The 61,593-nt window shown below is 37.2% G+C and overlaps 2 protein-coding genes across 3 annotated transcripts; one reads left to right on the top strand and one right to left on the bottom strand.

Annotated features, from left to right (window-relative positions):
* Positions 1-933: 933 nt before the first annotated feature.
* Positions 934-25,049, bottom strand: LOC117293984 (neurochondrin-like). Of its 2 annotated transcripts, none has more exons than XM_033776498.1 (18): positions 24,861-25,049; positions 19,852-20,022; positions 18,276-18,375; positions 16,711-16,858; positions 16,338-16,486; positions 14,855-14,982; positions 12,879-12,938; positions 11,026-11,098; positions 9,567-9,736; positions 8,574-8,759; positions 6,921-7,036; positions 6,344-6,611; positions 5,283-5,409; positions 4,613-4,696; positions 3,857-4,015; positions 3,106-3,204; positions 2,080-2,191; positions 934-1,443 (listed from the first exon to the last, which is right to left on the bottom strand). In XM_033776498.1, the coding sequence occupies exons 2-18, from the start codon at positions 19,993-19,995 to the stop codon at positions 1,392-1,394; spliced, it is 2,175 nt and encodes a 724-aa protein (XP_033632389.1). In that variant the 5' UTR covers positions 19,996-20,022; positions 24,861-25,049; the 3' UTR covers positions 934-1,391. The 2 variants fall into 2 exon arrangements, with proteins under 2 accessions (XP_033632389.1, XP_033632390.1); XM_033776499.1 differs by having other exon boundaries at positions 24,920-25,049.
* Positions 25,050-25,447: 398 nt separating this feature from the next.
* LOC117293840 (ATP-dependent DNA helicase DDX11-like) lies at positions 25,448-53,833 on the top strand. The gene is made up of 23 exons (XM_033776298.1): positions 25,448-25,564; positions 30,485-30,702; positions 31,694-31,803; positions 32,259-32,373; positions 32,881-32,967; positions 33,375-33,557; positions 34,241-34,348; positions 34,780-34,867; positions 35,691-35,905; positions 37,606-37,758; positions 38,338-38,384; positions 39,141-39,333; positions 41,295-41,333; positions 41,737-41,878; positions 42,993-43,115; positions 44,123-44,308; positions 44,733-44,836; positions 45,253-45,471; positions 47,002-47,108; positions 48,100-48,184; positions 48,705-48,780; positions 51,170-51,324; positions 53,352-53,833. The coding sequence occupies exons 2-23, from the start codon at positions 30,538-30,540 to the stop codon at positions 53,409-53,411; spliced, it is 2,760 nt and encodes a 919-aa protein (XP_033632189.1). The 5' UTR covers positions 25,448-25,564; positions 30,485-30,537; the 3' UTR covers positions 53,412-53,833.
* Positions 53,834-61,593: the final 7,760 nt, after the last annotated feature.

Below are 61,593 nucleotides of genomic sequence, written 5' to 3'. Positions count from 1 at the left end.
GTGTTACCGCAAACAAAATATATATTGTCATTATATCCAGAAGTCAAACTGTTTACACCTTTGCATCGACGTTTGTGAGGGGTCAAAGATGATCTTGCGATAATTCGTAATGACAAATAGCGATCACCAGATTTAGTTTATGATTAATGATTTTGATTTGGGTTTGAACAAAGACTAATTTGCTAGAGCGCGATTTAACCCAACACCCTCCGGATAAACCTGCAGCGCTCTACCAATCGATCTGTCTAGCCCTATGTGTGGGGTCTCCCTATTTTGTCAATATCTTTGTTTGGAGGTGCCAGTCAAAAGCCATGCAACTGATTAGTGATTTTCTAAAATCATTATTAAAATCAACCATTCTTCTACTACGCCAAGTCCAAACAAAGGTATGCATCCTACACAAGGAACTTATCTGAACTTCCTGATGTTGCAAACCATAAGCAAACAGAAATAATCTGTCTCCAGTCGTCGATTTCACAAAGAGTTAGGAGTAGTAAAAAAACTTAAAGGCAGTGAACACTATTGGTAATTACTCAAAATAATTATTAGCATTAAACCTCACTTGGTAAAGAGTAATGGAGTAATGGGGAGAGGTTGATAGTATAAAACATTGTGAGAAACGGCTCCCTCTGAAGTGGAGTAGTTTTCGAGATAGAAGTAATTTTCCACGAATTTGATTTCGAGACCTCAAGTTTAGAACTTGAGGTCTCGAAATCAACCATCTAATCGCACGCAACTTCGTGTGACTAGGGTGTTTTCTTCTTTCATTATTATCTCGCAACTTTGATGACTGATTGAGCTCAAATTTTCACAGGTTAGTTATTTTATGCATATGTTGAGATACACCAACTGTAAAGGCTAGTCTTTGACAATAACTACCAATAGTGTCCACTGCCTTTAAGGCTAGTCCTAAGTTGGGACAAGTAACTCGTCATAGGTTGAGTTAAGACTAGTCTCAACTCTTTGTAAAATCCACCACAGAAAAAAGAAAAATTGTTTAAAAAACCAAACCCATTAATAATTCCAATTCAATCATCACGAACATACCATCATATATTTCCCACGATGAATCTACAGCACATACAATCCATAGGTGTTCACCACAGGCTTCTAAAAGTAAAACACACTTTCAATTTGCATACACTGTGTGCTACTTGCAGTGGTGCCTAATACATTTTTAATAATATTGAATTGTTTGCATACTCTGTATGCTACCTGGAGTTATACCTGTTGCCAGTACTCTGAATTTCCCGCAATAAATTAAAGGGGCTAGCAACAGGTGATTATGCAGGTTAAATTTGATCCATGCTTTTACTATGTACACATTTTTTCTCGGTTGTTCCGACTGACTAGACGCTGAGTTGAACCCATTGTCACCTTGGGGCAAATGACTACCTGTCAGTCGCCTGCAGACTTGCTAATACCTCCTCCATTGCGTATTTTCTATGGACAAAATGGAACACAAAATCCACCAAATTACTCAACTTTTGTTTGTCGGTTTATTTGTTGTTTAGCTGATCTTCCCGTCAAGGGAACTCAGCCAATCTGGCCCATACAAACTTTGGTTTAATGTCTATGATTATGAAATGCACAAATCAAGAAATTGTAATTCAGTAATGAGACAATACTAATTCTACTCATTGTGAAATCAGCGGTTAGCTTGGTAAGATTTAAACCCACATCCTTGCGATTGCAAGTCCTGCCGTCGATTTCACAAAACTCTTTCTAACTTAAAGACTAATCTTAGGACTTATGACGAGTCCCAACCCTGCACTGTAGCATGCAGACCTTAAGATTAATCCTAAGTTAGGACGAGTTACTTGTCCTAACTCGAGATAAGACGAGTCCTAACTCTTTGTGAAATCAACGGCTGGGGTCTTACCACTGGACCACAGTGAAAAAAAAATGATGCACTCAGTTGCGATTACATGAAAATCGGAGTTGACTCTTTAGAGAGCATAGCTGCCACAAATGGCCATTTGACGTAAACCATCCAGAACACCCATTTGTCGTATCTCGGATAAAGACCGAATTAAAAATTACAATGAATCCGACACCAGAAAATGTTTTTACGCATACCTTGCAATGTCCAAAGCACCCATTTGTTGTATCTCAGCACACACCTCCGTCTTAGCAACTGATCCCAAGAGGGCGCTATAAACAATTCTCGTCTCGTCTTCAACCGTCTCAGCTAGATGGATAAGAAAGAATAATACAAATGAAAATTTAAAGAAATACAAGCATTTCATTGACAAAAGTTGTCTCCCTTTCCGTGGTTTGAATGTTGAAATGAATTATTTGAGAAAGACTCTGCTAGGGCTGATTTGGGATTATTGACGCACTGAGAATTGATTGTGCATTCAGATAAAATGGAAACAAATTACTGAGGATCACAGAAGACTGATGACATTTGTCCGGCAAAATTTAACATATAAACCATTTATTTATTCCTTAATTTTTTCATTGGCACTAGAAAATAAACCAAAAAGACAAATCAGCAAATCAGCTGAAAATTGCTGGGATGTTTGAGCACACTGTTTCTCTGAAAATTTGAAAAATTTGTTTTGTTAGCAAAACAGTTGCTGGCAGTGTAAGCACTTCATGTAATCCACCATATACATAAACTGACAAACCTGTAGAAGTTTTCTGGGTCATGACAGAATAGTAAAAAACCGAGTACAAATTTTGCATTGCATCGATGCCAAAACAAAAATTAATAAAATGCTCACTGAGCGATTAACTCCAAACGCAAAATTTGATTATTTACTTCTCATCAAATATGAAACTGTTTCAAGGGATGTTTTCTACTATCATCATCATTAGACTGTGTAAGTTTTATGTAAATCTGTGATCTTCGCGACTTTTGTTTCTTACCAATTCTGTAAGATTCCTTTAAAGACAAAAGCAGAGTTTACTGTTTGAAACGTCAAAAGACCACACCTGCTCTTTTCAGAGCCAAAAGTGCTCCAAATAGAGAATTACACATGGTTTTACCAGCAACTTTACTAAACAAACTTTGATTACAGTTTTAACCCATTTATTTACATTTCAATGGATAATTAATTAATCAATATTTGGACATAGAAGTAGCCTGACTTGTCATACCTTTGACCTTCTTCAGCAGTTCAATGATATGTTTGAGATATCCATTTTGCAGACAGAGCACTGGCAGCCAGGGTATGCAGGACAAGCACTCTGATAAAACTAAAGAAACATACAAAGACAATTTCTTTATCAAATTGTTCACAAATATTTTACTTCAGAAATTTGGATTAAAATGGTAATGGTAAGTTATCTCTAGTCCTAAATAAAGTAGCTATCGAATTAGAAGAAAAAAAATCACCCAAACATTGCCCATTTTGGAAAAGACAAACTAAGTTCATCGAAAATCAACACAATACAATATTATCTATGCATAAGCCCTATAGTTTAAATTTCTCTCTTATGAAAAAAAGAAAAGATTCTTCCCTGCTTTTTACCTCTGTGGAATCCGGTTCAAATCCCGAACCAGAGCCTTGCATGTGGATTGTTTTTTTTTTGTCCATACCTGCTTGTGTGGGTTTCCCTAAAGTGGTTTTCCTTTACACGGTGTTTTGCTTAACAATTTTTCTGCTAAGCAAAAACAGGAAGAGGACCGGCCAAAGGTTGTACATGTGACAAGGTAGTTTGGCTGTTACCTTATGGCAAGCAAATTTTATACTGCGCTGAGCTATTGTGTGTTCTTTGACATTGAACAAAGGTAGCTTCAGGCATAGGGGTAACAGGTGCACTTTTGAGGGTCCTCTTGGTTTTTATTACCAGAAAGAGATAAAAATAATAATAACAATAACTATTAAAAGTCGTCCTTGGACTTTACCTTGATTTCCAAGAAGCCAAAGCTCCGAAACATCCGTCCAATATGGCTGGTACTCTTCACATACTTCATGTATGTTATCACGGGTAACCACATACGACGCTTTAAACAGATCCAACATGCGACTGACGGATTTCTTAATGGCCGACAAATCTCTCACATCTTTTGGAGAAAAACAAAAGTTAACTTATTTTTTGACAACATCAGGCAATCTCCCTTTAAATAGATCACTTCAGGATTAGTTTTTAAATTTTTATTCTCCGCTATCTGTAAGGAACTATTTTCAGTCAAAAAGCATCTTTTTTTTCTAGCCTGGTTAATTTGTTTCACAAATGAAATTAGTAGCTCTTTTTTCATTTCTTTACACTTGGCTCCGGTTACACTTAGTTATTTGTATATGTAAGTCCTGTTGCCATTTATCCTTTGAGAAAGACTCCACTAGGGTCGAAGCATCAGGGCCCAGTTTTCATGGCTCTGCTTTACCGCAAGCACAGAATTGGCGCTTACAGAAGCAGGGAGTTCTGTGCTTACAGCAAGCATATTTCACGGGTAAGCTGCGAATTTTGGCTTCTGCGAGTGCATACTCCATGTTACCAGGCATTCTACGCTTAGAAGGCTAGCGCAGAAATTTGGCGCTTGAACGTAAGCGGACTCGTGATCGTAAGCGCAGAATTGTGCGGTAAGCAGAGCCATGAAATTGGGCCAAGGTCATTAACAATTTGCTTTCAATGATAAAAGATTTATAAGAAAATGTCATACCAGCATTATAGGCGAGTGTTCTGAGCAGCGTCAAACCAAGTACAGCCAGGTTGAAGGACAGAATAAGATGCTCTGTTTCGGACACTGAACAATTTAAAGGAAACACAAATAAGAGAAGTTTAGAGCCTGTTCAGAAATTTTCAATTTGTCAGGATAAACACATAAACACCAAACTTTTCATTGTCAGCTGTTTTCTTTGGACCAATCGCACCCTTGCTCTTACGTAGTCGCCCTAAACTGCATACAGTTAGACATATCACAAGTTCAACGAAGGATCAGAGGGGAACTGTTGCTATATAGCTTCATGCGTCTTTTGACAGCATGCTCTACGTAGTCTCTTACACAAAATGGATCAACCACAGGACTAATTAAAATTCTGAACTAAGTACATGAAAAGTTTAACGCCTGAAACAGTAAGGAGCAGGATCGACTGGATGCACTAGAAGTCGAAATATTAAGCGTTGCAGTCGTTCGGAACAACACTGGAGCGCCTTGGTTTCAGACGTCGATCTTGTCATGAGCCGAGCCAATGTAGATGTTATGTTAAGATCGCCTGTCTGAAACACAAATTTATTTGGGTGCACCTACAGTCGCTCCTAATCTATTTGGTAGGGCACGCAACTCTGGCGCGCCTTTCTGAAACGTGTTTCAAATGGTTCACTAATGTTACCTATTTGTGCCAATGCAGCCGCTAGCAGACACAACAGCTCTTTGAATACAGTGGAGTGATTCTGAACCGCTTCAGCATCCTGTAAGGCCACATTCAGGAAGACACTGCACAGCGTTGTCATGGCAATCTGGAAAATAATCAACATCAAGCAACAGTAGATAACATTCCAGGGGAATCTTTGCAGACAACTAGTCTCTGAAAGTACGATCCAAATTCTAGACGTTTTATTGAAATGATGGCAGGAGTAGTTCCAAACAGCAACATCTTGAGGAATTCAAAGGCAACGTGCCCCTTTAAAGGCACTTTGCCCCTTTAAAGGCACAGCAGCCGATTTGCCGAAACGCTAGAATTAAGCCTATCTCAAGTAAGGACTAAGAAACCCGTCCTAACTTAGGGTGGGTTCAATGCGTCCCATCGTCTTCGGATATGGAACTGAACTCATCCTAAGATTAAGTTAAAGTTGGGAAGAGTTTGGTGAAACCGACGGCTGGACATCTTTGATAATTGTCAAAGTTCTCACTTGGTGTACCCAAACATATTATGCATAAAATAATGAACCTGTGAAGAATTTGGGCTCAATAGGTCATCGAAGTTGCAAGAAAATAATAACAGAAAAGCACCCTTGTTGCAGAAATTTGTGTGCCTTAAGATGCCTTCAAGTCTTTTTCAGATTCAAATATTTTAATGAGAAACTACCTCTTTCTTGAAAACTATGTTACCTCAGAGGGAGTTGTTTCTCACAATGTTTTATCAACAGCTTTCCATTGCTTTATACCAAGTCAATTGTTATGTTATTAGATATTTTGGGATAATTACCAATAGTGTCCAGTGCAGTGCCTTCAACACACACAAAAAAAAAAATAAAATAGCTGTTGCAAACAACTTGCCAACCAAAAGGACCTATGGTGTAAATGCAAACAAAATTTTCATGGCCTGATGTTTCAACCCTAGCAGAGTCCTTCTTGAAGGCCACAGAGAAAGACTTAGCCTTCGAGACAGGATCTTCTAGGGTCAAGTCAGGCCATTAAAAAATGTTTTGTAAGAAATTAAGACAAACTGACCTCCGAATCCCCATCTTCATCCCCCATGATAAACCTCTGCCAGTGATGACTGAAACACTCTCCAAGCAGTTCAATCCCTCCTTCCTCCACCAAGACGGCCCTGGGTTCATCCTCGGCAGTAAGATGACACAACGCCGGTAGGAGGAGCCTCAGGAGGTCTGTAGAGGCAAAACTCCTCAGGCTCTGATGGGAGATCGGGAGGAGTGAGGACCCGCTGGCTTGAGGGGTGCTTCTAGAGGTGGAGGTGGCCTCACGGAATGACTTCTCTCTGCGTGAAGATCGATAATTAAAATTCCACTGACACATTTTACTAGGGGAATATCTGTTACTCATATCAAACCCCTTCCGTTTCGATAAGTGCACTGGGTTCTTTTACATGCATTACACAACACATGGGACCAACGGCTTTATGTCCCATCCCAAGGACGAAGCAATGGTTAAGTGTCAGAAACACCAGAGTTTGAATTTGGTGTTCTTCACCGCTATGCTGCAACACTTCCTGTACACGAGAAAAAAAGAAGTACCTAAAGGACAAACACAAGAAATCTTTTCACTAAGTTTGGTACGGAAAACTTACACAACTTTGACGAGGAATGGTAAGAGTTGAAACACTTGAGCTTTAAGGGCAGTAGTTTCCTCAGCGAGCCACACACACAGCACCCTGACTGCAGCTACGACTAGCGGCTGGTCGGCCTGAAAGTATAAATAAATAAAAGTTAGAAGCTTGGTATAGTAAGAAGCAAAGATGATAGAGCACTGAAGGTGTGAGATGGGTCACTGGAGCTCCATCCAATAATAATAACATTAATAATAACAGCATTTATATAGCGCCATATCTCCAGTGAATTGCGCACAAAGGTTAGAACACTATACATAATTAAAAGCTATTTATTTATTCATTTATTTTATTTACTTATTTCATACAACATCCGCAACGCATCCCCCAAAAACTAATGGATAATTATTTTTCTTTAATCAACAATAGAATACTATAATACTAAAAAAAGAAAGAACAAAATTATACAAATCAACCTAGGCAAACAGAAAATACAAAAATGTGAAATTTGCATGGGCGTCATATGTTCTGTTATATCACTGATAGCAATGGTCATTGTCTTCACTGATCTATTAATGCATCAAAGAGTTGCTTGCTAAAATGATGTCCAGTGCACATTCACATTTTAGCCGAGACAGTTCGAACGATTCAACAGTCATAAAGTTTCCTTTTTGTCATCCATGTTGTGTTATCCGCTGTTTATATTTGAAATTCTCTTACATTTTGTACTGTAATTGTAACAATTTTCGCTGTGAAATTAATATATAAAATGAAATGAAACACACAAATACATAAATAAGTAAGCAAACATATCAACTGCCTCTAGAAACCAAGCAATCTCGCTGGTCTAGTTGGTAAGACACCTGCTCTAGATTGGCACGATCATGGGTTTAAATCCCACCCGAGTAATATGCCTGTGATTTTTTTTCTCACCGAACTCGGGACAGTACCGAGTATACAGTGCTAACACACATTGATGTAAGGGTAAAACCAAATAATACAAAGACATAAAACCAAATCAACAGCGTGTCATGGCTGAGCAGTTAAAGGCAGTGGACACTATCAGTAATTACTCAAAATAGTTATTAGCATAAAAACTTATTTGGTAACGAGTAATGTGGAGAGGTTCATAGTATAAAACATTGTGAGAAATGGCTCCTCTGAAGTGGAGTACTGTTTGAGAAAGAAGTAATTTTCCACGAATTTGATTTTGAGACCTCAGATTTAGAATTTGAGGTCTCGAAATCAAGCACCTGAAAGCACACAACCTCGTGTGGCAAGGGTATTTTATCTTTCATTATTATCTCACAATTTTGATGACAGATTGAGCTCAAATTTTCACAGGTTTGTTATTTTATGCATACGTTGAGATACACCAAGTGAGAAGCCTGGTCTTTGACAATTACCAATAGTGTCCAGTGTCTTTAAGAGCTCCAGATTCAAGCTCTGGTGTTTGATCAACAGAGTGTGGGTTTGAATCCCTGCTGTGACACTTGCTACGTAAAATTGGGGAAGTAGAGCTTTCTGCTCTACCGGCCAGGCTTGGACTGATGATACCCAAGCCTACATCCGTATGGCCTGTAAAAGGGGCAACCCTGTTTCAGCCCTACGTGTAGGTGGCAACGACCTCAGGTCTTGTGTGTCTGGTGACTTGCATAAACAAACCTCTCTTACCCAAGCAGCATCAAACTGAGCCATTTGCAAGTAGTACATAACAGCCCCGAATGCACCAGTCATGGCCGTGTGAAGTTGCACAACTTGCCGATCTTCCAGCGCTAGGATCGGCCCACAGGTTAGAAACTCAATGCACTGCTCTAGAAGGCTGAAGCAGGCCACTAGAACGGAATCCTTGGAGGATCGCTGAAGAAAGTAGAAATATTATAGTAATAAATTAATATAAACCACAGGGGAAACTGACTGGGTAAATTTTGAAATGATTTTGGGGGTTGAACAAAGAATTAGGGACACCGCCAACATAGGGCTAGATAGCTCAGTTGGTAGAGCGCCGGCACGTTAATCCGGAGGTCGTTGGTTCGAATCCCACTCTAAACAATTCTTTGTTCAACCCCCAAAGTAAAAAATTAACTAAAATTATAATAACTAGTCCTTATATACGTAGCGCATTTTATATGCGAAGAGTGACCCCTGAAAGAGGCTACAAGTAGAAAATATTAAAGATGAAAATAACCCTGCGAGCTGGAGGTAGGCATTGACACTCCTCTTAATCCTTTGGAGACCATTAATATATATATCCCTGCGAGCTGGAGGTAGGCATTGACACTCCTCTTAATCCTTTGGAGACCATTAATATCTATATAATCATCAAAAAACGCCCACACATTGCAAATAGTGTTCATTTCTTGAATCAAATTTTGTCAGTAAAAATGTCAACAAAAATAGTACAAAACAGAAAATTTAGTTTTGCTTTAGAAATTGGGATAATATGTTAACATACTACATTGGAAAATTTCATTCCCGTCCAATCAAATTTGACAATTTGTTACTGAGGTATAACAATCCAGATTGTAGAATGGATTGAAACAAGTACCAGTACACTAGTTTAACTGTGTGTTATTGTCATTAAGCCTTTAACAGAGACTCTGCTAGGGGAAAAATGTCAGACCATTTTTTGGTATTTTTAAAAAAGAAGCAAAGAATTATCCTCACATATTTCGGGTCAGGGCTTTCCAGAGCCATTCTCGTCTCCACACAAGCTAAGTGAATGAGCAGGAGTAGGAACTTCTTATCGAGTTGACTCGGTCCCAGAGCCCATCCTATACCTTGCTGGTTGACCATGGTGGATGCCAGACGCAACGCTGGGTCTCGGTACTTCTCAACTAACGGAGTTGATAGAGACATAATAAAATAAGGTTTCTTTTAGTGCACAGTCGCAACCACGGGTAAACATTTTTTTTGCAACAGTTTGATGTGGCAGTTATCTCAATGTTATATATTTGGTTTGGGGTAACACCATGCGTATGTCTACTTGCCAGGTAGAGTTTGTTCTTTAGAGAACTGTCTTGCTATATATGCTACTACCGCGGAGTAGATTTATCGGATTGTTCGGGAGTCTTCTCAGTTCTGAAAAGAACTGTCCTGCGTATAAACTACTACCTGGGCGGAAAAGAGAAAATCGGCTGGGACTACTCATTTAGCTTATAAGATCCTTATTAACGACTTTACCGCAGAGTGAGTTCTTAATTGGTTTCAATGTTACGACTAATAATAATAATGATAATAATAATCTTAGTATTCATATAGCTAAGTAGGATTTGAAACTTTGCATGGTGGAAATACGATATAGAAAGGTTTGAGGTAACACCATGTATATAGCGTTCTTACAAAAAAAAGGTACCACAACGCTTTACATGTACAACAAAATAACAAGCAATCAAATATTAACAATACAAAGCAATGAGAAATAAATAAATAGCCTAAGAGGGGAATCAAGTATGGAAAAGGTGTGTTTGGAGTGGTATTTTGAAATCGGAAAGCATGACAAGGAAGAGTGTTCCAAAGGTTTGGTGCTGCTGCATAAAAACCTTTGGATGATGAAGTGTATCTGATTTTAGGTTTAGTGAGAATCCTTGTATCTGAGCTGGAGCGGAGTGTGCGATTTGGCTGGTAAGGTGTGATAAGTTCAGTAAGGTAAGAGGGAGAAGTTTCATTCACACATTTATATGAGGGGGAGCAGTTTCATTCACACATTCATATGTGATGGTTAACAGTTTGAAGATGATACGTTCCTGAACAGGAAGCCAGTGGGGTTGTTGAAGGAGAGGTGAAACGTGGTCAGATTAAAAAAACAAAAATTTGGCTCTATAGTCATCCTCAATGTTATTATAAATCAATCAGCGCTTACTGTGTCAATGATGAATAAAAAGTCTTTGAATTTTTTAAATAAAAGTTCTTGTTTAATGACTTTGTAACAAAGAGTGTACTCATGATTGTTGCTGTGCACTTGTACAATTTATCAATCGATCAATCAGTTAAACAATCAATCAAAAACCAATCCTTAAATTTATAAGGCGTCAATCCAGAAAGGAAATGAAAATACTTAAGTTTGGAGACAGGTTCTATTATTGGTTCTGAATGACCAAACAAAGCGCGACAAATATTGACTTACCAACTTTGCTTTTGAGAATGTCACTCACTCCTTGGAATATAAACTGGCTCCACTCTGATTGCTCCATGGGGACCTATGAAGTAAAATATTATAAGTTATCACACAAGCACGAGTGGAATTCGGAAAAATATAGCGCTTCTGCGTCCCATATCCAACGAGGCCGAAGGCCGAGTTGGATATGGGACGCAGACGCGCTATATTTTCCGTATTTCGACGAGCGCGCGTTTGATAACGTATTTATCTTCAAGCAAACTTGGCGCGTGACATAACACACAAGACGCATGGTAGTGATATTAGCATTGCAATATAGGTTTTTATCACCACTCCATTCTGCAAATCTGATTGGAGGATTAGCGCGTACTTGAAGATAAGATCATATATTCAACTCCTGAAAACATAAATAACTGTTAAAATTTGTATTATAAATCTGTGGCGTTGTAATAGTTAGGTCTATAGGACTATGGAGGAAGGAAGAGAAGGAGCTCGAACGAAGGGACTTCAAAAGCCGAACCCGTGGTACCGCGGTCGTTTAACGACACCTCGTCATCACCCACATACCTTATGAAAACAATTCTTCACTTAACTATGGTGTTGTATGTCGTATGGATATAATAAAGAAAAAACAACTTTTTTGAGACCTGATAAAACTTGTGTACACTTTCGAAAAACCAAATCGAAAAACACATATGAACACCAACCACCCTTGTGTGCTAATACCCAGTTTTTGAACCACTGCTAGTGACAGAAAAGTTGCAAAAAATGTAAAAATGTGCTATGATATTTCCATGTAAACACCACAAATGGTAAATGAAAACGTGTGTATTCACAATACTTGTCTCCAATGATTCAACTTTACACGAAGGCAACAGTGCAGAGTGGCGGTACCAAACCTTAGTACAAAGAGATCTAATCCCACTCACTAATCGGCCGTCCAGCAGGTCTCCTATCTTTTTCCACTGGTCAGACAGGGGCATTGTCAGGGTATTCTTTTGTTACTCTGCGGTTTTGCAGGTCGTTCGAGCTCCTTCTCTTCCTTCCTCCATGATAGGACTAACCAGGTAAATCCACTGCTCTCAAAAATGAGCACAGATCAGAACCATGTGAAAAAAATTGTGGCCCTTAAGTGTGATTGTCTGTTCAATCTCAATGCATTTAATTATTTATTTATTTATTTATTATTTATTTATTTATTTATTAGTTGACAAGAATTATGGTACGACAGCCTCATACAGGTAATGGTCACCTGTTCCTCCATGCCACTCACTGGCATGGTATTTTATACAATTTGGTAAACTTGTTTTTATTTTCATTTGTCTCAGTCATTGTTCTATTTTGTGGATTTTACCTTTCAAATAGTTTGAACGAGTAATGGGGAGAGGTTGATGGTATAAAACATTTTGAGAAACGGCTCCCTCTGAAGTGCAATAGTTTTCAAGAAAGAAGTAATTTTCCACGAATTTGATTTCAAGACCTCAGATTTAGAACTTGAGGTCTCGAAATCAACCATCTAAATGCATACAACTTCGTGAGACAGGGGTGCTTTTTTCTTTCACTATTATCTCGGAAGTTCGATGACTGATTGAGCTCAAATTTTCACAGGTTTGTTATTTCATGCATATGTTGAGATACACCAAGTGAGAAGACTGGTCTTTGACAATTACCAATAGTGTCCAGTGTTTTGCCAGTGTGAAGAGTAACAAATAAAATGAAATTAATAAAAGGTATGTCTAGCATCGCACAGTCTCCTATTGCTGCAATTTAATCTGACAAAAAAAAAAACGAAAACATTTAGATATTGCAAGATAACAAAGAATAACGGCCAAACTAAAATGGTTTACTGAGTTATAACTTACTTCACTGGAAGCTGAGAGCAGTCTAGACAGAGTCTCACAAACTTCAAATTTAACATCATCCTAGAAAAAGAGAATAAAAAATCACAGGTGTTTCGAAAAAACACGCAACACAAATTTTGTCCTGCATTATTACCGGGGTTCTAAGAATTTAATGAAAATTTTCACGCTTTTTAAAAATTAAATTACTTTCCTTACATTGTAAACACATGACAAGAATCTACATGTGTAAGGTAGCTCATCTTCGCAAATTTCTTTATGGCGTTATATATATCCCCCCTGAGTAAAGCGTTATTTGCTGTACTTATTATTTTATTGCATTACATCACTGCCGTCTAATGTGGTATAGCTGTACTTTATTGCCTTATATTGCGAAGTTCCTAGTAATCATGCGACAATATAACAAGACATCCCCAACCATCTACATGAAGGTAATGCAATAAGACAGCACTATAATTATGCAATTATGCAAAACTACAGTGCTACAGCAAAATAATAATATGATACATGTATCTCAATACTGAGGCAATATACTCTTCGTCTTGTTTACGCCTTCGTCACTACTAGACTTGATTCCTGCAATTCACTCCTGTATGAACTCCCTGATAAAGATCTTGCTAAAATTCAACGTGTACAGAACACTGCTGCTCGCCTTGTTTCTTGCCTGCCTCGTTCTCACCATATTACACCTGTACTAATGCAATTGAATTGGCTCCCAGTTAGGTTTCGAACAGTTTACAAAATTCTTCTGTTAACTTTCAAGGCTCAGACATGTCAATCTCCTGCTTATTTATCTGAACTTGTTCATTATTATGCCCCTACTCGGACTTTATGATCATCTCAACAGTCATTGCTTTCTGCTACTAGAGCTTCTTCCATTTTTTATGGCCACAGATCTTTTTCTTACGCCGCACCGTTTCTTTGGAATAGTCTTCCTGTGCATATTCGCCAAGCTAATTCTTTACAATGTTTTAAGTCCCTGTTGATTGGTTTAAAGCTGCTTTTTGTGTAATTTGCTTATTTGTAACTTGTATCTTTCTCTCATTGTTTATTTTCTTGTTCTCTCTATGCGCTTAGAGGCTTTTTGCATTAGGCGCTTTACAAATGTCTTATTATTATTATTATTATTATTATTATTATTATTATTATTATTATTATTATTATACAGACATGATACTTGGTCTTTGGAAAAAAAAGTAGAAAAATGTTTATTGAGTTCAAGAGTCGACCTACATGTACATGGTGTGGGCTCTAATAGACTTTTCATGAATTAGTAATAACAATTTTTCTGATTTTTCCCAAGGGCGAAAAATCAGAAAACAGACTGAAGTAAGAAGAAAATCATGCCTGGAAATAACGCCATGAAAAATCACGAGTTCTGCACAAATTGGCAAATATTTAAGAGGCAGTACCCAGGCATGTTTCAAGCCTGGAACGTCATCTTTGAGCAAGGCCACTTTCATTTTGCCAAAGGGCAATCACATAAACCTATTTGAGGTATGGCAGACGTGATAGGAGTGTACTGTTTGGTTTGGGTGTATGTACACAAATTTACCCAAAGCTTATATTGTTGTAGCATTGTGTCCCCCATATCTCAAAACGGCTTATTGAAAAATCTATGGAAAAACTTTTGAAGGAACACAAAGGCTAAGACTGAGACATGGCCTTCTATGTATTTCACAAAGGTGCTTAAACAGAAAATGAATGATTAAAACAAATTTTCGGCTAAGCAGAAACGAGCAGGATACCAGTCACAAGTTGAACACGTGATATGATATTTTTGCCTAATAACCTTATTCCGTTAAGCATGATTTTGTTGTGCTCGGTTAGCTTATGCGCTTAAAGCAGAAAATGTTTCTTAAGCATTTTCAGCTAAGCAGAAATGAGCAAAATACCAGTCAAACAATATACATGTGTCATGGTAGTTTTGCTGGTAACCTTATTCTAGTAAAGATTTTTCAACATTTTAATCTACACACCTGATATTCCTGAAACCTTCTTGCCAGTTTGAGCAACAGTGAATACAGCTGGGCTTTGTTCAGCTTCCACATCTGACCTCCGCAATAATGAAGTAAAATCAGCAACAACTCTTCAGCTTTATTACAATCTGTACAAAATACAAGAAGAACACAATTTTTCATTTCCGTGTCGAAGAAACTTTGAGAAATGTTAAACTTTCAACATTTTTTGTTTTAGAACAACAGAGCAAAATTCATGACTTATTGAAAATTGTGACCCCTGCACCCCCAAATCCTTCAATCCAAAATACTTAATAGTGGAATATATTTAGAGACATGAAACAAATTATTCAATACTTTGAACTGGAAAACTTACAAATAGTTTGTAAAATCTCTTGTTTTTTTTTTAGAAAACCGTGTCCAAAGTTCTATGAAAGTAGAAAAAAATCTGGGTCCAAGGTTCTCTCCAGGATTTTTCAAGAGCATTTTGCTTAAAGACACTGGACACTTTTGGTAATTGTCAAAGACCAGTCTTTTCATTTGGTGTATTATTTGCATAAAATAACAAACCTGTGAAAATTTGAACTCAATTAGTCGTCAAAGTTGCGGGATAATAATGAAAACAAAAACACCCTTGTTACCGTAGTTGTGTGCTTTCAGATGCTTGATTTCAGGACCTCAAAACCTATGTTTGAGGTCTCAAAATCAAATTCATGGAAAATTACTTCTTTCTCAAAAACTATGCTACTTCAGAGGGAGCCGTTTCTCACAATGTTTTATACTATCAGCAGCTCTCCATTGCTTGTTACCAAGTAAGTTTTTATGCTAACAATTATTTAAAGTAATTACCAATAGTGTCCACTGTCTTTAACCTTTATCCCTGTATGTTGGCAAGCTCATTAATTACACTAGATATTACCTTTGAAATTCCAATACATTTTAACGTTAATATGTGGCATCCATCCTTCATTACTATACTCATTGTTATTTGTTTTGAACTGTATGCTTAATTGTCATTGTCAAGATGAAAAATAAATTGAATCGAATTGAATTGAAACAATTTGCATTGAAACAATGGGGTCTGAGCTCTGCAAGTTTGGTCAAGGCATTCTGAATTAGAAACAATAACTCACTCCACGGTGGTGGAGTTTAAAACAAGGAATGCCCTTGATCCATTATACTAAAGTACATTGTCCCAGCTGATTGTCTACCTTCCGCCAACTAGTTAAAATTCCGCCCACGCCGTATTGTTATAATTCTGCTCCCCTTTTAAAAATTTATCCAACAATTGTTCTTGCTTAGTTTTTTACTAGTGTTTTTTTTCAGCGCATTAGAGCATGTCAACAAGATTAAGGCTTCGTACATGTAAGTGCTGGTATTTTTAATTATAAAATGAGGTGTTTTTTGTGTGTGTGTGGGGGGGGGAGGGGCTTAAGAAAAAAGGGATTTCTGTAAAAAAAAGGAGAAATCACCTCCCTGCATTACACTAAAAATACACACTCACTGTAATACTGATCTCCAAACGCTTGACAGAGTAACGCTACAATCTCCTGGTTGCAGAAAATCTTCCTTGGCTCTTCCTCCATTGCCATGGTAACCAGGATTTGATAAGTTTCATCAATCATCTGCTTTTCGTCGTCCTCAACCGATGTTCTAAAATTAAAAAAACTCGAATGTATATTAATCACCAAACGAAATTTGGACCTGAGCCCTGTATCATAACACCTGTCTAAGCATAAACATTTGCCAATTACAGGAACTTTCTACCATCATTATGTTCAACCCGTGTACCGTTAAATGTAAATCTGTGGACATTGTATTTTGTGTCGTATAACAAGTACCCAAACCCTTTAACATGATGGAATGAAATAACTTACTTGCTTCCACTGATAATCTCCATGAAAATTGGGATCTGACTGATCATCTTAGAGTGCGAAGCCAGATCCGGGATTGTGATGAAGCATCTAAGAAGTGTGACGGCTAAGCTGCGATACATTGGCCCGTCTTCACGCTTGGGATTATTGGCTGCACAGACAGAAATGAAAATAAAGAAATAATCGAAAGTCGCTGATATAAAAAGTCAAGGGGTGGGGGGGGGGGAATGCATCAACAGAGATCCTGTTTAGTACTTGATTATTGAAATAAAAAAGTTGCATCCCCTCAAGGTGATTCCTCTAGTGCCACTATCATAAACTTTGGTGTGATCTCTGGTTATACAATAAATTAAGGTTGAATGGCTTTTGACTGGCAACCCCCCCAACAAAGATATAGGAGACTACCACATTAGAGCTGGTTAGCAGGTAGTAGCAACTTGATACATTGTTGGCTTGGCTGGCATGTACAGTATATTTGTACACAGCCACACATCTAATCTACCTTTAGCAACACTTGTAGAATACCACAAACATAATAAAACAATTCTCGGCACATGAAGTCAGAAAGGCCCTGTCTGAAGTTATGGTTTTGGTTTGGGCTCTGCCAAACTATTTAAAGCCTGTGTGGAAAGCATACATTTTCAAAATATATGTTGGAACCTAAGCCAAAGCCAAAGACCAAGCCAAAGACCAAGCCAAAGACCAAGCCAAAGACCAAGCCAAAGACCAAGCCAAAGACCAAGCCAAAGACCAAGCCAAAGACCAAGCCAAAGACCAAGCCAAAGCCCAAGTCCAAGCCAGAGCCACAGCCAGAGCCACAGCCAAAGACAAACTTTTGAAATTGGTCCAAAGTATAATCATGAGACTCAAGTCTGAAATAGACTGGTGCTCATAAAATATTAAAATACGACATAGTAATCTGAACTACATCCTTCAGGTACACAACTTCTGATGGCCTCATAGACAAATCCATTTATATTGCAATAGACACTTGAAATCATCATTTAAGACCTGATGTTTTGACCTTAGCAGAGTCTGTCTCGAAGGTTCCTCTTTTAAGTTCTCTTTAGCCTTCGAGAAAGACTCTGCTTGGGTCGAAACGTCAGGCCTAAGCTTGGGCGATATGGATTTATTTTATTCACGATATATCGCCGACAATATATCGCGATATTCGATATAATCGCGATTAATTAAATTTGACATCATCAGTCTTCAAACTCCAAGTGAAAGTTGTAGAAGAGACAGTAATAGCATAAGAGAGGTGTTCTAATGACCTATTCTTCTGGTTTTACTCCAAACATTTGGGGTACAAGATGTCTCAGCTCGCAAATAAATCGCGATATTTAATCGATATCGCGATATATCGATATTTCGATTAAAACCAAATCCATCCGATATCGAAATCGTTTCCAAATTAATATCGCGATATTCGATAATATCGTGATATCGCCCAAGCTTAGTCAGGCCATTAACTATTTTTTGCATTTCTACTCTCGGTCCATTTGGTTGGTAAGTTGTTTGCAACAGCTACACACAATGTAATTCTATTTTCCGAATTAATTTCTTACCTGTTTTGAACAACCTGTTGATGAACTTGAATCCCACCACATCAAATATGCGTTTCCTCGTTGCAACATCTGTGTTCTCTGCTTGAACTACTTTGGCAACCTAACGAAAAAAAAAAAACCCAGAAATAACATTATTGGACAGACAACATTTAACACTGGATGAAAATCTATAAGTGATGACACCTGTAGCGAGGGACCTGGTATTTTTGCATTCCAAATGTGGCATAATGATATCAGCATGCAGAAATGCTTTTTCTATAAGCGAGGTGGGGTTGGTTTTCGGTTTTTCAGCTATTTATTACACCAATGTGTGTAAAGCATTATACGCAGTATTTCTGCACCCTTTTTGTTGCCAAATTTTCTACTTTTTTTTTTTTTTTTCAGTTTTGAGGAAAGCAGATTTAACTTGCTAACACATCGGTGTATGGGTAAAAACCAAAATTAATATTCTTTATCCCCGATGCAAATTTCACATCTCTTATATCGATGCGGTACCCGCTGCCAAAACATAGGATTCAAACTGCCTCTAGCTACCGGGCAACCTCAGTAGTCTAGTTGGTAAGACACTGCTTTAGAATTGCAATTGTCGTGGGTTCGAATCCCACCCGAGTAACATGCCTGTGAAATTTGTTCTCAGGACTCAAAAAGTACTGAGTATACAGTGCTAACACACACCGGTGTATGGGTAAAAACCAAAATTAATCAAATTTTAACATATTCACCTAGCGGTCGAAAAGTTGACATTTGCCTTTTGAATATCAGAAAAGCAGGTTGAAATTGTTTGGATTTTATGCACAAAGTGGACATCTACTGTTTTTAGTTTCAAACAAACCGATCAGTCAATCGAATGTATTGGACCATTTAATTTTTTTGCTTTTCTGCCTTCTGAAATGTGGATCAACTTTTTTTTAAACAGCGATTGAATTTCAAAGGGATTCATTAAAGGCACTGGAAACCTTTGGTAATTGTCAAAGACCAGTCTTCTCATTTTGTGTTTCTCATCATATGCATAAAACTTGTGGAATTTTTACATTTTAATATTTTATGTGTTTTATGTGCACAAAAGGATTTTAAATTTCATGTACTTTTATATACTTGGCAAATAAACCATTCACTTCAATTCAATAAAATAACAAACCTGTGAAAGTTCGAACTCAATTTGTCGTCGAAGTTGCAAGATAACAATGGAATAAAAAACACCCTTGTCACACGACGTTGTGTGCTTTCAGATGCTTGATTAAATAAATTAAATCAAATTAAATAATGGAAAACTACTTCTTTCTCGAAAACTACTTCACTTCAGAGGGAGCCGTTTCTCACAATGTTTTATACTATCAACCTCTCCCCATTACTCGTCACCAAGTAAGGTTTTATGCTAATAATAATTTTAAGTATTTACCAATAGTGTCCACTGCACAATAAAATTATTTAAATGGACAAAACCGACAGAGAATAAAGTGGCGAGAATTAGGTCCAGAATGACCCCTCTTTTTTTGAAAAAACCTGGGGAGAACCCTGTTCACATCAGTAACACAAAATTAAAAAAACTATTTTAAAAGTAAAAGGAAACTCATACCAAGAGAAGAGCAGCCAAGACTTCTGTGTCCGACGAAGCTTTTTCTAGTGCCTGCAGGCAAGTCTCTTCTATGTTGTCATTTCCTTTACGGCTTGACGCCTCACCCTCCGTCTCCATCTGTACATCCAATCTACTTGTATCCATTTGAATATTTCCTAGTATCTAATTTATCTGTAAAATAAAATTTTTTTAGAGTTTGTTAACAAAACAGTTGCTGGCAGTGTAAGCACTTTATGTAATTCACCAGTTACATACATGTGTAAGTGACAAACCTGTAGAAGTTTGAGGTCGATCGACCATCTTATTCTGAGTCACAAAATAGTAAAAAACCAAAAGTATGTACCTTTGGTTTTTGGAACCGTTTGATTGTTTTATTCCAGTATAATCGATAATCAGAAATAACGAGAAATTTTCCCATAACCACAATACTTAAAACTGAAATGATTCTCAAAATGCTTCATACCATCGAAAGCCGCTGTACTTCTAACCAAGTCTGTTTTAATTGCCATTAATTTTAAGAGTGATTACCAAATTAATACCTTCCTGTTAATAACTGACTAATTATTACCAAAGTGCAATTTTCATGCAACTAGAGTGCTAAGCACTCTATACAATTGATACAAATTTGACTACAAATACCCAGTTTCATAATAATAAATAATAATAATAATAAGACTTGTAATGCGCACATATCCACCCTGCTGGGTGTTCAAGGCGTCACTATTTATCATTATAACACACCTCTTGCTTGTTCTGTATTCTGGTTGGCTGAAAGGACAGTCACGTGGGATGAACTAATAAAGGCTAGTGATCGCACGCGCGTGTTTTGCGGGAATAGTACCAGAGCGGGCACAAGTCTTTGCAAATAGTGCCCGCGGTAACAGCGGCCTCTCTTGACTTGAACCGTGAACAAACTACAAAATTCCCTTTTCTGTTCTTATTTGACATTTTAAGACCGAGCTGTGTTATAAAACACATATTGACTGGCATAATTCGGTAACTAGTTTACGTCTATTCCCCATCGGGCCTTGGGAAATAGGTCGCTCTTTTGGTCACTCACATGCCCGATGGGCATTACCTCGTTGCTAGTCAGTATGTGTATAATAGCCCTCACATCAATAGTGGCGTGCCAAACAGCAGTAGTACAGACAAGCATGTACGAGTGATCGAATAGCTAGGACACTTACGTTGCTGGTATGTTACTAAAATTTTATGCATTGGCAGCGATCTGGGGGACTGAGCATTATTTTATGAGTGCTGCTTCCAATAGTTGTAACAATACGGTTAATTGTAATATATCGAATTTTTTTGAGTGAAAACAAAAATTGAAGTACAGCAGACGAAAGTCTGGAAAAAACCTAAAATTGTTAAAAAGCCTTTTACTTTGTTAATTAAATGTAATTGTAAAAGGTATAGTAGACAATTGACATTAAATTGACATTAAAAAAGACCTAATATTCATTTATATAAAATAATCATATTACATCAGCACCAAACATTTAAAGGTTACCCTAATCAATTTGTTCCCAATTTGGCAGATCGCCCACATACTTCCATTGCCTGTCATTGTCTGTAGCAATCACCATTAATCATGTTAATTAAGCGCGTTGAGGCCTTGCATAAAGCTCTACATAAATGCCTTTTATCATTATTAAAATAATTATAAAGAAGGATCATGTGTAAACACGTTTTACTAAGGGAATAAAAGGGTAGCGATGAGTTCTTACACGGCCGTTTAAAGCTGGCAGGGTCGAATTGCCATGTGATAAAGGCTTGAGCCCTTGCAAGTTTTTAAACGGCACTTAAGAACGAGTCACTACTCTTATATTCCCATTCATAAAAAGCCCTTTTGTTAAAAAAGGAACAAAAAATACAATTACAGACACTTTGACAATTGAAAATTCAAGGTTTGAAATATTAAAAAAAAAAAAACTTTGTCAAGAGTCTGTTGCGCGTTGGTTGTGTGTGTGTGCGCGCCAAGATTACGCGCGCTAAGAAATAGATTACGCGCTGTTACTAATAGCTACGAAGAATTACGTTCCGTGTGATAGTCTTGCGCGCCTGACATGCGGAAGCCAGCGGGTTGGATACAGCGCAATATAAATTCAATAATATAATTATTAATTATATTTTGCTTCCCAAGCATTGACAGCAATAGATCTCTTTACTTATGATAAATAAATAGTGCTGGTTGGAAAGGGCGGCCAAATGATTAGCAAAACAATTAGTTGGATTAACAACAGCTTTGCGACCAAATTAATTATTTCTGTAAACTTCCATGAATAAAAAAATTAAAATTGCATGATCGGTTGCTTTGTTTCCAACACAGGCCTGATACTTCACGGAGGCAACGGAGGCGATTGCTTCTGTTGCCCCTTGCCATTGCCTTGGTGCCCTTGAAACTCTACAGTAGAAATTTACAAATTCCTCATAGGGTGCCCTTTGCCAAAGAGAAAATGCCTTGGTGCCGTTACCCTTTCAAAACAGAGCATACAGACCTACCAACAAATACATCTTGTTTAAAGTAACTCACCATGACCTTTGACCCAATTTTTGTAAAAATGCATCATTCTGAAAAACAACACAATGAAAATGACTTGATAGAGCATGTCTTCCTCTATAAGAATCCACTGAAAAACAATTGTAGCCTTCAAAGTTTACAATTTTGTTATGACTATTTTGTACAGCTGGTAGGTTACATAATAGTTATTTACAGACTTTACATTAGAAACACAACTTACTAATTTGTTGTTACGGTAAAATGGTGTGGATGGGGGCTGAATTTTTTTCTTTTTAACAATTGTGAGACTGCGAAGTGGATTTTTTGGACCATCTTCAAGGTCAATGAGAGTTCAAAGAACACATAGTTATAGAGCCTAATTTTTGGCAAGATTTGAAAAAAAAAAAAAAAATGAATTAAAATCGAAATGCCAAAAGAAAAAGAACCTGAACTGTTCGTGTTGTAATGATGATCAACTATGAGGTTCATGGAGACGATAGCGGAACAAACCTCTTAGTTCTAGGAGTAGCAGCCCCCTATCACCAGGTAATTTTATGCAGTGCAAATCATATCGAGCTTGACAAAATGTAGCGCTCAAACTTCATCCACACGCGCAAATTTGCTACACGCAAATTTCACTCCCAAAGTGTGAAGTTTGCGCGGCCCATCTTGAAGATTGCACACACAAGCTTGAAGCTAGCCCCACTTGTGTGGCCAAGGATCCTTGGTCACACAAGTGGGGTTAGTTAGAGCCTAACAGTAACACGGATTCAGAAATGGCCACAAAAGAAAAGTGGGACTATTTTAATAAATATAGCCCTAGGTTTTATAGATTAAAAAAGAAACAGGATAGCTCCACTTCTGTGGCTGGCGATGTGCGGAAAATTATCCCTGGCACCAAGCTGAATCCATCTCCATCTCCATTGGTTCAGTCAGCAAAATATCCTGCCGGATACATCTACGCTAACTTGCGCACTGCGTGTGGAAATAGACTACTACATGTATTTGTTGTTGCTTATAGGTCCCTTGAATTTAGCTAGGGTTGTGCTGTTCACAGCAGCCAACGAGAGTGAGTTCCAGAGTTTAACAGTTGATACGAAGAATGAATCTTTGAAGGCCCGAGCTTTATGGCTGACTTGAGTGAATTTTTGGTTGTTTCCCCTTGTATCTCTGGTATTGGGCTGAACATAGTTGTGAAGTGGAATGTCAACCAACCCATTTTTCATCTTGTAGAGCATACATAGTTTCTGTTGATTTCTTCTGTGCTGTAGTGTGTCCCATCCCAAGTCATCTGGAAGTTTAGTAACAGTTCCTGTATCCCTTTTGTAGTTTCCTGTGCAAAACCTCGCTGCTTGGCATTGGACTCTTTCAATTGAGTTTATGTTCTGTTTTGTTGAGGGGTCCCAAGCGTATGCAGCATATTCTAAGAGTGGTCTCACTAAGCTCAAATAAGCAGTTGATTTCACTTCACTGTTACAGCTCCACAAATTCCTGCGGATAACATTCTGCACTCTTTGAGCTTTCTTGATGGACTCCTGAACATGGATGTTCCAGCTGAGGGTATTTGATATATGAACACCAAGGTATTTTTGAGATGAGACGCTGTCCAAGACTTGATTGCAAAGTTTGTATTCATGCTGGGGTGGGTTTCTCTTGCCTATGGTCATGGTGCAGCACTTGCTTGGATTAAAGTTCATTAACCAAGTGTCTTGCCAGGTTTCCAGGAGTTTCAGGACATTCTGTAAAGTGCTGGTGTCCCCGTTGGTAGGAATTGGGGTGTAAAGCAAGCAGTCATCTGCTAAAAGCCTGGTCTGGGAGGTGATGTTGTTTGGCAGGTCATTGTCATTGATGTACAACAAAAACAAAAGTGGACCAGTGACAGTGCCTTGTGGCACACCAGAAGTGACGGCTGCTGGGAGTGATGTATAACCATTAGTTACGACTTGTTGGGTGCGCCCTGTCAGGAAGTCCTGAACCCATGTTGAGATCTCCCCACTTAATCCATAATATTGAAGTTTGGAGATAAGAATAAGATAATTATCTTCCTTTAATACTCACCTTGGCCACTGAACAGACAGACAATGACAGAAGTGGGGCTAAACAGTTAAAACTGGAATGGATTACAAACAAATACAACTCGAATTACAATGTTTCCTTTTTGTCAAAATGAGTGTTAATTAAAAACTTTACAATGAAAAATATTCGGTGGTCGGATTCAGCATCGTTTCCTCCACAACAAAACATTACAAACTTGCAGTTATATTTCAGTGTCTGCAAAAGTATTTGCTGAATGTTTATAAACACAATCTTAGCAAAATCATAGCATTAATTAACAGAATTATAATTTATTAAAGTAAAACACGTGGTCACTTGGTTGGTGAAAGTGAAAGATTGAAGTTTTGACTTTGAGAACACAAACATTTTAAAATTAAATTCCAGTAGGCCCCCTAAATTAAAATGAAAATAATATAAAATTTGAAAGTAACAAACAAGGATCTACAAACTTTACGTTTTTTGAACCCCCTTTCACTTCAGAATAGCTGCCAGTGTAAAAAGGAGACAACGCACCACAGAAAATATGTCACGAAGAACAGGAATATCATCACAGAAGACAATCGGTAACAGTCCATGCTAGACGGTGTCGCGTGCAGATGAAGTTGAATTTGAAGTTATTATTTAGCTGCAAACATAATTTCCAAACCAGACAAACACATTTTCTGCATAGGTATGGTGTTACAGCTTCGCTAACCCATCACCTGTAACATCGGCGGAAGCAGTACCAGACTAAATTTCCCTCGATGAACTCGAGTAAACTCATGACCTAGACAGTTGACCCGATCATACCACTATAATACTAGGTGTTTTTCTATTTTTATTGGTAAAATAATTCTGATAAAGTGTCCGCAATATTATCTGAAAAATAAATTTAGAATTGAGACATAATAAACTTGACTTTGTTAATGCATTTCATTAATAAACTTATGTGCTTTTAGGATACATAAGATTTTATCAAAGGAAGGTGGGATGGCGTTCTAAGGAAATACAACCCCGTTTTTTTTAAATAGTACGCTCTGAAGAAATTGAGTGGCGCGCGCATTTTGACGGACAATATTTTTGAGAGGAAAAGACTGACATGCACTGCATTGGTGTTTTTGTGTGCACAATGTTTTGCTCAAACATCAGAACATAATTGAGAATCGAACAGAATTCTAGGTGAGTATTCTAAACGTGAAAAGTGCTGCTAAACTTAGGTTGGAAAAGGGCCAAAAATAGTTTAATCTCTGTTTGTAGTATTCCTAAAATGTTCGTAATAATTCAATTGGTTTGTTAAATTGTTTACCGTTTCTTTTCAAACTTGGTTGTGTTTCTGTGGCCCTTTCTTCCTCCTACTAAAAAAGTAAATTAGTAAAAGACTTTTTGTTTACCAATTGTATTTTTTTCTCTACTAGTAGTAGTGGATAAGGGAGAATATACACTTGTACAGTAAGCCTTTACTGACTACACTTTCCTGTCATGTTTGTGGAAATAATAGTTGCGATAACGGAAGGTTTACGTTATCGCAACTATATCCTCTGCTGCTTACCAGTTTTCACGCTATTATGCCTTTTTCTTTGAATTGGGAAAAAAATAATGATGCCATATATCAACCGATGCCCTAATTATCTTCATTTGTTAATATGAAGTATGCAAACATGTATTAAAACTTGATGGACATTGAAATGTTCACACCACACACCGATCTTCAATGACTTCAACTGGCCCCGTTTGTTTTGAGTTTTTCCTGTTTTCACGGCAAACGAGAAAGTATGGTTTCCCGGTGAAGCCATACATGGAAGAAAAATCTGCAGTGACTACAAGTGTTCTTTGAGACTCTATGTATGACTGTATAGCCAGCAGTTGCCTTCATTTTATTCAAAATATTTTTTTATTAAATTTTTAAATTACCATGGTAACTTGCAAAAAATAAAAAAATAAAAAATATATAAAAAGTGTGAATAATTACTGGCTTCCAAATCTGATTTTTTTTTTTTTTTTATATGTTTTTTTCTTAATATTTATAATAAAGCGTATAAATAAACAGTGATAATTTAATCAACGAGCTGATGTTTAAATTTTAATATTAATAATAGTATTGATACCAGGGTTACAAAATAAAAATCTCCAAAAATATTAGAAAATGATATAAGGCACATGGCTTCTTTAAGCCTCGGTATTTTTTTTCAAGAATGCTCAGCAAAACATTCAGTCACATGATTTTGATCATCATGAATTGTGAATTGAAATAGCGTTTGATGAAACTTTTTCGGTGGGCAAATATTTTTATATGGCCACAACATTATGACATATTTTTGTACCTTGTAGAAATGCCTAAAATACCAAACTTTTTGCATTTACAAGTGCAAATGACTAGTGGAGCCTTACATGTTTCTAAGTTTTGGTCAAGGGAGAGGAGACTCTTTGCTTGGCAACTAAAACCACATAATTTTTATCTAGGGACTGTTTACATCGCGCACAGAGAGGTAAAAGATTTGCCACGATTTTAGGGACACCTCAAAAACAATACCTCCTACGATATATTATATTTATTGGTTTATTTCATAAAAACATTACAAAGAAATGAACAGTATGACAACCGATACGGTTGAATTGCACTAGATCATGTACATTATAAAAATAAAAAAATCGTTAAAAAGAGCTAAAGGTTAAACATTTAAAACACACAATAGCAAATGAGTAAGTTACAAACAATCCAAACAATGAACAATCACCCAGCACTTAAAACAATAATGAGACTTAAAGTCACCTGGAAGTGGTATTTTTTCAAAATAAAGCTTTTGTCACTAATATATGTGTTTTGATGAGTGGAATGTGAATAAACAGTTAACTAAGGTTTTAAAAAATCAGTTCTTATGTTATTTACAAATTTAAGAGTAGACCCCGACCCGAGAGGGCGCTGTTCGTGACGTCAATCGAGGCAGACTTTGCCTGTAATGCGTAGAGTAAACAAAATTGCAAAGTACATGACCAGGTGTATTGCTGCTGAATGCAGAAAAACACTTTTTGAAATGTACCAACTCACGACTTGGACGTACATGTACTTTGCATGTGTGTTTACTATACGCATTGCAGGCAAAGTCTGCCTCGATTGACGTCACAAAAGGGGTAGGCGGAGTCAGCCCCCAAACAACTTTATGTATTTTTTAAACATATAAATCGGACAAAAAATTACTAAAAAAATTGTTTTATTGTTCGTAAGCATATACTCTGCGCCTTGAACACCCAGCAGGGTGGATATGTGCGCATTACAAGTCTTATTATTATTATTATTATTATTATACTCTTATGTTTGAAATAATTTTTTTTTTATTTCCAGGTGACTTTAAACAAAAGTAGACGTTAACAAAGGGACAAATTGAGGATAAAAAGCCAACATTAGAATCCATATAGTACAAATTAAAAGAATAAAAAAAAAAAAAAAAGCACACCAACAACTTTGAAAAAAATTGGCAGCTAATAAAGGAATACTACTAGCTTAGGGCCTATATGGATCACAATTGCACATTTAGAAATCTGGTTAAATTTGGAATGCAACTGTTTCTGTACCTGTTAGTTCTACATTTAATGGTGGTTAAGTGGTTCGCATTCCTTAAGCCATTGTTCCTGGTGGGTGGGAGCCACTCCCGAAACCTTTTTGAGTTGAGGAGTGATGTGCCGAAATTTATTGTCAACTTTTCGTAGCGTCATACGTTATCGACCCTCATATGTTTTCGAACCCCAACTTTGATTCCCGTTTACCGCGAGATTGTGCAAGCTGCACCGGTGACAGAAGCTATGCAGTTTACTCACGGTCTGTATTTTCATCAGGCTTAATCATGCTGAGAATAAGGTTTCCTATCGTTGGTTATGCTCAAACATTTATAAAATGATTGATTTTCGGTACAAATCACTAGTGCATTATTATGCCAACATTCAAATGAGTCAAAAAAACATCATCCAACCTCAAAAGTTCAAAACAAAATTACTATCTGCTAGATTGAGTTTTATTCTGCTTTAGTCACTAGATGGATCACGTGAGGTGGTTACTATTTGGGATTCTATGGTGTGCCAATATGGTAAAAAAATTAAAACATTTTAAGTGAAAATGACACAAACTTTTTATTATTATTAACTGGATACTGTAATAAATTCTGATTAGCGTAATAAATATTAAGTCTACATTAAAGATAAAATATCATAGATCGGTTTCTTATCTCCGAAGCCAAACATTACTGGTCTGAAATGGGGGAAAACGGATTTTTATGAAGAGTGTGTGCTTCAAGGGGAGTGGGGTGTTTTACTTTCATGCCTTATGATATCTCTGGATTCTAATATAGTAGCCATAATGCCTTAGGACAAAAATGTCATTCAATTTGTTAAGTAGTAATTGAATAATATTTTTGATTTATTTTGCACGCCATACTAGCTTCTGAATATTCAATAAAATACCAACCAATGAAAGGTGTGAAAACATATGACTGTCTCTCGCAACGTAAACCCAAAAATTTCATAATTTTAAAACACCATGAAGTGTAAGTGTTATTTAAAAAAAAAACTGGATAGATGATTTGAAAAAAAAACCTTTCAGTTTTTGATTGTGAACAATTTTTCTGTTATCCTACTGAAAACACATGACACCAGGATATGGAAATAATGACTTTTTTGTTATCCATCATATCTACCTCTTGAAACTATAAGGCTCACCTGTGTGCCTTATAGGGGTCTCATATTTAGGGCCTCCTTAACGCTATACGTTTTTCAAATCAGCGTTGATGGGTGAAAGTTTTACGACCGTTAGCCAGCCAGAACTGTAGTTTCCTGTGTACTGTACACCTAAAGCTTTCCCCAACCTACTCAATATACATCTTTCTACAAAATGGTGAAGTCCAACTCGGTCGTGGCTCGGCAGTTCGGCGAGTAGGCTGGTGTACAGCGCTTGGTGGTCGAGTGACCAAAAGATAAAGCGTTGAGCATAATGAGAAGTAAAAAAACGTGCGCTGCGCGGTAAAAACAACAGTGAGTACCGAGCAGAAAATTGCATTTTTTGACGATGTTTTATAATTTCACTCAATAAAAAGGAAATACAAGCATTATGAATGTATATTAAGTATGTGGGGAAAGTTTTGGTAGTGTAGCACAAAAGAAACTTCAGTTATGGCTGGCTAGCGGTCGTAAAACTTTCACCTATCAACGCCAATTTGAAAAACGTATAGCATTAAGGAGGCCCAAAATACTAGACCCCTATAAGGCTCACAGGGGAGCCTTAATAGTTGCTAGAAGTACAGAAGTTGCAGATAGCCCTACAATTGGAATTGTTCAAATAGGTATCAAATTAATTTTGAGTGCGAATTTTCTCAACTACCGCTCTTTTTACCGCTTATGCCGATATGCTGATTGTCCCCGACCGTGCGCATATTTTTTTCCCATGAAAAAATAAAATATCTTTTAAAATGTAACCAGGCATAATAGACAATTGTACCAAACAATTAACAAAAATCATGAATTTGGCATAAAATTTTTTTTTTAATTATGGTGAAAAACATGGAAAATCCAGCAAAAAAAATGAAACAAACATAGATTTGAAATCACTAATTATCACTCTTTCTTGCTACTTTAAAATTAATTCCATGAAATTTACTTCATTTTTTTGGGTCGAGGACACTTTTTGGTGGAATTGCCCTAAAGCTAAATTTTTTGTGTTTTGTGTTACAAAAAGTACCCAAATCCATTAAATGTCAATAAATGAAATAGAATAATTTAAAAAAAACAAACCTGAATGAGAATAATAGAAATGATCACTTGTAATGCGCTGGTATACATCATCAGGCGTAGCGCATTTATTGAATGCAATAGAAACTAAAGAAAAGCTAATTTTGTTGAATTAGGGGAACATTCATGATTTGGAATGGGTGTTATGAAATTGTATTACATGTATTTTTGCAGAAATAGACCAGGAAAACCAATATTAATTTGTACTTTCGTTGTTATAATGTTGTTGATTGATAATGATTTTTAAAAACTAAGGTACTGACAACACTGAAAACATGATCAGAAACTAAGAGAATACAAATTTTTACTTCTTTGTTTGTTATGCAGGAGTTGTTGATACAGGGACAATTTCCAGAGCAACTGCCACTCTAACATCAACCATGGACATCTCCATGACCTCATGCGAGGATGATACCTCCCCCTCGACACCCCAAAGCTTCCCTTTTCCTTTTACCCCGTACAACATCCAAGAAGACTTTATGAAGAATCTCTATGCCACCATTAATGAGGGGAAGATTGGAATATTTGAGAGTCCAACAGGAACAGTTGAGTAAAGTTTTACAGTTTTGTCACTTAAACAGTCCCTTCAAAACCAGGGCCCAAATTCATAGAGGTTTTGAGCAGAAAATATTGCTTTACAATTTTCTGCTAAAGCAGAAATGAGCAGGATACCAGTCACAAGTTATCAGAGTAGTTTGGCCAGTAACCTTATTCTGTTAAGCATTTAGCTTGTTTTGTGCTTAAAGGCAGTGGACACTAATGGTAATTGTCAAAGACTAGCCTTCACAGTTGGTGTATCTCAACATATGCATAAAATAACAAACCTGTGAAAATTTGAGCTCAATCCGTCATCGAACTTGCGAGATAATAATATTATTTTTATTATTACTTGTCAGATTTCAGGAATATTGTCTTTGATCTTCTTTTGCTGTCAAACTTTAAGGCAACACTCTATTTCTGTTATTATTTTGATTAAGTCTGTTAATACCTGAACCACTGTCGGATGACCTGTATCATGGCAAGATTTTCTGGACTGCCTATGACGGTTTTTAACACCCAGAACAACTTTGGGTGCCATCAATTGTTTTGCGGACAGTTGGACAAATCGCCTAAATAACGTGCGAGACCCGTGGCTTTTTCACAGCTGTTTGAGGTCATGGAGTGATAACAAAAAAACAGGGCTCGAAATTTACACTGGACCACAGGCCGAGGCCAGTGTTTTTGTGTCGGGCCAGTAAACTTCATCCAGACAAGTTCGACAGTTTTTTAGTGTCTGAATGATCTTCCACCTCATCTTCAATTTTAAAATTATGTTCAATTGACTTTGAGTCTGACAAGTATCCTTCATTTATGTTAAGTATTACCCATAAGATCAAATAGAAAGAGAGTGTAATTTTGTAGAAAGTTTTGTTCCCATACAAATTATCTGGTCAAGTTAAAAAAAAAACATGCCTCTTGATCTTGTGATGTTGTTCACTAAATTCAAGCCCTGCAATTTGGAAGATAATAATTTGGTCTCAAACTATTTTCCTGAAGGGTAAATCTCTCAGCTTAATCTGTGGCGCCCTCAAGTGGCTGACTGACTTTCAACAGAAAGAACGCGAAGCGATTGAAGCAATAATCAAAGGAGAAAGCAAAACACAGGGGTAAGTTACTGATTAATATAAGTACATGATTAGGATACTTTTTAAACATCTAAAACTACAGTTGTATAATAATTGTTGGGGCTTGCTGAGCAGTCTAGTTCACCGAACCCAAGCTCTGGTGTTATCAGCAGTGAATAATGACAGTGACGCTTGAGCAAGACACTTAACCATAATTGCTTTGTAAAAAGTTGGGGAAGGTAGTGCTTTCTGCTGTACCAGCCAGGCTCCTTGTGGATGATACCTATGCCTACATCTTTACAGACTGTGAAGGGGGTAACCCTGTTTCAGCCCCAGGAGTAGTTGGCAATATGCCCCTGGTGACAGTTGATTTGGGTCAATAGCACAAATCAGTTAAGTGTAGTCCACACATTGAAGTGGCTGTCCGGCCTTGTGATGTAAGGCAATCTCTCATAATTTTTTTTGTAACAAAATGTTTATCTGAAATGTTATCACAGGGACAGTGGAGAGGCGGTGATTGACTTGAAGAAAACTCCCACAAGCTCAGAGCCTGACTGGGTTCTGGAATTTGACAACAAGCGAGCTCAGATGGAGAAAAATACCCTGCTCATTGTAAGTGAAAAGTCAACATTTGTGCTTGTTTTAAACCTACATTTATCCTTGTTGAAAAAGTAAAAAGGACCATCTAAAGCCTGTGCCAGAAGAATGATTTTGAGCTCCTCTGCACCGTAAATGCCTGCAAAGAAATGTTTTGGAAATTGTAAGTACAGCACATAGGCTAAGTGTCATTCTGGCCACCTGCATCCCATATTCAACTCGGCCTTTGGCCTTGTTGGATATGGGAAGCAGAAACGCTATATTGTTTTGTATCCAACTTGCCCATTCAACACATGATACCAAATTGTATTGAATGATCAGGCAGTAGAAGAATTTTAACACTTGCCTCGTTCGTTTTCACATGTAAGTTGCCAGAAATAATTACAAGTATCAGCTAAGAGCACACAAGAAATTTAGTTTTTTATTGTCTCTTGTTGTCATCAACTCTTGTTGTCATCATCAAAAATAAACTTATATCTCAACAAAAACCTTTGAATAAAAAGCTTTTGTTTTAATCTCCAGGAGGAGCATAAGCAGATATTGAAGAGAGAAGAAAAGTTGCAACAAATGAGAGATGAGATCAAACAAAAGGCCATTGTCAAACGAAAGGTACTACAAAAAAGAAAACCATCCCTAAAATAATATCTCCTGGATGGGTTGGTTGCTCCATATTTTTGGCGCTGGGTGTTGGCTTTGCTGTTTAAAGGACAGGCATTTTGTTTGTAACTGGAACGATTTCCATGATTGGGTTATGACAACTTTGTTGATCTTGGCATTTTACACTGTTTTAATAATGTGAGGTTGGAGACTTGTAATATTGTTCCCACTTTCATGAGGACTCTTTTTATTGAAGAATTGGTGCATCACAAAACTTTTAAAATGTAAACAGGGGGGTTGGGAATGCTGATTTCCACTTGTGATTTTGATTTGTATGACTTCTAAGGAGCCAATCAACCGTGTTTTGAAAGAACTTAAAGATTAGTTCATCACCACTTTCATTTAACTTTCTGTGGTAGCGATTTTCTCCGACGGACAAGTCGGATATTTCGCAGCCTCTAGATGAGAACGATAACCTTGAGAAACCAGCAGACAGTGACGAAGACAGCCTCCTTGTAGCTGATTACCATAGCGACGATGAGATGACAACATCTTGTGATTCTGGGGAGGATGAGGAGGATGCTGAGCCTCATGTCACTAAGGTAAAAGAGTTAATCAGGCATGCAACTCTTCACTGCGTTTCCGCGGAATTCCGCGTTTTTTTTTTCTGATTTTTTTTTAGCCTAATATATGCCTGGCAACAACAGTGTACAACTACAATCATGTAAAATAAGCCTAGTACATGCTAACAATGCACCTGAGAGCGTAATACACCTCACTATTTTCTAGGGTACCATTTGTGGGTATCATGTCCCGTGGCAGTTCAGCTGCCTCGCTCCGCTCTTGCGTTGTGCCTTCGAAAATTGTCCTCTTTTTTTCAACGGGCAGTTGCATGCCTGGTTAACAACGAGAACTCCCCTCGATTCACTCAGCGAAAGTAGTAGTTCGATGATTTCCAACCTTCTGCCCAGGTATTATCTAAAAAGCTTTTCAGAACTGAGAAGTCCCCCCTGATTTCCAAAAATATACTCCACGGAAGAAGAGATACTCCACGGTAAGAGAGAAGTCTCCTGAATTCTGAAAAATCTTCTCTCTTGATGTAGATTATAAAGCCAGACAAGTTCTCAAAAGTACGTAATCTACCTGGCAAGCAGATACACACAAAGTGTAACTTTCAATGGTAGTGCTATTGGCAAAGTGATGATGGTTTTTGCCCTCTTAAGGTTGAAATTCCAGACATGATTTCTATATGATAATTTACTGTCTATCAATCCTTTGCTTGCAGATATTTTACTGCAGTCGAACTCATTCTCAGCTGAGTCAGTTTGTACACGAGGTCCAGAAAAGTCCGTACGGAGAAACAACAAAAGTAGTGACTCTAGGTTCAAGACAGGTAAGGGACTTTGTTAAGACACATTTCATTTCATTTCATTTATTCTGGTCGTGAAGCCAAGAACTCTCAGCAAAGTGAACAATTCACTGTACTAGCCAAGAACCCATCGGAGAGGCGTTAAGGTAGAAAGTTTTAGTTTTAGATGAGGAAAACTCAAAAGAAATATTCCAGGGAAAACCTATGCAATTTATGTTTTCTCAGTCGTCATTCCGATGACAGATTGAGCCTAAACTTTCACAGGTTTATTATTTTATGTGTTTTTGAGTCATAATATAAAGTCTGAACACTGGTTTTTCACAGTTTCCAATTTTTTTTCTGCGCTTTCAAAAATGATTTATATACATGCTGCTTCCGTAATCCTACTATCTAATTTCACCATGCATTTTCCATAAATTTGTAAAGCATCCCGTTTCCTCTTTTATTCCAACCAGAATTTGTGCATCAATGAATCGGTTAAAAAGTTGCAATCCCAGAGTTTAATCAATGACAGATGTCTTGAACTACAGAAAAAAAAAAAAGGTAGGTGACCAAATAACCAAAACAATAAGCCTTTTTGAGATATGGAGGACACAAAAGGTTTGGGTATATTTGTGTGTATGTACACTGAAATCAAACAGTACACTCCTATCACGTCCACCATACCTCAACAAGGCTTATTGAAATTTTAGCTGTATAGATTACTACACTGTTAATAATGGCTCTTATAATTTATGCAGTGCAATTCCAAGAAATGACCATTGCTCTTTGAACAGTGTTAGCCTTGGTCACTTCATTTCATTCCTTAATGGAATGGCATGGTTGGCGTGTGCGCAAAGCGCTCTCCTCTCACCAAGGTGACCCCTGTTCGATTCCCGGCCGGGGCCACTCGTGAGTTGAGTTTTGCATTGGTCTCTGCTGTGCCGCGAGGGTTTTCCAGACCATCCGGTTTTCCTCCCTCGGGAAAAATCAAACATTTTCGATCTCTGGCTGTGCTCCGTGGTCATAATGGGTTGATGTGGCTGGCAGCTGAATGCGCCCTTGCATGCCTGCTTCTCGAACATGTTGTAGCTGCGTCCTTTGCAATTCAGCTTTCAGCTGCGAGTAAGGATGATTAGCCCCCAAATTATTATTTATCTTAAACCCACAATCAGCTCCCGTGGAAGTAAACAGCCAAATATGTAAGGCACCAGGCTCCAAGCTAAATCATCTACAAGAACCATTATTTAATTGTTGTGGGTTTTGGTGTTAACATTTACTCTCTATAATAATAACCGTATATAATTATTGTTATAATTAATATAAAACGGTATAATCACAAGTTTATCAATTCTAATCCAAATGTTTACCATCATTCACTCAACAGAAAAGAAGGAGAAGCACAAAGAAGATGATCCAACCAAGTCCAAACGGAAGAAGACATCAGCGTCTGGGTGTCCCTTCTATACTGCCGGTCAGATGGACACCTTCAAGTATAGAGTGGCCTTACAAGTCCTGGACGTTGAACAACTCCTGTCCATCGGCAAGGAACTTAAGGCTTGCCCGTACTATGGGACTAGGTATACCATTCCAAGTGCAGAGGTAGGTACTAAGAAACTTCTTTTTTGAGTGAAAAGACCAAATCTGGTAAAAGAATTTTTTGTAAAGTGAAAATTCATAAAGCAATTTCAAGAAGATGTGAATAAATTTAATGGAGAAAATAAACTTAGCTGTTGCAAACTGTTTACCAACCAAAATGATCTACGGTATAAATGCACAAAATAGTTAATGGCCCGACTATTCAACCCCTAGCAGAGTCTCTCGTCGACGGTAGAAGAGTCATTCTCGCTTAAGTCTTTGAGAAAGACTTTGCTAAGGTTGAAAGGTCAGCCCATTAACTTTTTAAAAGAAATCACATTGAGAAACATTTTTGGATTTTCAAGTGAATGTTTTATGGTGACACCTTGTACAGAAATCTCTTTTGTTGGTTGTAGTAGTTTTGAAAAGAACTGGTGGTTTTGATCAATATGCGCTGATTGTCGTCAGGAGAGAGCTAAAATTACAATTCCATTGCCTTGTAATGTATAACTTTCTGTGTACAATACATTGTTTCCATTACCATGTTATTTGCTATTTTATGCTGGTGAATATATGTCAGAATTTATGAACATGACAGTATTTATCTTGTTTCAATCTTTATTGCAATTTGTCCTATGCAGTGTTTTTTGTGAATATTGTTTAATAGTAATAATTTACAATGCTATAAACAATTTTTACCGCAAATTTGTTTGCCATGAATATGTATATTTATTTGTTGCAATTTTACCTCTGTGCATGATATTTCTATCTTGTCAGATTTTTTTTAAGTGCGTCGCGATTCTAGTTTCTGTACTTTCCTGCTTCACTTTCTTCTTTTTCAATAAGTTAAAATTTTAACTTTTTGGTTGTGACTATTGGTTGATCATTGTTTTTAAACTGTGTTTTTACTGAAAGTTCAACCGGGACATTGAAGGACTTTGGTTCTGTCTTGTTTATTTCCTGGCTCTATAAACAATGAATTTTTCAGTAGCTTATTGATTCTTGTGAATTAAAGGCAGTGGACACTATTGGTAATTACTCAAAATAATTATCAGCATAAAACCTCACTTGCTAACGAGTAATGGGGAGAGGTTGATAGTATAAAACATTGTGAGAAACGACTCCCTCTGAAGTGACATAGTTTTCGAGAAAGAAGTAATTTTCCACTAATTTGATTTCGAGACCTCAAGTTTAGAATTTGAGGTCTCGAAATCAAGCATCTGTAAGCACACAACTTTGTGTGACAAGAGTGTTTTTTTCTTTCATAGTTATCTCGCAACTTCAATGACCAATCAAGCTCAAATTTTCACAGGTTTGTTATTTTATGCATATGTTGAGATACAGCAAGTGAGAAGACTGGTCTTTGACATTTACCAATAGTGTCCACTGGCTTTAAAAAGTAACATATCAAGTAATAAACCCCGAGGGAAACAGACTGGGTTGATTATTTGGGATGGAACAAAAAAAAACTTACTGGAGCAAGACTTGAACCAAAGACCTCCAAATTAACGTGTCAGCTCTCTACCAACTATCCAGCGATATGTTGGCGGTCTCCCTATTTTGCCAGTATCTTTGTTCAGACCAACAACATAGGGATGGATAGCTCAGTTGGTCGAGCGACGGTACTTCAATCCGGAGGTTGTTGGTTCAAGTCCCACTCCAGTCAATTTTTCTTAAAAACAACATGAATGAAAAGCTAATTCATGAATTGATTGTTTTTCCAGCTGGTTGTTCTGCCTTACAACACCCTACTTCATTCCTCAACCCGTAAGGCCTGTGGGATACGACTTGATGGGAATGTAGTCATCATCGATGAGGCACATAACCTCATTGAAACCATCTCAAATGTCTACAGTGTAGAGGTGACAGGAGGTCAGGTAAGGCATGAGTCTGATAGAAGAGGTTTGAGGAAGTTGGATGAGGTATACTTGTTATGTTCAGTGGAAGTGTAGTTGAAAAGTCAAGTTTGCATTGACGCCAAATGATAAAATCTCCCGTTTTGAGCTGTTGTGTATCTGATCAGGGCCCAATTTCATGGCTCTGTTTACCGTAAGCAAAGAATCGGCACTTACGGAAGCAGATAATTTTGTGCTTATGGCAAGTGTATTTCACGGGTAGGCGGGGAATTTTTGCTTCTGCGCGTGCGTACTCCACGTTACTAGACATTCTACGCTTGCAAGGCAAGTGCAGAAATTCGGCGCTTGCACGCAAGCGGGGAATCGTGATTGTAAGCGCAGAATTCGGCAGTAAGCAGAGCCATGAAATTGGGCCCAGATCCAGCGGTTGTAACCACCCAATGTTTTGATCAGTATTCTTTTTCCAAAGCATATTGATTGAAACAGCAAACGGGAAAGTATATTTTTCCTGCTTGATTCCCTTTGTAAACCTTTGTATTTGGTTATGAGTGAAATTATTTATAAAACATTTAATTACATTTTTGTCTTCATCTCTTTCAGCTTTGTCGAGCACACTCACAACTCAGTCAGTACATGACAAAATACAGGTGAGTTGCATCTTCACATTTTTTTTCTCTTCTTCATACAAGATTAGACAAAGTCCACATGGTCTGATCATGATTTTATTGAACGCCATTGAATCACACTGTGTTGAATACATGGTGTTTCGTGGGCTAGTGTTTAAGAGCACCGAACACAGGCTCCAGTGTTTCTGACAAGCAGATTGTGGGTTTGAGTACCAGTCGTAAAAGAAGAACATTATAATAATAAAATAATAATAATAAATAATATTTATAGAGCCCTTTTTACTGCATCTGAAGAATGTCATCAAAAGTCAAACACTAACTTTTAGAATTGCCAACAGAGATGAAATTTCATGAAAGATCGAAATTTGTGATTTTTTACGTTCTTTCTCAAAAGCTATAGACGATGTGACCCATGTTTACATTCAAACCGCCCTCTGTTGACAAAACACTGTATACGTCATGTTTCGCCGGGCAAAAAGACGCGTAGCCATGGTAAGATTGCATAAACTTTCTAGCGGACTGCCAAAACAAAAAGGTTTTGCCCGGCGGTGTACGTGAATCATTTTATGGTTTTCGAGTGACGTCAGAGGTCACATTGTCTATACTTAGTTTGGTCAATGCAGAATATTGCTAAATTTTTGGAAGAGGTAGTAATTTTTTGACCATCTAATGGACTTTAATTTTTAGAACAGCCTCCTCTTTTATGTACATGTAGTTGTCACCCATAAACTTGTTTTCCTCCATAAAAAACTATGACCACAACTTTTCACATTTTAGGAGTCGGCTGAAGGCCAAGAATCTGATGTACATCAAGCAGATCTTACAGGTTCTAACCGGCTGGATCCGGATCTTAGGAGGCAAGACGGATTGTCCTCCAGATTCACAGAAGACGGGTCCAGAGACGAGCAAGCTGTTCACCATCAATGACTTTCTCTTTGCTGCTCAGATAGACAACATCAATCTCTTCAAGGTACAGTTTGCTTTGTCACTTAACTTTTTTCTTGGATTGTTGATAATTTAAAAGGTTGTTAACCATCAATGCATCGTCATTCATTATCTTTGCAACATAGACTTTGTAAATCTCTTAATGGTAGTTTTTGCTTTGTCACTAAATGCTTTCGTGGATTTTTGATTATTAAAAGCAAATCTATGTTTTGTAATATTTGAAACTTTACTAAAGCATACAAGTAATATTGTTCAAACCTGCTCTGGAAATAATGTCGTCAAACAAGGCTTTTGTACAGTCTTGTCCGATGACATTATTTTTTACTAATAATGTTCTTTGTATTACATTGATGTATCCATTATCCATCTTTTTGTTATGCTCTCTGTGTTTGTTTGTTTGTCAGCTAATTATATTTTCAATCATCTGCTTTCTGAAAATATTGTCATGTTATTTTAGAAATGTTAATTTTGTTGAAGATCTTCTTCACGTGAGCAGTTCGCCTTGAAAAAGAAAAGCCTTGGAATCGTCTCAGGAATCAAAGTTTTAACTATAGCACTCTTAGCAGTAAATATTTGTTCTAAGCATCCAAACATACTATGTGCCTGATGTATAGGTACCAAGGGTCTGCTGTTTTTATTGGTATTATACTACACTGGTTGCTATGAGTATAGTTTTGCTGTGTGCTGTTGTGTTTGCTCGGCTTTCGAGTAAAACAAAAAAAGACAAATCACTTGATGCGCTCTATTTCTCTCAAATCGCAGAATCGTTTGGGTTTTATACAAAAATAGCTTTGTGTTTTGTTTGTCAGCTGTTTTTCTTTTCAAGCGTCTGCTTTCTAAAAATATTGACATGTTATGTAGGCTGGAAATTATCTCCAGGGAAGCAGAATTTGTTTTGTATACAATGTAGACGATGTGACCTATGTTTACATTCAAACCGCCCTCTGTTGACAAAACACTATATACGTCATGTTTCGCCGGGCACTGAGTTGCGTAGTCATAGTAAGATTGCGTACACTTTCTAGCTGACTGCCAAAACACAAAGGTTTTGCCCGGCGGTATGCGCGCGAATCATGTTATGGTTTTCGTGTGACGTCAGAGGTCACATCGTCTATTGAAAGCTAATTTTTCTGCTTCTGTGAAAATAGTCACTGGACTTTGCCAAGCAAAATCTCTGTGCTGATCTGATTTTGAAAGTTGGATTGATTAACAATAGCAGTGTCTCCTGGTCTGATTATATCAACCCAGTTTTCAGACAGTACAATTGCTGGCCTATTAACGACACTGGACACTATTGGTAATTGTCAAAGACCAGTCTTCTCACTGGCTGTATCTCATCATATCTCATCATCATTTGAGCTCAATCGGTCATCGAAGTTGCGAGATAATAATGAAAGAAAAAAACACCCTTGTCACACGAAGTTGTGTGCTTTCTTATGCTTGATTTCGAGACCTCAAATTCTAAACTTGAGGTCTCGAAATCAAATTCGAGGAAAACTACTTCTTTCTCGAAAACTACGTTACTTCAGAATGTTTTATTCTATCAACCTCTCCCCATTACTCATTACCAAGTAAGGTTTTATGCTAATAATTATTTTGAGTAATTACCAATAGTGTCCACTGCCTTTAAATTGACCCAGTTCACAATGCAGTTTGTATTGGTTACAGCACACCACTTTACCTTAAACAGACCTTTGTGAAAGTTCAACTTGTGAACAAAACAGCTTGGGAAGTCAGCTCTGGAATTCTGTATGCCTTTACTGCAGTTTTTGTATTTGCATTTTCTCTAATTAACTTGAAGTCTACAGCTTAAAATTAATTTTGTCTATTGAAATTTTTGAGATTTTTGTTTATAGTTTTCCCAGTTACTGTTTCAAGTAAGATTCTTTAAGAAATATGCTGTTTCCATTCTAATTTTCCAATATATGGCATTACAGGTATTTCGTACATGGTTAACATTTTAATGTTTTTTTGTTCACTCTGTAGTTGCAGAGATACTGTGAGGTTAGCCAAATCTCCCGAAAGGTAAGATATTCTTGCATAAAATCCTGCAGAATCCATTTTATGAAACTTACAGTGCTGTTTTTTCTTCTGTCTGTGTTTTACATATTGATAAACAATAGGGAGGTTTAGCTGCATGTTACGCAATCAAAAACATGACCATGAGAAAGTTTTAAGCATACGTAAAGTTACAATTTTTTAGGTCAGGTATGTACGTGCAGACACCATACATGAGCATGCAATAAGCCCAAAGTGGTGACGTCACCTAGAAACGACACAGTTTTCTGACATTCACATTCATGTTTTTGCTCGCATAACGTGCAGCTAAACCTCACTATTTACTCTCAGCCTTTCTTCTGGCCTTGCCACTCCTTATGTCTAGTATTATTGTGAGAGTTACTAATATTTGTGAAATTTTGTTTTTTAGCTGAATGGATTTGTTGAGAAATACCAACCGACGGTGAAGACCGAGGCGGACCACGCCCCTAAGCAGTCTGCAATGACAAGATTCCTTCAAGAAGTCAGCCAGAAATCTAACAAGGAGACAAAACAAAGTACAAACCCCTCAGGTACCAGACTGACTTAATTTGAATTTGGTTTACCAAAATAATTCATATTTTTATAACAAGTGTTTTTTATTTTGATGGTTTTAAAGCCATTGGACCATTTCGGTAAACAGTATTGTCCAAAGGCCCACACTTCGTGTATCACAACTTATATATAAAATAACAAACCTGTGAAAATTTAGGCTCAATCGGTCATCGGAGTCGGGAGAAAATAACGGGAAAACCCACCCTTGTTTCCACACGTTTCGCGTGTCATGACATGTGTTTACTATAAATCCGTAATTCTCGATACCAAGAATTTATAATTGTTTTAATGTTTTCTCAAAAAGTAAAGCATTTCAAGGAATAATATTTCAAGAGAAGTCTTTTACCATTACCTTCTGTAAACCCTGTAAGTTATTTGTAAATCTGTGAACTTTTTTTCTTTTTTTCTGTTCCGAAAGTGTATTTGGCTTTAAAATAAGGTGGTAAATTTGAAATCAAAATATGGACACTTGTAATTATACACATGTAGATTGGCATTGAGGTATGTGCATACTATGTCAATAGCCCCATTCATGGGTACATTTTTTTGTACAAACTACAAAGACACCAATTGAACAGTAGATAAGTATTGAGTAACTCCTTGCAGATGTTGTATTCAACAAACTCACTCACTTTTTATTAGTCATTGAGACAGCAATTATTAATTGGTATATAAATAACATTGAGGTAACTGTCACCTCAGTGGTTTTCTTAAACTTTTCATAAATTGGTAAAACGGAAAATTAGTACCTATGATTGTGGCTGTATACAGCCTGTGCTACCAAGTATGTGGTGCACCAAGCTAAATCAATCATAAGAACCCTCTCTGCCCTTTTACTCCTGGGTGAAGGGAAGCAATAGTTAAGTGTTTTGTCAAGAACACAAGTGTCATGACTGGGATTTGAACCCACACCCTGATGACCTGGCTACCAGAACTTGAGTCTGATGCATTCAACCGCTGTTGCCACGACTCCCAAGAGGATTGATTATAACAAACATATCAACCAATCAATAACTTTTCCACATTCAACAGATTTCTTTTAGGCACTGTGTCACTGGTTTTCCATTTTCTCTTTTCTTTCTGAATTTGAAGATGCGAGTGAGAGGAAAGAAGAGGAATGGCAGACGTTCTCATCTCCTCTCCTTCACATTGAGGGATTCCTCTTGTCTCTTACAAATGCTGATAAAGATGGAAGGGTTGTTATCCATAAACAAGGTACTGTAGCGTAGGCTTTGCTTTTCTGTGTTAACTTTGGTTTATCCCTTACACCCATAAGTGCAAGCACTGAATACTCGGTACTCTCCCAAGTTTTGTGAAAAAAAAAAATCGCAGGCATAATACTCAGGTGGGATTTTGAACCATATGCGACCCTTGCATCTAGAGCAGTGTCTTACTAACTAGACCACCGAGATTGCCCAGTATCTTTTCTGGTATACACAGTTTTGATAAAGAATAGGATACTTTTTTGTTGTTTTTTGGTTGCTGTTGAGAGCTTTTGTATGTACACGATGCAACTCTAAACTGATACAGGGTTACACAGTCGCCGAGCAGGGGGTGACCAGGGGTGGAAGCTCCGAAGCAAAGCTATGCTGATGTCCCCTGATCAGCTTCGATGTTTCAGTATATACTTAGTCTTGTAATGTTTTTAATCAAAATCAATATTGGTGCCAAGTCTACTTTAAGAAGGCCCTTACTTAGCACTAGTTACACGTTTAATCGTTTTTAATGGTGGAAGTGTCGTGGCCGAGCGGTTAAGAGCACCGAATTCAAACTCTGGTGTTTCTGATCAGCAGATTGTGGGTTCGAATCCCCAGCCATGACACTTGTGTCCTTAAGCAAGACACTTAACCATTGCTTCGTCCTTCGGATGGGACGTAAAGCTGTTGGTCCCATGTGTTCTGTAAACGTTTGTAAACAAAACCAGTGCTATTATCAAAAAGAGAAGGTGTTTGCTCCGGTGTTCCTGGCTGTACTTGGCAGCATATTGCACCAAACACCTTGTAAACCATTATTTGGTGCCAAGGATTAGGTCTAATGATTCAAACTTCGTCCCACTCACCTTGTAGTAATAATACCTGGCGCTTTCGTATCCTTTGGCAAAAGGCACGTTATAAATACGGTTATTATTATTATTATTATTGTTATTATTAATCAAAATGTTTGAGTGCAAGGATGAAGCATGTGTCCATAGTTACCTTGCATTTTTGTTGTTGATTCTGCAGACTTCCTTGGCAAGTCTAGTATAAAATTCCTGCTGCTGAACCCAGCGGTTCATTTCACTCAAGTATTGAAGGAAGCCAGGGCGGTGGTCGTCGCTGGCGGAACCATGCAACCAGTGGATGAATTCAAGGAACAATTACTCTACTGCGGTGGAATTAGTCCAGATAGGATCGTGGAGTTCTCATGTGGTAAGATTTCACAGGTTTGGAATCTATCAAAACCAGATTTTTACAAATCCTTCAGGATTTTTTTTAATCCAAAAAGTGTCATGAAAAATTAACAAAAACTTTTCCGTTGCGAAGTCATGACCCAATCAAAATGGCCTTATTAACAACTAATCCTAATAGTTTTTGTTAGGGCTACCAAAAACAAGAGCTATGTTTTCAACTCTTCTTAAAATTATTTTTTACAAGTTGTCATTCTTGTTAGTTTTATTGACTGGAATTTGTTTGCAGAGAACTTCTAGGTACAGCAGGTAGCAGGTTTGAATGTTGTTTATGTCTGTGCCCCCCCCCCCCCTAAAAAAACAAAAAATAAAAAAAAATCGAAATAAAATTAAATAATTATAAAATGAAAAAATCAATCTAGTTGCATTTCTATTGGTCGTTTTAGGTCATGTGATATCACCTGAGCAGTTGCTTCCAATCTCGTTGGCTAAGGGCCCCTCGGGCATCGAGTTGGATTTCACGTACCAGTCACGTGATCAACCTAAAATGGTAAGATGTTGTTACAAATACAAGACAATCATAGAGGTGTCTGTCCTATCCGAATAAACAGTGTTTTATGTTTTAAGGCCCGGTCCCACTGCAGATATCGATCACGACGCAAAGAAAACGCATTCTATTGGTCGAATTGCCCCACGCAGAATACGCACACGCTCATTCAACCAATGTAATGCGTTCTCTTTGCGATGTTATCGTTACCGTTCTTGTTATCGCTGCAGTGGGACCGGGCCTTTAGGCTTCAGGCTTGAGTAATTTTTACTAACTTGTCTTTTGTAACTTGTATTTTGGCTTATCTTTTGCTGTTTACATAAGGTTTCGCTCCAGCAGTTTTTACTTGTGAAGCACCTTGAGGCCCTCGCATATAAAGGGCTCTATAAAAATATTATTATTATAATATTTTATTATAGATGGATGAAGTTGGTCGTGTCCTAGCCAATATCTCAAATGTCGTTCCTGGTGGTGTGGTCTGTTTCTTCCCATCGTACGACTATGAGAAAAAGCTTCACGCCTACTGGGAGAGCACCGGACTAATCAAGCGTATTGAAATGCGCAAGAGGATCTTCAGGGAACCACGCAAGGCGGGACAGGCTGACTTTATACTGGGACAGTATTCAAGTTTCATTGAGGTGAGGATGATACAAATTTACTAAGAGGGGGATTCGTACACTGTTTAAACTTGATGAGACACTTGCCTGATCCCACCGATAGTAATAATACTATATTGGTACACTTGTATTCTGGAGTATAATGTGATGTTTTATTACTGACGAGACATGACTGAATCTTACATGATTACTGTTTTCATGAGAGAGAGTGCCTATAGATTGACCTAGTGACGTATTGGGGTCAAGGTATATTAATATGCTGTGTGCATAGATAAAGTAGTACCTTCACAGGCTCTCTACCAACTGAACTATTTAGCGCTATTGGCACTCTACCTTTTATTTGAAAGTATATTGTTAACAGAAATAAAGAATAGGCAACATTCAGTGATTGTTAAGAACTACTTTTGTACTTGTGGAGGTAGGAAATCAGCCGGGAACAACTAATAATATAATAATAAAATTAAATATTTATTTTGGTTTTTACCCATACATGGATGTGTGTTAGCACTGTATACTCAGTACTTCCTCGAGTCCTGTGAAAAAATATCACAGGCATATTAATCGGGTGGGATTCGAACCCATGACCCTTGCAATTCTAGAGCAGTGTCTTACCAACTAGACTACCGAGACTGCCCGGTAGCTAGAGACAGTTCAAATCCTATGTTTTGACAGCGGGTACCGCAACAATATAATAGATGTTAAATTTGCATCGGGGATAAAGAATATTAATTTTGGTTTTTACCCATACACCGATGTGTGTTAGCACTGTATACTCAGTACTTCCTCAAGTCCTGTGAAAAAATATCTAGGCATATTACTCGGGTGGGAATGGAACCCACAACCCTGAAGTCTTATATTGGAGTCTTATATAGCGCAACGTATCTACCAAACAAGGTACTCAAGGCGCTGAGTGTATACAAACTTTCAGAGAGATAGGTTATTGCAGTGATGAATTTTGAGACCCAGTTATGTAGCACAATACAATGTGCCACATTCAGGAGCACTGGGGCGAACCCCTTCTCTTTTTGATAAGTGCACTGGGTTCTTTTACATGCGTTGCACAACAAATGGGACCAGGGGCTTTACGTCCCATCCGAAGGGCGAAGCAATGTTTAAGTGATTGCTTTAGGACACAAGTGCCACGGCTGGGGATTCAAACCCACACTCTGCTGATCATAAACACCAGAGTTTGAATTCGGTGCTCTTGACCGCTTGGCCACAACTACTTTCCCTTACTGGATTGAGGGGACTTTTCCTCCTTCACTGCCTTGGAATGTTAATGGTTTTGTTAATGGTTAGACCACTCGGCCAGGATGCTTTGCAGGGCTTCATCTAGACTAGCACAACATCAACTGCAAAGGTGCACTGTGCTTTTGCTGTGGTGCCCTTTGCAAAGATCCAGTACTAACCAAAATTGTTGTAACAGAAGTGCCCTTACTATTTAAAGGAACATTGCTGTGCCCCTGCAAGAGCAAAGTTTAAGGCCCTGCCTTCATCTCTAATTATCTCAAACCTATTTTAAAAGCATGTTGGTTTAATTGTTTTGGTCAGAAATGTTCTTCAGGTGGTGCTATGGCATCAATGAACGGTGCCATCCTTATGTGTGTGGTTGGAGGTAAAATGAGTGAAGGCATCAACTTCTCTGATCAGCTCGGAAGGTAAGACGTCTTATTTAAAGGAAGATTCTTTGGAGAATAATAAGACAGGGATGAGACTTTCTTGGAAATCAAGAGGCTAATATTTTTCTCAAATTTGAAAAAATTTATGCTATTGGATCGACACTGAGCACCATGTGGAAGCTCGAGCCTGCCCTGTGATTTCTCTCCAGATGTTCCCATCCAGCATGCAGGAGCGTAGTTCCTCAGCGCTGGCCAAGCCGATGTCTCGTTTCAGGGTGTCTAGGAAGGAGAGACGTCTTCTCCCACGAGAGGCCTTGCCTTGAATGGGCTCCCAGAGGATGGTTGGGCAAGCGGCAAGCTCTGAGTGGCCGACACAGTGCCCACCAAGCTTGAGGCGGTGTTCACCGATCTTCTCTGTAGCCTCTTTGGAATCTAAAGGCCTTGTCACACGAGGCAACTTTTACAAGCAACTTGGAGGCAAGCAACTGCAGTGCATGCTACAGGACCACCTCGGTAGCACATGAGTAATTTTGCAAATAATGTCTTACGATTCCCAATGAATGTATGTAGACATTCAAATGAGAATGAATTATCTTCTTGGAGATTGCCTGGAACTGGCTGCCTGTAAATTGCCTCGTGTGACATGGCCCTAAAACTCCAGAGGTTATCAAAATGTGGAAATGCTATCATTTCATTGTGTCTCCTGATATCTGGACCAAAGTTTCAGACTTTTTGTCAGCAATGACCTTTTTCTCGAAAAGACATTTCTCATGATGTCCATGTCGTGGGAAAGTATGCATATTATTATGAAACCTCATACCAAAATTAGGTACATCTTGCCAAAACTCATATGATTAGAAAAAGAGCAGTTAATTTACTTATTTCAGGAATTTATTTCTACAATTAAAAGGAAACAAATACAGAAACAAGTAACTTTGAAATTTTGTTGTAAAAATGAAAAATGTACTATTGTCTTAGCGTTTTGGAAACAAAATGTTAATCTGGCAATATTTTTAATTCTAATTTTTAGATGTGTCGTCATGGTGGGTCTTCCGTATGCAAATATAAAATCTCCGGAACTGAAGGAAAAAATGGACTACCTGAATGCAACAATGGTAAGCAGTCTTACCTCAGCACCCCCCCCCCCCCACCTTCGCAAATCCTTTTCAAAATGCTTCTCTGTATCTTCAACTATCACTTATGAGTTATCCTTTGAGTTTCGTTTGTCCAATCTTTTGATAACTAATTTTATTTTTGACTGAACTGCTTTGATCAGTTTGAGTGTTTTTCTAAATGCTTATCTCAATCGGTATCTTTTACTGTCATTCATGAAATATTTTGCTATCCATTTAGCTTTGATCGCTTGTCAAATATTTTGATGACTAATTTTGTGTGTGACAGACTGCATTGATCATGATAACACAACCCCTTTTACTGTCATTTATGAAATTATTTGTCTTCATTGAGTTTCATTTATTCAATACTTTGATAACTAATTTTAATTGTGACTGAATGGCATTGATCATGATAACACAGCCCCATTTACTGTCATTCGTGAAATGTTTTGCTCTCCTTCGTGCTTCATTTATCAAAGTATTTTAATGACTAATTTTCTTTGTGACTGAACTCTGTTAGCCGCCCATCAATGGGAAGAGTGCCGGTCAGCAGCATTATGATAACATCTGCATGAAGGCTGTCAATCAGTCTATTGGTAAGTGATGTTTGAAGCTTTGCACGGTGTGAATCATAAGTACAAATTAAACAATATAAGTAAACTGGCGGGAACAACCTCGTGTTAAATCATTGTAAAATGTCACTTTGTTTGATACATACAAGTGCTCGCTACAGTGTTATTTATTGCCAAAATGAAAAGAATTGTCTTTGTTAACTTCTTTTTCATAACAACATGTTAACCATTTGCTGTTGTAGGGTTTGTCCTTAGGTTTTTCATTCTAGCCAGCTGGACAAGTTAGCTTTCTGTTTATTAGTCCCCCAAGCTTTTTCACTTGTCCACAGTTCATTTGTTTTTACAGTGTCCTTTGAACTTGAATTTAAAACAATATAATGCCATTTCATTTGTATTTATTATCAGATTTATTTATTTCATTATTGTCATATGTATGGTCAGTGAATAGAACCATAAACCATATAATGCTGTTTAATGACCATTATTATGTCCTTTTAGGTTTTTCATGATACGTTTATTTTAATTGTCGATTGTATGGTCGTCATAACAGGAGCCATACAATGCTATTTTATGCTCATGATTGTTTTGTTCTTATTTTTTTATCAGAACTGTTTATTTCAATGTTGTCTTTGAATAAGACCCATGCAATCCAATTATTGTGTTATTTTTTTTTGAAGATACATCTATATTGCCATGTTCAAAAGAACCATATAATGCTATTTTACTCCCATTAATGGTTCATTCTTATTTATTTTCAGATCTATTTGTTTCAATGTTTGTCATTTGCATGGTCATCTAAATGACCAGAATCATGCAATGCTATAAATATGTAACTCCCATTATCATATAAAGATACATTTATGTTCCTATTGTCATTTGTATAGGTCTTCTGAACTTGAAACCGTACTGCTATTTCACTGATTGTCATTTGTATAGGTCTTCTGAACTTGAAACCGTACTGCTATTTCACTGATTGTCATTTGTATAGGTCTTCTGAACTTGAAACCGTACTGCTATTTTATGCCAATTACTCCACGTTTTATTTATTTATAATCAGATCTATTTATTTCAATATTGCCATTTGTATGTGACTTGAATTTACAACCATGTTTTGCTCTTCCTACCTGTTTATTGAGAATTATTTTTTATTCTTTAAAGGCTCTGGACACTGTTGGTAATTACCCAAAATAAGTATTAGCATAAAAACTTGTAACGAGCAATGGAGAGGTGTTGGTAGTTATAAAACATTGTGATAAACGGCTCCCTCTGAAGTAATGTAGCTTGTTGAGAAAGAGGTAATTTCTAACTCAGTCTGGTCTTGAACAATTACCAAACGAGTCCAGTGCCTTTAAGCTACACGTGTATATTTATTTCAACATTTGTATATGTGACTTCTAAAACATCTATTTTCTGCCCTGTCCTTGCACTATTCTTATTTTGTTTTGCTTTCTTAGAGATGTGCTGTGCGTCTGTGGATGAAAGGACCCAACACTTATTTAATTTTATCATTTAAAGAATGTGCTTTTGTCATTACTATGATTTGTTATATTGTATGCTTGCATGATCCCTTTAATGAAAGGTAGCAACATAAAATATGTGTAAATTTCTTTTGTGTAGTGTTGGTTCTAAAAACAACAGGTGGTTGATATTTGACAACTCAACATTTCGATCAGTATGCCCTGATCATCTCCCTCATTTTTAGAACCACCACTCAAAAGAGATTTACACATGGTGTTACTGCAAACCTCAACTGATTATACTCACACCATGCAAAGTTTTACATCCCACTTGTTTATGAACTGATATGATGTATGTTAGGAGTTGTTAATATTACTAATAATTTATAAAAGTTATATTTTGTTCTTCATCCATATTGGTTTTAATTAATGTTTAATATTTTTGGCATGGTGTTCTTCCTACTTATGTCTTATATTCCATAAGTTTGCCCCCAGGGAAAATTATAAACATTATTTAAAACAGTGTTATTGTTTTTCCTTAATCCATATAGGTTTTAATTAATGTTAAATACTTTGTGTGTGATACTCTTCCTACTCTTGCCCGATATCCGATTCGTTAGCCCTTTAGGGAAATTATGAAAATGTTGATTAAACAGTCTGAAATGTCTATTAAAGCGTACTCCTTATGCACACATTTACAATGTAGATTGACCCTTGTACGTGATCAACTGTTCCTATTCTTTTTAATGATCAATTATCAGGCCTAATTTATAAATGTATACATGATATTACTTAGTCTAGAACAATTGTTCATTAGGTTTCATTGTTTGTTATAATATATATAATAAACTGCACTTTTACATTACAAAGTTATGTTTTAAATTTATAAAAACAATCTTTTAGAAATGATTTGATGAGCTTGAATTGAAGTTTCTAATTTCCTTCTTTCTTAACAGGAAGAGCCATACGTCATAAAGACGACTATGCCACCATACTCCTTCTAGATCAGCGCTATGCTAGGCCGTCCGTACAGAGTAAACTACCTGCATGGATACAGACCCGTATGCAGACTATGCCTAGGTTCGGACCCGCATTCGCTATGATGAGCAAGGTAAGAGTGTTTATTTTATTTTATTTTATTTTATTACACATCGGATAGCACAACAAGCACCACTAGTGGGCCGAATAGCAGGCCTAGTCTGATAGCGAATAGCAGGCCTAGTCTGATAGCGAATAGCAGGCCTAGTCTGATAGCGAATAGCAGGCCTAGTCTGATAGCGAATAGCAGGCCTAGTCTGATAGCGAATAGCAGGCCTAGTCTGATAGCGAATAGCAGACCTAGTCTGATAGCGAATAGCAGGCCTAGTCTGATAGCGAATAGCAGGCCTAGTCTGATAGCTCACAGAGGCAGCGCTGCCCTCAAAGCGCTCCAGTAGAAATTGACTATTTCCTCAAAAAGAGTATAATAAAATGTCATGTAGCTGACTAGCTTTGCATAAGTTTTTTACAATCAATCCATCTGTTGGCACAAGTTAATAACCACATTGCAACTCTGTATATCAACAATAAGGTCAGATTGCGGTGCACAAAATAAAGAAAGTGATTTGTCGCTTGGTTGAGCCCATCAGCTTTCTAGGCTCCTATAAGCCAGACATTAATAATAAGAACAATCTGGCTTTAACCTTTTTAGTCTACTCAAAAGGTAGATTTACAGTGTTTACTTATAGACTCAAAGTGATAGAGGAAATTGGAGATTTTATGGAGATAAATTTGTTGCATTAAGAAAAAAAGAGAGCATGTCAAACCTCGACAATTTTTAATTTATAATAAAATTTAGTTTTATGTGGTAGTAACCTTATCCAAAAATGTGAAATATCTCATAATACCCAGTAACATTTCCTACCAGGAAATCTTGCAGATTTTCCAAGGCCACTTCTTTTTCGTAAAGTCAAGTATATGTCAACTCGCTATCTCAACAAGGCCCAACATTTGGTTCTTATCATTTATGATGTTGTTTTTGTAGGTACCTGTGCTATGTGAACTGTCAAGATAAACTTGCCATTATTTGGTATTTGCATGGTTTGTTTGATCAGACCACTGCATTGTTTGCTTAATCAGAATTCATGCATTGTCCAAGCTACTAACGATATATTATGTAACAATCTCCATTCTGTAGTTTGTGTGTGCGTTTTTTGTTCGGTATAAGAATACCAAGTTCAGCCCAATCCATAAGTGATCATTTAAACCATAGAGGAAGGAAAACAAATTAAAAGCTGATAAAAATACAGTAGAATTTCCAAGAATAGAAATTGTGCCAGAAGGAGGGCGATGCTCTGTTGCTCTTTTATAAATGTATACATGATCAATCTTTAGTATTTATTTATTTGAAACTTGTAGTCCGCAGTTTTCTGTACCGGTATATATCTAGTATGTGTTGCTTACTTTCTATTGTTACTATAAGGTTTGTTGTTTAATGTATTTGTTTTGCGATTCTGATGTTTGTAATGGAACACAATTTTCTCTATTTTCAATGTAGATACAATAAACATTTAAAGGCACTGTACACGTTTGGTAATTGTCAAAGAACAGCCTTCTCACTTGGTATATGCCATTATAAGCTTAAAATAACAAGCCTGTAAAAATTTGGGCAAATTTGGTCATCAAAGTTGCGAGAAAACGATGAAAGAAAAAACACGGTTGTTGGACCAATTTGTGTGCTTTCAGATCGGAATAAATTACTTCTAGCTAGAAGTCTTTTATTATTTTAGTGAGAAATTACCCCTTTCTCAAAAATTACCTTACTTCAGAGGGAGTCGTTTCCCACAATGTTGTATACTACCAACAGCTCTCCAATGCTCGTTACCAAGTAAGTTTTTAAAATATTTGTTTTGAGTAATTACCAAACGTGTACCTTCCCTTTAATATTAAAGATTAAGTATTTAATAAAACGTCTTGTCTCAGGTAAGATGCTCAATATGATTTGAGAAGCCACTCTAATAAGCTACTCATTCAAGTACACTCTATTCAAAATTTAAATTTAAATTAAAAACCCACAAACTATTGGCTATCCCAGTGTTGTATTACACGTTTCATTTGGGTTGATGACACTTTATTGATTGTGTTTTTTTTTCTCTTCAGTTTTTTGCCTTGCGCAGACCTGGATCAACAGACAAACATACATGTGTAGCACCATGTTAGTAACATCTGTGGAACAGCACCCTCAGGCAACGTCTACCCAAGTTCTATTTATTCGTGTGTGCATGGAGGTAGGTTCATTCCTGGAAATAACCAGCGACACCCACAGTAATTGCCATAATGCCATGATGTGCCTTCACTTTGGTTCCCCTAGCTTATTCCAATAAAAAACTTACATAGAAGTGTCTCTTACCAGAGGGAAATTGTTGTGCCCCTTCTTTTAGCAAAGTTCAAGGCACGTATGTTCAGTTGCTTGGGTCTTCTCTCCTGCAGAGGTGGTCCTTTTATTCCAAACTGCATTGCAATAATTAATGTTTAAAAGAAGAGGACGAAAAGAATTTATTTAAGATATTTATTTTATTCTGTTGGGTCTGAGAAGTCTTCTGCTCTACATTTACTTTGCGGAAACACCATTTGTGTATCTACTTGCCTACCGCGGAGTTGACAGTTCTCTAAAGCACAGTTTCCACACAAAAACTGGGCCATATATATATATATTGATACCTCACCAATCACCATGCAATGCCTAAAATCCTGTTTAAGTATTCTGCTGTTTGCCTTCGTGGAAAGTGTTTTGTTTGTATTACTAACAATGGCATCTTAGAGGCAATGGACATGTTTGGTAATTCAGAAATCAGTTTTCTCACTTGGTGTAAAATGAACGAAAAAAAACCTGGCCCTTGTGCCACAAATTGTGTGTGTTTTCAGATGCATGAGAAAGGCTTCCAAATCCGTCTCGGATTCAGATATTTTAGTGAGAAATTACCTCTTTCTGAAAAAATTACGTTACTTCAGAGGGAGCTGTTCTCACAATAATGTATACTATCAACATCTCTCAACTGATCATTACCAAGTCAGTTTTTGTTAATGATTGAGTGCTAGCCAAACATGTCCATGTGTTAAGTCTTAAATAAAAAGAATAGACTTTATTTCAGATATATGTTTTATACTGTTGGGAAGGGAAGTTTTCTGGTGTTTACCTTCTTGGAAATTGTACCAGTGGCATGTTATTGAGAAAATTTGTGATACCTTCAAAATTATGCTGCGATAAAAACCATGTCTTGAATTTTGGTCTTCCATTTCTAGTTGTTGTCAATTAATTGCCAAAGAAACCTAATGTTTATATAGTTATGAGTAAGGGCCAGGATTAAGTTTGTTGTGGCAAAATGTTGCCTGTCATGTTTTGGCTTAGAATTCTTTGAGAATTCTTTAATATTATTGGTATTGATCATAGATTATTATGTTTGATTATCGATATTTTTTTGTTTCTATTGAGAGTAATTTATTTATACTAACTACCATCATGTACAAGATCAAAATAAACAAACATGATTAAACAAAGAATAAAACAGTATCTGAAAAGATGCTTGTCAAAATGTAAAATGATGTAGATAATTATTATAAAATGAAGGAGGTATAAGATTAAAGGCAGTGGACACTATTGGTAATTACTCAAAACAATTATTAGCATAAAACCTTACTTGGTAACGAGTAATGGGGAGAGGTTGGTAGTATAAAACATTGTGAGAAATGGCTCCCTCTAAAGTGGGGTAGTTTTTGAGAAAGAAGTAATTTTCCACGAACTTAATTTCGAGACCTCAGATTTAGAACTTCAGGTCTCGAAATCAAACATCTAAACACACACAACTTCGTGTGACAGGGTTTTTTTTTCTTTCATTATTATCTCGCAAGTTCGATGACCGATTGAGCTCAAATTTTCACAGGTTTGTTATTTTATGCATATGTTGAGATACACCAACTGTGAAGGCAAGTCTTTGACAATTACCAATAGTGTCCACTGCCTTTAAAGCGGATTTGATTCACTATGAGCAAGTGGATGTTTATAGCATAATTAGTTTCAGATTGCGTAGTCTTAGTTCCAAGACATTCACACCGAAATGGATCAATTCCAAAAACGCATCGAAATTGATCTCAACCTCTCTGTCAGGTTGTTATGTTACGAGTGTGAGAAAGCTTTGTCCATGTAGAAAGTACAGAAGTAACGTCTAGGACCCAGACTACAGATTGCGCCGCGTCGCCTTCTTGGAGGTGCTGTTTAATTAGGTCTCACTTACTCTATGGTCTCATTATCCAAAAAATGCTCTGCATACCTGCATAAAACCTTTAGTCTGGTTCGATCAAGCGATGTATTGTTCAAACCTTCATTGGCCCAATTTCATAGAGCTGCTAAGCACACGCAGTTTCTTAGCATGAAATTTCTTCATTTAAAAACAAAAACAGAATTACCAACCAAGATTTCATTTGTTGTATATTGCTTGTTACTGGTATTCAGCTGATTGTTTGCGTATTATCAGGCAAAAATTTCATGCGAACAATTTTGTTTTGCTTAGCAGCTCTATAAAATTGGGCCCTGACTGAAGGGAGGCTGGATCTTGAAACAGTCTGAGGGCTTTTGTTAACGCCACTAATTTGTAATTGTTACATCGCCAACACAATAGCATGAAGAGTAGGGGTTTCCCCTATTTGCCCCCTTGCATTTCTATGGTTCGCTGCATCTCCTAATTGTTCAAAGGGTGACACATTGCATGATCCAGGGTCTTGTAATTTCAAACATTCTCTGTGTATATAGCAAAACCAAACTGCTTTGCGACGCCTTTTGGGTCTGGTGATAAGCGATTGTTAGAACAGAGTGTTATTTGTCATGGAGTTTGGTGAAGACTCTAGGTTCCTGGTGTCACATTATTACAATGATTATTATCAATTTTGACTTTTGCAGTATATCCTGATATAAAACATAACTGTTGATTGCTTTGGAAATTGAAAATGAAACATGGCTGAACACTAAACTCATTCGTGAGGAACAATTGTCTTTGTCCTCTGTAGTTTCGACTTCATCGAAAGCAAAATTAAAATTGGAAACACGTAACCAGGACCCCGATTTCATAGAGAAAAACAATTAGTAAGGATAACAAAATTGCGCTTACTGGAAAAGGGTTACCAGCTGTAGTATCATGTCATTTGCACAGTTTGTGACTGGTTCCCTGCTTGATGTTGCTAAGCAGACATTTTTAAAGCAATTTTCCCTGCTTAAGCCGGCCTATGAAACTGAAAGTTTCCTTGTGATGTCAGGAGACGTTTGAATGAATAATGTTTCTTTGTTTGTTTCAAATGATAATAGACTTATTGGGGCCTTAAATTAGTAGGAATGAGATGAAAGTCATGGGTGTTGTCTTCGATGACGGTGATTTTATCGAGCGCTAAATAAAACTGACTGAAAACAAAAGTACAAGCAATGGAATAATTAGTGTTCGTGCTGTTGTACTTTCACAATTGAATTTTTCATTCAGAGGATCGATTGTGTAAGTTTACAATAGAAAGTAAAAGTTATACATGGTCGACATACTGTACCCCAACTGTGATAAACCTTTCGAGGAAATTGGCAATTGTTAAGCCCCCCCCCCCCCCCCCCCCCCGTCGACAGGCATCAATTCTCAGAAAGGGATAGAGCCCCAACGTCAGTATGTTTTATGTTTGAGTACATTTGTATCCGTGTTTACATGTTATAGTCTGACAGGGAAGAGATTGTTCAGACTTATTTTAAAGTCTACCTGGTAATCAAGATGCTTTTTGTTCTCCAAATTAAATAAGTTATACTCTTGGATCTACTTTTCTAGCACTGAGGATACTGTTCTCAAAAGCAGCTATGAAACTTTTAACTCCAGAGGTGACACAAAAAGTGCAATTGCTATCATTTCAATCTAGCTCCTATAATCTGGATCTCTGTTTCAGACTTTTTTCTCAGCAGTGACCCTCATCCATAGTCCCCGAACATTGAATTGGGAGGACTGGTACCGAGTCTATTAAGCAGCTTCATGAAATGTAGCCCCGTCTCTGCCAGACTTAACCCTACGACACAATTCCGGTCAAATGGAATGGCTATAATTATGACATTGATATAAATGATATATATTTCATTAAAATATTATTTGCAAAAGCAAAACTTCTTAAGAATCCGTGAGTAAATTTAACCAAACAAATAACATTTAAAAAACACCGTCTACAAATGGTACCACAATTCCGGTCCAATGGACTGGCTATAATTTTACGACTAATTGAAAACAAATATATATATTTCATTAACGTGTCATTTGCAAAACATAAATCAATAAAAATAGAATCAAAATGTTCAAGGCCCCTTTTTGCTCGGAGCACGCCCCCGTCTTCTGAACGGAAGTTTATCTCCCGTTTGTATTATCCTAATGCACGGATAGACGCTTCCATCAATTAGTTCCAAATGGACGAGATCTCACGAATGGCAAATTTGATGAATGCTCGCTGGAATCCAACACTTTGTCTATCGATGATTGACTGGATAATTAATATACTAATGGTCGGTGAAGACATTTGCTCCCCATCAAGGAAACATCATCATCTAACTTAAAGGCACTGGACACGTTGTTGCAAACATTGTGCCCTATATGATCACGTCCACTTTATACCATGTATTCGTGTTTGCTCTTTCCACGCATAATTTCCCGTTAATTGTTTAGCTCATTTCCGAACACACTTGATTGCGTCCACTGAATACGTTGCATGTCTTCTAAATGTTAATTTTCCATGCATATTTTATCTGTCCGTTAAATAGTTTTGCTCATTTCCGAATTTGATTAAGGCATTGATCTGGTATTTTCAACATACCCATAAAGGGGCTTTATTGTAGAGAAACGGAGAAAGGAAAGCTATAAATAATCGGACAATGTAATCATTTATTTTATAGCCGGCATAGAAGGCACTGGAAACTATTGGTAATTACTTACAATAATTTAAAGCATAACAAACATTTACTTGGTAACCAGCAATGGAGAGTTGATAGAATGAATATTTTGAGAAACGGCTTCCTCTGGAGTAACATAGTTCTGAGAAATAGATAATTTCTCACTCAAATAATAACTTCAGCTGAAGCCCTTTATTATGCTTCTGAACACAAACAAGTAATGCAACAAGGGTGTTTTTCTTTCATTATTCCCTTGCAACTTCGGTGACCAATTAAGCCCAAATTCTCACAGGTTTTTTAGTTAATGAATTTTGTTCGGGACACGCCAAGTGAAAACACTGGTCTTTGACAGATACCTAATGTCCAGTGCCTTTTAGGAATGCATTCCTTTCCCAATCAACAAAGAGGAGTTTAAATATGCTATGCCCGTTTTTTACCGATCTCACCTCAAAATTTTGTTGTTGATATTTTAAACTTGATATTTTGTTTTTATAGATTCGAGAAAGTTACAAACTTTCATTTAAAGGAACATAACATAATTGGTTTTTGATAACAAAACAGTTGCTGGCAGTGGAAGCACTTTATGTAATCCACCCAATATATAAACTGACAAACCTGTCGAATTTTGAGATCGATCGGCCATCTATCACGAGAGAATAGTGAAACACTGATAACAGGTACAAATTTTGCACTGCGTCGATGCCCAAACAAAAATAAATAAAACGCTCACTGAGCGATAAACTCCAAACGCGAAATTAGATTATTTATTTCTCATCAACTACGTCATTTCAGACAGAAATATTTCAAGGTATGTTTTCTACTGTCATCATCATTAGTACTTGTAAGTTTTATGTAAATCTGTGATCATCACGAGTTTTGTTTCAAACCAATTCTGTAACGTTCCTTTAAGGTATTGCACATGAAAAACATCCTCAAAATGATTGTAGGTAGATTAATAAAGATTATGCTAAAAACTTTAAGTAAGTTTGAGATCCCGACAAGACATTATGTCACGTGTATCAGAGCCTTCAACAATTTGTATGTGTGTATTTGATTTGCCGTCCGTGGCAAAACGCGAAAATGTGTGTATGTTTTTCCATCTTCCAGAATTCGCGAAAACAAAATGTACAAATAACTAAAATTATTACGGCGAACATGTGCCTACGGGCAGCACATGTTTAGACATATAAAAATACGAATTAAAGTAAGGGGGTATGTGCACTGTACGAAGTAGAGTTAATGGAAGTAGAAGAAGTGGTCCAACTCATATTAGTTTGTGGGTAAGATTTGTTAAAATATCATAAAGGAACACGTTGCCTTGGATCGGACGAGTTGGTCTAAAAAAAAAAGCGTTTGTAACCGTTTGTGATAAAATGCATATGGTTAGAAAGATGTTTGAAAAGTAGAATATAATGATCCACACAAGTATAACTCAAAATTGCACGGACGTCGCGAACTATTACGGTCGCCATTTATGGGAGTCAAAAATTTGACTCCCATAAATGGCCGACCGTGTTATTCGACTAGGTAAAAAGAAAACCACGCAATTTCGAGGCATGTTTGTGAAGATCATTGTATTCTTCTTTTACAACATCTTTCTAACCATATGCATTTTATAACAAACGGTTACAAATGCTTTTCAAAGACCAACTCGACCGATCCAAGGCAACGTGTTCCTTTAAGGCCTAAAAATAATTGACATACATGTATACATATTGTGACGCATGCAACGGAACTCACATTAAACACATAGGTGCGACAAGATCAATATAGTATAGGCGCCAATCGTGTCATGTTAACACCTCCAACTTCAGCTTTGGAAAATTTAATCATAAATCTAGAGTTGGGTTCAGTCTTATCATGGAGGTAGAATTCTATGCATGGTCTGACCATAATTTAGGTCATAAATCTAATTTTAAAGACAAAATGAGTAAGGAGGCATCCCCTATAAGTATAAGCCGAGTCAAGGTGGAACCGTATCCATGGTTGAAAAATAGGGGCGCGGTCGAGTGCAAATTAAGTGGAGAGGGTAGAATCTACAAAAGAAAATTAGATATGCATACTATTGAAATGGATGGTTTCAGGGGCAACCTCGTCCCCAGTAAACAAGGTCATGCAGATAGAGAAACATACAGGAAAGCATTTCACACGAGAATAATTAAAGGCAGTGGACACTATTGGTAATTACTCAAAATAATTATTAGCATCAAACCTTACTTGGAAATGAGTAATGGGGAGAGGTTGATAGTATAAAACATTGTGAGAAACGGCTTTCTCTGAAGTGACGTAGTTTCCGAGAAAGAAGTAATTTTCCACGAATTTGATTTTGAGACCTCAGATTTAGAATTTGAGGTCTCGAAATCAAGCATCTAAAAGCACACAACTTCGTGTGACCATGGTGCGACAAGGTGCTTTTTTTCTTTCATTAATATCTCGCAACTTCAACGACCGATTGAGCTCAAATTTTCGCAGGTTGGTTATTTGATGCATATATTGAGATATACCAACTGTGAAGACTAGTCTTTGACAATTACCAATACTGTCCAGTGTCTTTAATATGTAGTGTCCATGGAAAGGTCCCTTGTTAAATCCGGGCAAATTTTGCAATATTGTCTGCGAAGCAACTACACGCTTGCCAGCTCATTAATTAGCAAATAATGTTCATGAATCAAAAGCGGATACTAAATTCCTCGCCATCTGGAACGGTGACTCTATCAATATTAAAGGTCTATGATTCAACGCGTGGGCGATGTTTCGGCGTGTATCGTTGAATTTTGATTAAAATATCTCTAGCTAGTGGTTGTTTTTGAACGACCGGTCAAAATGAGCAATTAGCTTGGCCGAAGAGTCAAAATGCCCCCCCCCCCCCTCTTCCGTGTTTTGTTGGTGTGTTTTACATAATGTGGACTGTGTCCGTTTCATTGAGCACTTGTACATTAGTTTCAACAAGTACTAGGCCTATCATGTTCTCGTTCTTTTCAAGCCCTTTAAAATGATGATTTCATAGTACATGTATGTGGTTTCAAACTTGATTGGAAAAAGGAGATGGACGAGATGAAAAGCCAAACATCAGAGCATGGATCGTAGAACATCAGATAATCGCGTATGATTACGGGGGGGGGGCGGGGCGTCTATCATATATTAAAGATGCAACTCGGATTTTTTTGTCTAGATTTTGGCTAAGTTGGGAGGACGAACAGTGATATTTATTATACAGATTTATACTTATTCTTCGGAATATTCTATTGCTTTGTGCCCCTGAAATGGTGTGAAAAGTCGGGATGCTGCAGAAAGATAAAATACTGACCTTTGGTTGTCTAAAATGACTGCAACAAGACCCAGTATAGTGGTCAAGGTAGTGGGATCGCCAAGGGGGAAATGACCAATTAGAAGGATTCTGTTTTGCTGATAGATTTTTAATCTTTTTCGTCCATGATGTAAACCTTTAAG

The sequence above is a fragment of the Asterias rubens genome, chromosome 8 (assembly GCF_902459465.1).
Source record: "Asterias rubens chromosome 8, eAstRub1.3, whole genome shotgun sequence".
In the NCBI taxonomy this organism is placed as follows: domain Eukaryota; kingdom Metazoa; phylum Echinodermata; class Asteroidea; order Forcipulatida; family Asteriidae; genus Asterias; species Asterias rubens.
This window is presented reverse-complemented; position numbering and strand designations above follow the sequence as displayed.

Excerpts from the sequence above, each read along its gene's own strand:
- LOC117293984 (XM_033776498.1), bottom strand. The coding sequence starts at position 19,995 with ATGGATACAAGTAGATTGGATGTACAGATGGAGACGGAGGGTGAGGCG. Across the intron at positions 16,859-18,275 it reads CAACAGGTTGTTCAAAACAG|CCAATAATCCCAAGCGTGAA; the intron begins GTAAGAAATTAA and ends CTGTCTGTGCAG. Across the intron at positions 4,697-5,282 it reads GGCTGCATTGGCACAAATAG|TGTCCGAAACAGAGCATCTT; the intron begins GTAACATTAGTG and ends TAAATTGTTCAG.
- LOC117293840 (XM_033776298.1), top strand. The coding sequence starts at position 30,538 with ATGGACATCTCCATGACCTCATGCGAGGATGATACCTCCCCCTCGACA. Across the intron at positions 35,906-37,605 it reads ATACCATTCCAAGTGCAGAG|CTGGTTGTTCTGCCTTACAA; the intron begins GTAGGTACTAAG and ends TTGTTTTTCCAG. Across the intron at positions 48,781-51,169 it reads GGCTGTCAATCAGTCTATTG|GAAGAGCCATACGTCATAAA; the intron begins GTAAGTGATGTT and ends CTTTCTTAACAG.